Source organism: Rhinolophus hipposideros (genome assembly GCF_964194185.1).
Source record: "Rhinolophus hipposideros genome assembly, chromosome: 21".
NCBI classification, from domain to species: domain Eukaryota; kingdom Metazoa; phylum Chordata; class Mammalia; order Chiroptera; family Rhinolophidae; genus Rhinolophus; species Rhinolophus hipposideros.
Window position 1 is genome coordinate 8,960,490 of NC_138067.1, and position 71,479 is coordinate 9,031,968.

At 46.5% G+C, this 71,479-nt stretch overlaps 3 protein-coding genes across 5 annotated transcripts in view; 1 reads left to right on the forward strand and 2 right to left on the reverse strand.

Moving 5' to 3' along the window:
• Positions 1-10,962, reverse strand: part of CES1 (carboxylesterase 1) — a 27,991-nt gene extending 17,029 nt beyond the window's left edge. The window contains exons 1-5 of one of the 2 annotated variants that reach the window (XM_081032935.1): positions 10,798-10,893; positions 10,084-10,167; positions 7,295-7,499; positions 6,172-6,316; positions 1,521-1,654 (exon numbers count right to left, since the gene is read on the reverse strand). In XM_081032935.1, the coding sequence (XP_080889061.1) occupies positions 1,521-1,654; positions 6,172-6,316; positions 7,295-7,296 (281 nt within the window). In that variant the 5' untranslated portion in view covers positions 7,297-7,499; positions 10,084-10,167; positions 10,798-10,893. Of the gene's footprint in view, positions 1-1,520; positions 1,655-6,171; positions 6,317-7,294; positions 7,500-10,083; positions 10,168-10,797 lie in introns of both variants that reach the window. The other variant, XM_081032934.1, reaches the window with a different exon arrangement.
• LOC308490544 (death-associated protein 1) lies at positions 2,397-4,481 on the forward strand. The gene has a single exon (XM_081032936.1). It carries the CDS (start codon positions 2,440-2,442, stop codon positions 2,746-2,748), a length of 309 nt encoding a protein of 102 aa, XP_080889062.1. The 5' UTR covers positions 2,397-2,439; the 3' UTR covers positions 2,749-4,481.
• Positions 10,963-21,533: 10,571 nt separating the features above from the next.
• On the reverse strand, positions 21,534-47,628 carry CES5A (carboxylesterase 5A; the record flags this gene model as incomplete). Of its 2 annotated transcripts, none has more annotated exons than XM_081030804.1 (13): positions 21,534-21,879; positions 21,967-22,039; positions 24,218-24,367; positions 30,623-30,770; positions 33,441-33,509; positions 35,707-35,847; positions 37,172-37,276; positions 39,243-39,347; positions 40,803-40,956; positions 42,386-42,519; positions 43,984-44,122; positions 46,193-46,397; positions 47,526-47,628. In XM_081030804.1, the coding sequence occupies 13 exons, from the start codon at positions 47,626-47,628 to the stop codon at positions 21,630-21,632; spliced, it is 1,776 nt and encodes a 591-aa protein (XP_080886930.1). In that variant the 3' UTR covers positions 21,534-21,629. The 2 variants fall into 2 exon arrangements, with proteins under 2 accessions (XP_080886930.1, XP_080886929.1); XM_081030803.1 differs by having other exon boundaries at positions 47,508-47,628.
• Positions 47,629-71,479: the final 23,851 nt, after the last annotated feature.

A 71,479-nucleotide genomic window follows, 5' to 3' on the forward strand; every position in this document is an offset into this window, starting at 1 on the left:
CATGGTATAAAAGTGGCAAGGTTATTAAAGTACGTGGTTATTAAGATGATCCAGGCGAGAGACACAGAGAGCTTTGATTAGGGTGGGTGCAAGGGAGGAGGGGAGAAGTGGTTGGATTCAGAATATATTCTAAACGTGGAACCAAGAGGATTTGCCGGCCGACTGGAGGTGGGGTGTGAGAAAAACAAGAGTCCAGCCTTATCACAAGGCTTTTGTGCTGAGCAAGGGTGGAGGTGCCAGCAGCTGAGCAGCATGCACTGTGGGGAACGGAGTGCTTCTGGGGGCCGGGCAGTGGGGGTCAAGGGTGAAGTCTGCATGTGAAGTGTCAGGTGCCCTTTGACATCCAAGGCAGACAGCAGCTGGTCATTAACAAGTGCATCTGGGTTTCAAAGGAGAGGCTGGGGCTAAAAATAGGGAGCTGTGAAAGTGTGCTCGAGGTCGCTCAGGGAACCAGTGGAGATGGAGACTGAGAAGCAGTCTGGGCCTGAGGACAGGAGGAGGAGGGGCCGGGGAAGGGGCAGAGAAGGAGCTGCCCAGCGGTGGGGAGTGGCCAGGAGCCAAGAGGAGGAAGCATTTCAAAGTGGTATGAGTGACCTTGTGTGGATGCTGCCAAGGTTGGGCCCAGGTCACTGGTGAGCTTGACCAGAACAGCCCAGTGGTGTGTTTGGAGCAGAAACCTGACTAGTGTGGGGAGAGGAGAGACTGGGACGAGTGGAAGCTTGGAGAGTTAATGGAGCAGGTTTTCTGGCATGGAGAGCAGAGAAAGGGGTGCAAAAGATGAGGAGTCTCAGTGAAGGAGATCCATCCTGAGACATGGTAAACCCTCCTCCAGCCCTACATGTCTTTCCGTCCCCTCAGGCTGCCCATCAGCCATCTCAGAATCAGAGGTCCTGGGGCGGGTGCAGTCAGAAAATCTACCAGCAACTGTGTCCTAAGGAAACCTGGGTCCTGTCTCCATGGAGACTCGATGGAGAAGACTCTAGCTTTGACTTATCCATGTGCCAAATGTAGACATGGGGTGAGTGGACCCCACATTCCTCCTGTCCCCTGGGGTCAGATGCTCTGACCACCTCCCAACTGCAGCGCCCATGTCATCACCCATAAGCATTCACCGAGCTTTTGCCCTGAGTCTGCCCCTTCCTTACTTTCCCATGGGAGGTAAGATGTATAAACTGCTGCTCCAACTACTGTGCTGCTGTCATTTCAGAGGTGTGTAATGTGCTGTTGCAGCACAGGTAAAACGGAGGTGAGTATTTCGGAGCAGGTAACATTGAGTTAGGCCTTACAGGATGAATAGGAGTGTGTCAGGTAGAATAGACATTCCAGGAAAAGGGAAGAACACCTGCAAAAGCTGAGAAGCAAGTGGACCAGTGTGGCTGGGAAATAAGATGGTAGGTGGAGCCCAATGAGGAAGGGATTTGGATGCCTTCTTAGGGGACTGAGGGCGGCCATGACCAGAGAGGGATCCTCGCACCCTCGCTTAGGGGCCGATATGCAGTGAGGAGAGTCGAATGTCTTACCTGAAGAATCCCCAGATGCCCAGGCGGTACTGAATGGTCACCACCACCACGTTTTCATGGGCAGCGAGGACCTGCCCATCGTAGGTTGAGGCCGCACCCACGATCAGACCGCCTCCGTGGATCCACACCATCACCTGGACAGGGAAGAGGCCACCATACTGGTTACAGGAAGCAGAGCTGGGAAGCGTCTCAAGAGCTTGTCTAGTGGGGTCACCTACCTCTTGGCCATGACTCAAGGAGGCCATTCTGCGAAGTCCGTCAGTCTCCAGCAAAGTGGGAGCAGGCAGGCACTTTCCTCCCCAGTGCTCCCAGCTGGGGCCAGGCCACCCTGGCTTCCCCTGCCCCAGTGCAACCTGCTCCCAAAGCTCTTTATGCTGAGAACACCATCGTGGGAACAGCCGAGGCTAAGGGCGTCGCCTTCTCCCCAACACTCCCATCGCCTGGACCCCTCACCCAGCTCCGCACACTCTGCTTGTATTTGAATCCCTTCATTTCAGCTTCATCTTAGTTGCCTCTTGTGTGCTGAATTCAACGTCTCTCGTGCGTGTGTGATTACCTCAAGAAGCATGCATGCTGCCGGTGGTATCTCTTCCTTACATTCCTTCCCTCTCTCTCCTCGGTATCCCTAAATCTCACCCACCCTCCAAAGCCCAGCCTAAAAGTCACCTCCTCTAAGAAGTCCTCAGTCATCTAATTAACATGATCCTAGAACCTATAGGATTCTGTAAATAAGAATTGAGGATGAGTGTCGACATGACTCACAACGAATGGCTCTTGCATTTAAAGAGCTCACTTTGCAGGGAAGTGAGAGTGGCTAAAATAATATTGTAATTGTTTTGTTAATGAAAAAAATGAAAGAACTCTAACGAGCCGCGAGCCCGCCGCCGCCGTCCCGGTCGCTCGGAAACGCGGTCGCGCCATGTCGTCGCCTCCCGAGGGGAAGCTAGAGACGAAAGCCGGACACCCGCCCGCCGTGAAAGCCGGTGGAATGCGAATTGTGCAGAAACACCCACATTCTGGAGACACCAAAGAAGAGAAAGACAAGGACGACCAAGAATGGGAAAGTCCCAGTCCGCCTAAGCCGACCGTGTTCATCTCCGGCGTCATCGCCCGGGGTGACAAAGACTTCCCACCGGCGGCCGCCCAGGTGGCTCACCAGAAGCCCCACGCGTCCATGGACAAGCACTCTTCCCCGAGGACCCAGAATATCCAGCAGCCTCGCAAGTGACCGGCGAGGACCCAGCGCCCTCCCCAGCCATGCCTCGGTTCCCCAATATTTGGTATTTCCCCAGCAAAGACAGCTGCGTTTTCTTCAAAACGCTGCTCCATTGGGAAATCTAAGGCAAAGCAAGCGCCTCCTTTGCCTTACATTTCCGTGTCAGAAACTAGAAATAGACCCCAAGCCATGCTTCCAGGAGACCTGGTTGGTGTGTGAGGCCCCCTGCGCCACTGGGAGGACCTGCCAGCCCTGAATAAAATGAAGTTGTTCAGAGTTTAGCTGTAGTTTTGTCTCAGCAATTGCCTAACGTCCCTGCCTGTGGTCTTAAAACCAATAGGGCACAAATTTGGGGGGGTGGATTAGATTAAGATTAGGGGGACAGCTCGATAATTTCATAATTTTTAGTGCAAGGATAGTAAAGTCTTACCACCTGAGGGAGCATGAGGAATGAGGGTAGTAACTGCGGGGGAGTGTTCTAGAAGGCAGAGCAGGGAGAGCCAGACGACAGCAACACTGAGTGTCTCTCCCTGTGACGAGGGATCGCCATGCAGGGCGGCACCAGGCACTCCCCAGACAGTGGAAGAGAAGCTCGCATCTTTAAAATGGCTCTTTTACTCCAGGGGTCATCGTGCTACAAAGTTAGAATGTAGGCAGTTTGCCCAAAGGAGTACGTCTGGAATGAGAGCTCAGGGTGGGTCCCACGTCCGCGCTGCCGCCACATCCAGACGGGTCCCACCCAGGAGAGCCAGGCAAACCTGCCTTGTTCAGTGCTCAGCTCTAGAGCCGTTGGTGAGTTCTGGGAGTGCTCACCGACCAGGGAAAGGAGCAGGCACACAGCGAATTCTGGAATGCTACAGCAAGAGCGTTGGCTGCATAGATAGACCAGATGAAAACCTGCGTTTTGTGTTTCCAGGGAAACGTAGGAACACCACATTCCATTTGAGTTAAAACCTGTTTGTCAATCAGTCCAGCTGTCCAGAGCTCCTGCCCGCATGCACATTTGCCTGGGCAGGTGGGGTTACCCCACTTTCTGTACCCGTTTCCCGCCCAGACCCGGCCTGGACGCCTCTCTGGCTCACAGCTGTAGATGCCCAGCTTTCTGAAAAGCCAGGGGGCTCCTTTCCTCAGTAGTTAACGTCCTGCAGAGCAGATGCTTTGGAGAGGGCGCGGTGACTGCCCCATCACCAGCAGTGGTGTTTGCTGCAGGCTGGCAGTGGTGCTGTGACCGGTGCACCCCCCAGCCCCTCTGACGCCCTGATCAACTCCACAGCTGCTGACCAGTCACAGTGACACATACGTAGGCAGACCCCCCCCCCCTAAGGGAGAAGCCCTGCACTTCCCGTTCCGAGGACAGCGTTGGGTTTGCCACCCCATTTCACAAGCCGGGACCGAGCCCTCCAGGCCCTGCCTCGTCACATCAGGTGTGCGTCTTAATCGCTAGGATGTCGCTGTAAACTGAGGCTGGCCTTTGGAGCCTGCGTCTCAGAAGGGATCCCGAGAGCAGACAGTGCCAGGTCAGGCCTGCGAGCCACTGCACACGGGAAGTAAGACACATCAGCGATCCTTCTGGGCTTTGCAGCGACGGCCAGGCTGTTTCCCAAGGTGCATTTCTCAGGTACCTTTAGCAGCATCTGGCACGGACCTGTGGGCTCTAGGTCACTGAAAGCAAAATTTTTCCCTGAATGAGTTTATCAATTGTTAACTTCAAGGTTAACAGGGATTGTAATAAAGACCCTGCATTTCTTCTCAAAAAAAAAAAAAAAAAAAAAAAAAAAAAAAAAGAAAGAACTCTAACGAGAACTATGTGCCAAGTACTGTTCTAAGCCTTTTAAAATAAACCATCCATGAGGTAGGGACAACTATTGTCCCATTTAACAGACAGGAACACTGAGGCATCTAACCTGTCCTAGGTCATGAAGCTAATAAGCGGTGGAAGCAGGATTTGAAACCACGCAGTCTGGCTCCAGAGTTCGTATGTTGAGCTACCCAGCACTCTGCAGCCAAAGGCCATGGTGCAGGAGGTCAGCTGTTAGGTTAAGAGTAAGACCCTCCCTACAACTCAACTAACATGTCAGGGGTACTTGCCTTGTGTACTGCGCCAGGCACTGTGACATTCATCATTGAATACTCACATCATTATTCCCTTTTCAAGGAAACCGAGCCAGTCTCTCAGCCAGTAAAAGGCAGAACCAGGATTCAAACCCAGACCTTGTAGTGCCAGAGCCTGTGTCCATAAGCAAAGGTTCTCCTGCCAATCAGTTCTCAGAGTCCCTCTTCCTCCTCTACCTCTGATCCCGGCCCACCTCTGGGCAGAGAGACTGAGTTCCATCACCTGTGAGCTAAGGCTGAACTGAGGCTGGTCTCCAGGGATTTGCTGAAGAAGCTGGTCTGTCTGTGCAGCCCAGATGGTAAGATCCTCGAAGGCAGGGGCTGCGTGGTATTAGTTTTATGTTCCTCCTTTCTCCTAACCCCAAGTCTAGCTATGTATATGGGGGTCACTGAGTACATAAAAAAAGAATAAACGCATGAATGAACCTTTGTCCCCACTTCTTTGAGCCAAGTATGTGCAGTGCTGCTTCTAGTCACAAGTTCAGGGACACCCTCCCCCACCCCTGGGCATCATTCCAGGGGTGTTCCTGGGTGGTGGTTGGGTGCTCCCTCTCCACCAGACCCACCCCAACCCTCCAGCCTAAGCCTGGAAGCCTGCCCCACCTCGGTTTATTTCAGAAATGCTGACTCATTTCTGTCATCAACGGAGCCAAGGACAGGTGGGGAGGGAAAGTAGCTACAAGAAAATCCCTGAGAGTTGGCCAAAGACAAAGAAAGTGTTTCTTGAATTACCCCAGGCTCTGCTTCCACACCTCCGTCACGTTGGGACACTGAACGTTGTCAGAGCACCATCTTTGTGTGCTGAGAAAGACCACACACAATCTCCATGTCTCTGTCTGTGGTTTGAAGATCAGAAGACTTTGGCTCTGGTGCTGCCAACCCTACAGGGTGACCTCACCTTCTCCTCTCTGGGCCTCAGTTTCCCTATCTGTAAAGAAAGGGCTGGGTTGTTGGCTTCTCCCTAAGATTCCTTCCAGCTCTACCTTTATTCGCAATTAGGCCTCAGCTTCTCTGGGTACCAGATTCTTAATCTAGCAACTAAGAGTAATATTCTTATCCTTATGTTGGCATGAAAGAACTTGGAAAAATTGAGTGTGGGTTACAGATGTACAGCAAAGTCTCCCAGAGGCCCTACGGCCGTCACGAGGGGAAACTGAGGTATGGAAACTCGTGTGTCCTGTGGTCACATGGCCTGGCTGTGGTGGGTAAAGGAAGCCCTGGGCCCCTGAAACAGCCGTGGGTGTGCTACCCGCACCCCCAGCTGCCTTCCTCCTCTTCCGGTCTCCACCAGAAGATTCCACAGTGCTGGAACTCTCCGCTTACCGGCAGCCTGCTTTTCTTCGTCAGGTCAGCGGGTGTGTAAATATTTAGGTAAAGGCAGTCTTCAGAAATCTTGAGAGGAATGTTCTCCTTGGTGTTGGTTAAAAGCTCTGAGATCACCTGGCTGGCCACTGCGTCTTGAGAGCACCTGGGAGGGGTGGGTGGGAAGGGTGGGGAGAAAAGCGTCCTGAGATTCAACCAGAGGTAGGCACAGAGACACCTCCTGCAGCCAGGTGGGGCCGTGAACTGGGAGCTCTCGGCCTGTATCAGAGCTCTAGAGCCGAATGTACCAGCCTGAAGAGCCTGGAGTGGGGAGGATGTTATCTGGTTGAGGTGGGGGTTCCTGGGACTCCCTAAGTTCTCCCAGGACAGTGTATACTGAGAAGTACTGGCAGCTCCCCATCCTGGAGCCTTCTGAGGGACTGGGTCCGTGAGATGAGGCTGCCATTGGCCCACCCTGGAGATGATGCCACCTGGCTCTCTGGTGGGCTGCCACGGTGGGTGCAGGGGGTCACGTTCCTTCACCAGGAAAACCAGGTGGTCCATAGTCCATGGGAGACTTCTATAAACCATGAGAAGTCACTCAAATGGCAGACATTTGGGGCCTGCAACAAGTCAGGGTGAATATCTGTAGGGTAACATCAGGAACACTACCTCGGCCACTAATTGGCTGGGTGACCTTGGGTGAGTTCCTTCCCTGCTCTGGGCTCCCATCTGCCAAGTCTAAGTGAGGGGAGTGATTCTTATATGGGTTTTGTGGCCCTGCCATGCTAAAATTCGATCATCAACCCATCCATCCCAGGCAAGCACTGCTGGTTGACCTAATAACAGATCTTCAAGATCCGGCAGAGATTATAATTAGTAACATTTACTGAGCACCCCCAGCAGCCCAGCATGGTCTGAGGTACTGCTTGTGTACTAAGTCATTTAATCCCGACGTCAGCCCCATGACCCAGATTCTATTATCATCCCCATTTTAGAAATGAGAAAACAGAGGCACAGACGGGGTAGAGGACTTGCCCATTGTCACACAGTGTAAGCCACTCAGAGGCTTGCCTGCCTCCTTCCTGCTTCCCTCAGAGGCAGATATTCCCACTGAAAGGCACCAAACCACTGCCCGGCTTACATGGGAGGGTAAGAGGTGGTGTTCTTCACGAAGGGCCAAGGCTCTGCAGGCTGCGGAGGAGCAAACCTCAGGGATCCGAGAGGAGGCTTGGCAAAAGGGACTCCCAGGAAAACAGCCACAGGCTGTGCAAATCCTTTCAAGCTGACATACTTCCCCAGGACTTTGCCCTGCACGGTGTCCACAACAGGTGACGAGGGTGGGTGCCCTGTGGACGTGGAGGGGAAATGAGGACACATCAGCGGTGAAAGGTTTGAACTGGATTCCAGGTAGGTCTTGCCGCTTTGGGCAGGTGACCTTAAATGAGTCACCTCAACTCTCAGGCCTCAGTTTCTTCTTCATTAAAAGAGAGGTGAGGTGAACTCTCCTTCCTAACTCACAGGGCTCTCTGAAGGAGCAAATTGGACTTGGGGGCATAACAGCATAAGTGAAAACTAAATGCGAATAGGATAACTGCTGGGTGTGAACAAGACATTCGGGTTCCACTCTTAGAAACCTCTGGAAACAATTATCCATGAGGCTCCTGGTCCTCAGCTGCACACTGGATGAAAGGATGAACAAGAGCAAGCCCCTCTTCTCAGAAGCCTGAACCTTGGAGGAAGAATGAGTCCCATATATACTTGACCCTACTGCTGGGCTGACAGTGGTCAGTGTCCTGAGGGAGAGGTACCAGGAAGGCATGAGAGGAGTTAGAAGAGGGAGCAAGGCCTTCTGATTGGTGGCATCACAGAGGCGGTAACGTTGGTGCTGAGACTTTCCATAGGGGAGGACACACCGAGCAGAGAGACAACAGAGGGTATGAGGGATAAAGCAGATAAGAAAATGTGCCGAGACCAGGCTCTGAGATACCAGCAGGCACACCTGCCCGAGGCAGAGCGAATGCCCCATTCAGGCCATAGGGCTCTACGGGGAGTGGAAAATAGCCCTGGGATGAGAGAGGTTCACGTCTGAGAGGCCCTCGGATACCACACTAGGGGGTTGGGCTTTACTTAGTGGGTAAATGAGCAGCAGTGAACAGGTCTGGAGTACGGGAGTGTGACACGATCAGTTTGGAGAAATTCTTCTGGTGGCTCTATGTAGGGTCGTCGAGAGGGGAGCTGGACTGGGCTCAGTGTCCTATCTGTTCTATTCCCGTGGAGCAGGCAGTTCTTCCTCGCTGAGCTGAAACTCACCTCCTCGCAGCTTCCACAGCTGGCCTGCTTCCACCTTCTAGGGAGCACCCTGCACTTTCAACACTCGATCGTGCCCACCTGTCACAGCCCCTCTTGGCTTTCTCCAGTAGCCTCGGTTTTTAAAAGCGCTTCCCATCAGAAAGGCTTTCTAGCCTGGCATTCTCCCCGTTGTCCTCTCAACAACGGGGAGAATGCTCCCTCAGAGTGTGTGGCCACAACAAGAAAGAATCATCCAGACTTGGTCTTACAGAAGACCCTCCAATGACGCTGGAGACACTGTACACAAAGGCAGGTTACAAAACAGCATCCACGTCTCACATTATTAATAGCCAATCCCTCCGTGTGGCCATTTAGGTGGTTTTCCTTCGTTGTAGTTGCTAATTATTACCACTAACATGGAGATGGACTTCCTTGGAAGGATGTATATCCCGATGTCAATGGGTATTGCAAGTGACTTTTTTCTTTGTGCTTTCCAAGTTTTCTGCATTGAACGTAGATTCTTTTTCTATAATTAGAAGGACTGTTTTTAATGACTGAATACAATGACATCTATAATGAATTTTGAAGAAGGGTTTGGTCCCTGATCAGAGGTGGGGGACATGGGAGGGAAAGGAGAAGACAAAGAGCAGACTTGTGATTTTGCTCCATTTCAGACAGACACAGTGGAGATGCCAGTGAGGTATCTGGGTAAGAAGACGCCACAGGAAGTGGGACTAAGCCATCAGAGTGGTGGGAGGAGAGAACCATGTGGGGGAGGGAAGGGAGCATCAGGTGGGTCCTGGGAAAAAGCGTGTCAAGAGTGCTGAGTCCTTCAGAGAGGGGAAGATGATAAAGTCTGAGAAGAAACCAGGCTTCATAAAGGCCCGGCCTTTATAACTCAAGGATAATCTTCAACGGAGATGAAGAGACCAGCAGCCGAGCTGGCAAGAATGAAAAAGTGGGCATTTGAGTGAGTTGGCCTAAGCAATAATAGTAACAGCAGCAGTCACCACTTATGTTCCACGTAATGTTTATACACTGAATACTTCCTATGAACCAGATGTGCATTCCAGGTCATTTAATCTTCACAAAAGCCTTTCTAGGTAGACATTAATACATCCATTTTACAGATGAGAAAACGGAGGAAATAGAGGCAGCCAGAAGAGACTTTCTAAAGATGGAAACGGGATGGCCTTGCCAGGGGGTAACCAGCAGTTAGGGAATGTTCCACTCCTAATTTGGTTCCTTTCTTACTCTGCCCTTATACTCAGTTCTAGGCCTTACAGAGTGTATACCACCAGAAAGAAGATAAAATCCAGAGGGGTCCTGGGCTATTAGGACACTGATGGCCACAACATTGGGTGTGGATTCAGGAGCCAGAGAGAGATTCCAGAGCGATTTTCCAGTTGACCTTGGACAACTCCATTTCCCCCTCTGAGCCTCAGTTTCTCTGTCTATAAAATGGCACAGATGCATTCTGAGGTCCCTTGCTGCGCCCTCGTAGTAATCACGTCTTTATTTTCTTTATTCTGATGCACTGACATCTGGAATCTGGCTAATCCTGGAGGGACTGCCCCTCCCGGAATTAGCCAAGAGATAGCCAATCATCAACTTGCCCTTCCAGCATGCCAGAGCCCATACCTGCCACCACCTTCTTCCTCTGGCTCTCACACTCCGGGCCACCACCATCCTGCTGTAATTACTCCAGGACCAGACACCTGACACCTGCCATTGAAATTGGCTGGTTTGCATATCTTCAACGTGCTTACCTCTTCCTGACTGGCAGCCACCATAAAGGCTCTTGCCCACAGTAACCCCCCCCCACCATTCACCTGGTACTTCCCCACACTACACCATAGTGGGGTGCACCCTCCTTGTGGAAACTGGGAGTAACAAACTATTTTTTCAACGGTAGTTGGCTCCTGATCTGTTGGCCTTCCCAACGTCACATTTTCTATTAATACATAACACATGAAAACAATGCTTTTCTTTACAGAGCCTTCGGTTACACTTCCCCCATCCCAGGTACTGTGCTTTTTTGGGAAAAAAAACAACAACAACCCATTTCATTCTCTCATTCTCACAACAGTCCCATGAGGGAGGTATACTGTTGTCACCCCCATTTTAGACAGGGAAATCGAGGCACAGAAGGGTGAAGTACCTTGCCCAAATACACACAGCTAGTAAGTCTGAGCTGGGATTGACACACACGACCTCTGGCTCCAGAGTCAATTTTAATCTGCTAACCTTCCCCATGATTTGGCCATATCTGGATTGATAATCATGGAAAATAAACTGAGCTCTTCCAAGTCCTCATCTGCGAGCCCCTGCTACTTGTATTTCAGAAGGACTCACCCCAAACCGTGGAAGCAGCGAGGGAGACCAGGCCTAGAGCGAAAAGCCACATCGTGGAAGGACTGCCACCCCAGGGCTTGCAGGTCTCCTTACTGCGGGGAAGAGCTGACCTGATCCTGCCCTCTCAGCTCCCTCCAACCCCGCCCTCAGCTCGAGCCCTCCCCCTTCCAAAGAGTGCCCTGGGCATCATTGGGAGCTTTAGGCCACGCCCTCTTTCACCAAAACATCCCGACACACCTCTCCGGTTACAGAGTCACTGAACAACTTGTTCCAAAGCGTTTTTCCCTATCAGACTTGAACTTTGGTGCACGTGAGAGTCCCAAGGCAGGTAGGCACAAGCAGATGCCTTTAGGCCAAGGGGAGGCTTTCATCTGGGTCCTCAGAACAAGCTGGAAAAATTGAAGAGCAACTCCCAGGCCCACAGCTGCTCAACGAGGGAATTTAGGACAAATCTCCTACCTTGCCCCGAGTGGGGGAGTGGACTTTGTGAAAGCTTCAGAGTCAGTCCCCAGAGGTGATGGCTTCTACAAAGACTGACCTGGGCTGGGGTTCCTCCCTTACTTTCATTTAGAAAAGAAACACTGGTCACCCTAGTAAAGAACACCCGTTTCAATCCACCTGGAACAATTGGGCTGTCTTCTAAGCACTCAAAGAGGTTCATTTTAATTACTTAGCCAACACACACACACACACACACACACACACACACACACACACACACACACACACACACACTGGCCTTTGCAACCTGGGAACACAGCCAAGCCTATGAGCCTATGAAGATTGTAAGGTGCTGTAGTAGCAAAATATAAAACGTGGAGATGAATTATTCTCCCAATCTCACTGTTCAATCACATGCCCATTTGTGACAGCAACCAACTCCACAAACATGGATAGCCACCTCCAGAGCTTGCCTCGGCTGACTGCAACCGGAAAGCCCATTTCTGGCTCATGCTGACCCTACAAGTGATGAATGAGGCTGCAGTCTACTGAGCCTGAAGCCAGGCCTCAGTTTTTTCCTGAACGTGCATAATCCCTCTGTGTCATAGTAGCTGTAAGCAACAGCATTTCTTGTTTCAGTGGCAGCTGAATGGGAATATGGCTTTTCCCTTGGGGAATTCCCTAAGGTTTCCTATATGGAAATAGACAGTCTGGAGAGTAAAATCGTAGCAACTGGCCTTAACTCCTGCGTGGCTGGGCAGGTCTTAGAAGAGAAGATACTTCTGGGGACTCCAAATACCACCCCCCTTCCCGCTCCATCTCCATCAATTTACTCACTGGATATATGGAGAGCATGCCCTAGAGCAAGCACTGGACAAGTGTGAGCCCATGTCTTCCTGTGCCCTTCACTTGGCTTTGCCCATTATTCCTGTGAATAATCAGGTGTAGCCTTTGTGCTGGTGAACAATGCACTGGGAGACCAGAGGTTGGGAATCCCACTGGGTGACATTGGGGGTCCTTTCTGGAAAGGTGTTGGTGAGAGGCAGCAGTAGCTATGGGTGAGGTGATCTCTTATTCACTGTCCACCCTGGACCAAAACTCTGTGAGTCTAGGATTCTATAACACCTTCTCCTACAGCCTGGACATGCTCGTATGCAGTGTTTCTGGAATCTCAGTTATTCTCAGACTAATTTGCCATATCAGCATACCTTCTGTACTATTATCAGCAGTTTTTCTTAAATGGGTTAATTCTTTTCACTTTCAAGAATAAAAAGGAAGTTTTATATCATTTCCATAAATGGAAGACCTGTATAGTTTGCCATGAGTAGAGGTAAGCATGGGAAATGGGTCATTGTATTTTTAAAAATTAAAATGACAGTAAAAATAAAAAGTGAACACAGAAGTATAAGTAATAACACCTCTAACTGATTTACAAATGTGTATACTCAGAAATAAGTTACTCAATGGGAAAAGTGAGCTGTGGATGGTCACTTGGTAATATAAGGGCAGAGACAAACTTGTCCACCATCATGACCACCAGTTAGGTGACCAGGCATTGGCTTCGTCAATCGTCATCGTCATCGTAGCCATTTCCTTTGAGCTTTAGGGAACATTTTCCTTTTGACACTCAGATCATTGGGAAGAAATCACAATACTGTGTTTCCCTGAAAATAAGACCTAGATGGACAATCAGCTCTAATGTGTCTTTTGGAACAAAAATTAATATAAGACCTGGTATTATACATTATATTATATTATATTATATTATATTATATTATATTATAATTATATATTATATTATAATTATATATTATATTATATTATATTATAAAGACCCGGTCTTATATTATAGTAAAATAAGACCAGGTCTTATATTATTTTTTGCTCCAAAAGGCGCAGTAGAGCTGATTGTCTGGCTAGGTCTTATTTTCGGGGAAACACGGTATGTTCACCCTTCTCAAGGCCTTTCTCAGGTGGTTAGACTCCCTGCTGGGAACCATCCAGTCCTAGGACTGACTAGGGCAGAGCACCTATGTGAAATTTTGGCCTGTGGATCCCTGGTGGGGGAGAGCTGCACTCCCTATGGGCATAAGTGGTCATCCTGCATGACACAAACTACTGGTGTTCAGGCCGTCTCCATTTGTCACCTGGGACTGCCTAATTTAGCTCCTGTTGAGTAAGCACATATTGTGAAATTAGGGTAAACTACAGTAGCAATAGTCCCAGAATGTCAGAGGTTTACTTCTTGCTTATGCAAAGAAGTGGGGTGCTCGTTAGATCAACCCAGTGGCTGTTCTCCGTATGGTCACTCAGAGATCTACCAGGAAGTTGACAAAGTTTTGCTGTAAAGAGCCAGCTGGTAAATATTTTAGGATTTTCAGGTCATGGGGTCTCTGTGGCAGCTACTCACTTTCACTGTTGTAGCAAAAGCCTCATAGACAACACCTAGGCAAATGGGCACTGCTGTTTCAGTAAAACTTTATTTTAACAACAGGTGCTGGGCTAGATTTGGTACATGAGTCAGAATTTGCAGATCCCCGACCTATATGGTGGCAGCTCTGCCATCTTTACCTCCTGGTTTCTAATGTTGTCATGGGTATTGATTCCAGTCAGCTGGCATGGAAAGGAGCGTGGAGGACAGAGATTTGGGGCTGGCCTGGATGTGGCACGCCTCACTTCCACTCACAATCCCTGGAAAGAACTTAACCGCATGGCCAATCTAATTGCAAGGAAGGCTGGGAAATGTGGTCAGGCTGTGCACCAAAGATGACAGGATGGATTTCATGGACAGCTAGCGATTTGTGCCACAAATGATACCCATTCAATCATTAACTTGATATTAGGGATTCCCCCCCACCCTCCCGCTAACACATAGCAAAATAAATACATAACCATTATATAAATGCTTTCAAGTTTGTTTTCATACCTTCTAAAATGACCTTGCATAAATCCAGGAATAAGTGTATTACACTTTGGTAAACACTGACCTTTTGTATTTTTTTTTTATTTAAATTACAAGAACCTGATTGTAAATCTAGTTCCTGTTTGCTAGGGCTACTCTATAAAAGTTTCCTTCAAACTTTTAAGAATAAAAAAGGAAAATGCGTGGAAAACACATAAGAATTTAGGCCCAGGAAAGTTAAGATGAATTATAGTTTGCAAACGGTTCAGCAAACTCAAATTATTATTATAGATTTTATAGAGACATCTGCGTGAATACAGTGACGTCAGACTAAAGAAGCGTTTTGTGTATTTTCTTATCCCAAGAATTGTCAGTTTATTAGTACCCCAAACTGGTCCATGAGTTCTTCTGATTATCCTAGGTGAGCAGGATTTGGAGGAACAAAGAAGGAGAAGGAGAAGGAGGAGGAGGAGAAGAAGAAAGAACATTAGTAGGGGTGCAAGGTGGGTTTCTTGGGGAAGTCAGCAGGGGCTGCAAGGGTAAATAGAGATCAGAGGGCTTGCATGCCAAGCTAAGGAGAGCCAAGCCGGCTTTCACCCCCAGACAATAGGGAGCCTTGGAAGGCTTTAATCCTGAGAATGGCAAGATATCAAGGCATTTCCAAAAGTACAAATCTGGCAGAAGCAGGTAAGCCACTGGAGAGATCAAGAAGGTACCTCTGAAAAGGAACCTCCTAAACAGTCATTGGGAGGGTAAGTTCTCTGCATATGAAAGCTGGGCCTCTTGGGCTCCCACAGGCCTCAGCACGAATTATGACACAGCATCTCCAAAATGCGAGACTGTACAAAGGTTTGCAAATCCCAGGATAATTGATGCTGGTTCTCAGTGCTGACTGGAGTAGGTCACAGGAGTCACAGGGAAGTTGTAACCCTCTGAGATACCCTAAATCACTGTCTGTCCTGTGCCTCCTTCTCTTTGTATGGAAGCAGGCTTAGAACATATCAGGGGTGGGCAGGCACAAGTGTGTATGTGAGAAGGACGCATCAGTCCACAGTACCCCCCATTCCATCATATGCTGACAGCTGTCATTTCAGTGTACCAATAAGCATGAGCATCAAGACATGCAAAGTAAAACCAGATACTCAATTTGCCCCTAGAGAATTGGCATGGATTTTTACCCTTACAATTTTAGGGGCCATGCCAAGTATTGGCAAAGAGTGTGGAAAAACAGAAACTGCACCACTGATATGGGAAAAACACGAGTGCAGACTTTCTTAGGGGCCATTTGGCAAAATCTACCCAAACACTTAAAACGGGCATTTCCGTTGCCTTAGCTCGTCTCTCTCTAGGAATAATTCTGAATGAGCCCAAAGGTGTATGTATCCAATGGTTCTCCTCAGTGATATTGACAGTAATAAACACTATGAAATAACCTAGTGACCAAAAATAGTAAATGGTTAAATAATTTATTAAGCATTCCTACTATGGGATGATATGTGGCTATCAAAAACATAGAAACATATTTGTTTGTTAAAAAAGCAGTTCTCCACTTCTTATTAAAGAAGGAACAGACACTTGGATTTACTTTCACTCCCTCTCTAAGTTCTTCTAAAAGGATATAAAATAGCCTTTAAAAGCACAAGCCCATGTGTACAAACAGAATGGAAGAGGAGATGATGGCAACAGCATTTTAGAAGTTGGAAAATGAACAGAGCAATGACAACTGCTTTTTGAGTAGAGAAAGTGAGTCAGTGCATGGTTGGGGGGAGCCCAGACAAAGGGATTCAAAATGGGGACAGTAGAAAACTCTCTGGGTTTAGAGTTACTAGGTACTTGTGGGAAGGGGCGTGAAGAGATCCCCCCCACTGTGCACATGGGAATGCAGCTCCCCTCCAAGGCCCAGCCCCAGGCCAGAGTTCCCACATGGGCTCTGCCTCTGCCAGTCCTAGAACTGGACTCCATCCAGGGAATCCAACCACCTGATTACAACAGAGTTCAGAAGCCTTAGCAGCGTCAATGTAATACAATTTCTGTCCAGAAATCTGAGTGTCAAAAGGAGGATGTTCCCAGAAGCTCAAGAAATGGCTGTAGTAACATTGGCTCTGATGAAGCCAATGCCCGGTTACCTACCTCGGGGTCATGATGGTGGACAAAGTTGTTCCTGCCCTTATATTGCTAACTGACCATCAGTGGTCCACTGTTCCCACGGAGTCAACTTATTTTCAGGAATGCCATTTTGTAAATCAGTTGTTACGTCTAATAAAACTAAACAAAGAAATACACAGTAATTAATAAGAATAAAGTGTACCAGTTCTTTAGGAAACACCAAGGATTGACAACAACATGGAGCCGCTGGAAATCTGTCCGTCTGCTGGTAGGAGGGCAAATCTGTCCAACCACTTTGGAAGACTTTGGGAATGCCTGATAAAGTAGATGTATGTGACCCAGCAAAGCCACTGGTAGATAAAAATATCCAGAAGAAATGCATTGCAGTAGTCACTAAATGACATGTTCTAGAATATCCATAATATTCTGTGCATAAGAACCTGAAACTGGAAGCTATCCAAATGTCCCACAAGAGTAGAATGGATAATTTATGGCATAGTCACGCAAATAATAACTCCACAGCAATGATAAAGAACAAACTACAGCCAAATACTCTATGGAGAGTGTCATAAAAGTGACTTTGAGAGAAAGAAGCCAGAGGCAAGAGGACGTAATTCAGTGTCTATGAAGTACAACACCCAGAAAAATGACAACATGCTGCTCGAAACCAGGACAGTGGTTACCGTTGTGGACAGATGGGTGATGGGCAGGGCCTCGAACTGAGCTGAGATGGCTTCTGGGATGCGGTCTTCTGTGCCTTTATCTGGGTGCTGGTGACACAAGCAAGGTCAGTCAGTGAAAATTCATCAAGACACACTATATATTGCATATAAGTAATGTAATGTATGTTATAGTATATATTATTTTACTATATATATAAACACACACACCCCCACATATATGCAGAGGGTGCCAAAAAATGTATGCACATTTTATAAAAGGAAAAAACTATATTAAAATTGTAGTAATATATACCTATAACAAAAGATGGATCCAAGTCACATGTGACTTCTGTAGTTACAAGGGGTGCTCAAAGTGGTTCCCATCAGTGTCCACACCCTTCTGATTATGGTGAACTACTGCTTGAGCAATGCTGACCAAAGTGTCCACTTGTACATGTTTTTTTGGCACCCCCGGTATACACTTCCTTATATGTATATTATATACAATTAAAAACTTAAAAATTTGTACCAGGTCTTAAGAACTTACTATCTAATAGAGGAGACAAGATTGCTGTAGATAAAATTATCAAAGACTATAAATTACAGAAATAGAACAAAATGTAAATAGTCTAATGTGCAATTATTTCAATCAGGACTCTATCATGTGTACTAATAGAAATCTACTTAAATTTACCTATAGCATATATTGACTATATTGGCTTTTGTATATGAAAAATCCAGGAGGTAAATAGAGCTCCAAGTGTAATTATATAAAGGGGCCCAGATGATTGATAAATAGATATATGACAAATGGAAGGATAGTTAGATAAGTGAAGGATGGATGGATAGATGGATGGATGGATGGATGGATGGATGGATGGATGGATGGACCGTTTGATGGGTAGATAAATTCACCTTTTATCAATCATCCCTCTATACAGACAGAAATCTGTTTCCTGCTGGTCAAGGTTAAGAATTATTCCTCTAGGCCTCCGAGGTGAGCTCCAGCAACCTTGCCAATGGCAGCTATGCTCCTGCTTGGTTGGCCGCCTGGTACCACTGTGTATCTGTGGTCCAGCTTCCCCCAAACCTTTGCTGGCCCTATCCTCCTGTCCATCCTTTAAGATTCAACTTGAGCTCCGACCAATCCATGGAGGATAGCCATCTCTTTGCCAAGGAATTGCTTTGTATTTTGACACAATCAAGTAACAAGTTAGGTTTTCCTCCCCCTGCTTCTTCCTCCCTTCCCAGGGAATAAAATGAGGCACACTCTTAACACAAAATTTTAGCAAAACGCAGGGCTCTGACCTAATAGGTCTGTCTCAGCTATGTGAAGGGAAGTTCATCTTATATATGTGTTACCTGGGGCAGTACCCACATCCCACCCTCTCCCCACCTCTGCCCAGGGAAAAACTTTGACTTGCAACCAGGGCCAGAGCTGGGAGGAGAATTCGGCTTTGGGATCCAGCAGAAAAGTCCAGAGTCCAAAGCACCCTTGAGGGAAGAGGAAGGAACAGGGCCCACCAGGGAAGGGACTCTTTGTGCCTATCTGAGGCATCTGGGGACTTGATGGGAACGCACAAACATTAGGAAAGAAAAAACTGCTGGCCCCAACTTCTGCTCTGCCTGTGGGTTGAGTCATTTTAGTTAGACTTTTCAAGTAATGAATTGTACTTCCCCACTTTCCAAATGTTACAAGGAAAAGGGACAGGATACGTGGTATTGGTTTGTGATTTAACAGCTTTCACCAGTTTTCTTTTCCTACCAAGCTCTGCAGTATCCCATCACAAACACCTCAGGAGCCTCAGAGTGGAGAGAAGCATTTTTCCCTTTTTATGCTGCTGCCCTCTGCTGGACATTAGGAAATTCACAGGGGAAGACACTTCGTTTGTCTCTGGAGTTTTGTTAGTGTTTGATTTAGTGACTCAGGTCCAAGATAGTTTGGGGGAGAAAAATGATTTTCTGTAACAAATCAATAAATAAATGTTTAATTTGTAACAAGAAAGTTGTTAAATATTTTCTGTTTTTACAATGATGGAAAAGTAGAGATGATTATGAAATAAATACATGTATCGGTGTTGCCGATGAGTATGAAGTGACATGACACGTTAGGGAAGTGAATTTATAGAAAATAAGAAGAGTAATTTTAAAAGGGCATGGACTTTGGACCCTGTCCATCCTCTCCTGCAAATCCGGGTGCCAGAAATAATTAAAAAAACTAAAATACTCACTCCCAAAGTTGCTCTACAATTTATGTTCATAAATGTCCAGGAGCAGGCTGAAGAAATTGTGACGTCTCCACATCAGGCAGATATGCAAGCTGATTCTTTTAAGATCCTCTAGCAACTTGGAAAATACACATGCCACACTATTAACACTCAGTTCTTAGTCAGGGACGTGCACTGAACACTTAACAACTGAAAACATAGATTTCCAGGTTCCAGCCAAGAAGATTCTGCTTCAGATGGACTAGGGTGTGACGTGAGCATTGGGATTTTGGGAAAGCCCTCCAGGTGAGTCTCCTAATTATACCCCTGATAGAAATCCCTGAATGAAATGAAAAAAGCATGATGCCAAGTGGCATTTATATTTCAACTTTAACTCAGGAATACATCTGTTTGCATGTGGACAGGAATAAGGGGAGAGCAGAGCCCTGTAGCTGGATGACTTGGAAATACACTCTCTCTTGCAAGACATCTACCCAAATTAGAACCATATTTGAGGATGCTGACACTGTGTGAAGTATATAAATCTGTAATGTCATTTAATATGATAGTATTTTAAAAAATGAGCTGAGTGATGTTTTTGAGCTGTTAGTTTAGTCTAATATCAATGTAGAAATTAGTCCTCTGCAGCTGCAGAGGCAATTGAAGTTCCAGCTTGCTTGTATGTGGTTGGGTCCCTCTTCCTAGAGCCACAAAGTAGCCTGAGAAACACGATCCACCCCTTCCACAAACACCTAAACCAGAGACAATCCAACAGCCTAAGACCATCTCCTGAGGCCTGGCAGGAAGAGAGGAAGGGTCCTGCTCTGGAGAAACAGGAGACTAAAAGTCTGGTTTTGATTCACTACCCACTCACTGAGAGATCTTGGGGGAATCCCTTCACCTGTCCACAGATTACTATAAAATGAGAGGTCAGGGGTCCTAATTTAAATGACTTCAAGGGCTAGGCAACATCAGTGAGTGAAACAGGCCAGGCACAAGGCTAAGGGGAATAGTGAGGACTGTGGAAAGCTGGGAGCTCGTGCCTTTGTAAAGGGAGTAGCCACTACTCAGTTACTGCAGATTGCTCTATCAGGGTCACTGAGAACAGTTGTGTAGGTTGTGCACTGCACAAAGGCACTACTTCAGAGGTGGTGTCATTCACATCATAGATGTAGATATATATCAATGACAGTTTCCTGGAAGATATCTGTAGGGGATTTGAGGAAAGAACACATTCTGACATGCACAAAGGTGTTGTTTGGGCTGTCAGAAGCCCTGGTTACCATGTGCAGCTCCAATGTTGCCTATTGCCAGATCTCCTTCCTTTTCTTCTAGCATAGCTAGATACATGGCTTTTAATGTGAAATTCCTCTAATTTAAAATTAGTTGGAAACTAATTCCAAAACACTTTTTGACATTATGTCGGCAAAACAAATCACTTCTGGGGGCCAGATTCAGGCTATGAGTTGATCTCTGACCAGATGAACCCCAAGTTACAGACATCTCAGAAACTCTCCTCTGCACTTCATGTGTAATCTTGAAGCCATCACAAAGGAAAATGAATTACTGTGGTCAATTATATGAAGATATAATAGGGATTATGTGGATATAAAATGTAAAAGTGTACCCTTTGAATGAAGCTATGTACAATTTTCCCTGCCCATCATCCCATCATCTGGTTTACTTTAATTCATCCTTTTTTTTTTTTTTTTACTATAAATGTTATTTCTCCAGAGACAACCTCCTAAGACTTTAATTTAAATTAAGTTCCCCTGTTACACTTTCTTAAAGCACCTTATTTTCTCTGAGTGAACTTATCAAATTTACAAGACACTCAGTTGTGTGAATGTTTGCTTCCTGTCTGCCTGCTTATTGGATGATGGATTAGTCTGGACCCCATCAGGGAAACATGTTTTCTCCTTGGTGTCCCTGACCTGAACTTGCTACCTAGGGTTTGACTTCTGTGTTCCTGACCTTGGAGGACGTCTGGTTTCCATTGCTGAGAAGGAGGCTCTCTGGCATGTCTCCCTCCTTCATATATCTTTGAGTCAGAAAAGGAACCCAGTTCAACCTAGTGAGGTTCAGGACGTCCATGCTTGGCTTGTGGCTGAAACTCACCTGGATTGGGAATGGAGGACTCATATTTCCGATAACACACACTGACACCTTCTCTGGTAGACAGTCCACTTCAGCTTGGACGCTGGGGTGGGAGCTGGAGTTTTCAGCCCAGAATTAAATTCTGTTCCAGTATCCATTTTACATTTTGATTTTATTCCATAGGCATAACAAGGTCATTATCATACCAACTAATAGGCCAGCCCTCTTGCAGATTTCTTGAGGAAATCTGGCAGCCTTCAGGGCAAATTGCATTTTTTGATGTTGAAAACCATTCCCTAAGGATCATCCCCAAGTTGGCAAAACATGAGCTAAAGCACGTGATTCCATAAAGTAGCTAAAAACAGAATGAAGTCAAAGGTGGTGAGAGAAATTGTAGAAGGAGAGGGATAATCAGAATCATATAAAGATAACTTCGCCAGGAGCAAAAGAGAAAAAGAAAGGCAGGAGCAGAGAAAGGAAGATTGAGGAGGAAAGAGGAGAGTGGAGCACTCCGGAAGTGGACATTATCAGGGGGACAGTCTTCGTCCAAAACTCCACATCTTGCTCTTTCAGTCTCTGACCCACGCTGAGGTTCAAGTCCAGCTGCAGGTACCGCTCCATCTGATCATAGGCCGGCCACAGAGGCAGGCCTTCCCCATTGGGGTCCCTGGGAGTGAACAGAAACAGGGGTCAGGCTTCCCTCCCCTAACTCCTGACCCAGTTGGCTGCAGGGGAGGCCCGGAGGGTCACGTACCCGGTCCGAGCAAAGTTGGCCCAGTATCTCATCATCTTCCTGCTCAGCAATTTCTCCTCCTCTGTGGCTCCTTCTGAAGAAGATAATCACAAAATCTGGCTCTCAGTGATTTGCCAGACGCCCAAGGTGCCTCACATTTGATTAATGTCTTCCACATCTCTCCTCCAGTTGGATCCTCACCGACCTACCAAATCCCCGTTACTAATTTTGTATTTGCAGATACTGAGGCCCAGAGCCACTGTGCCTTGCCCAAGGAATCATGGCTTCCCGATGGCGGAGTCTGGACACATGCGAGTACCTTCCTTGTCCACCCATTGCTCTCCCAGCCACTCCCACGAGGCTGCAAGTTCCTCAGGGAACAGAGACCACCTCTCTCTCTCTCTCTCTCTCTCTCTCTCTCTCTCTCTCTCTCTCTCTCTCTCTCTTTCTCTCTCTCTCTGTCTCTCTAACAATGACTTAATTATTGTATTTATTTGAAACAATAATATTTGCTCACAAGGATAAAATCAAAAATGCAGAAAGAGTAGCTAATGAAAATAGTTTCTCTCTCTTTTCTCGCCACCATCACCAGCCTCAGAGGCACCATGGCTACCAGTTTCCTGAGCGCTCTGAAGACCAGCGAGTCATGGACAAGAGTTTAAGCGGACAGGTCTTTACACACACCGTAGAATAACGGACACACATTCTGTAGCTGTCTTTTTGCTAAAATTCTATGTAGGACATAGTTCCACGGGGCTGCCTATAGAGCTTCCATATATGTATATATATGTACACATACATACACACATACATATAATTGCATGTATATAATTGCATATACATATGCAATTATATATAAATATATAATTTGTGTACCCACTGCTCTATTAATGGATCTTTACATTATTTCCAGATTTTGCTGATAAAAACAATACTGTAGTGTGCATGTATATTTTTGCACATGTGGAAAGAATAATTGCACCAAAAATCCTAGAAGTTGAATTGCTAAGTTAAGGACCATATGCATTTCAAAGTTTCATAGTTTTCCATTACTTTATGAGGTTGTCTGTTCCCCGACACCTGCTTGAAGAATTATGCAAAATATATTGCTCTTCCCAACCCTGACCAATGAAAAATGATTCCTCAGTCAAGGGAAGTTTGCAGTCTTCTTGTTGTCAGTGAGGCTGAGTGGATTTTCATGTTTAAAAGTCATTCGTGTTTCCTTTGCTATACGCTGTCTATATCTGTTACCTGGTTTTTGACTGGGTTGTTCCTTTGCTCGTTGATTTTAGGAGCTCTTTAGATATCAAGGAATTTAACCCCTTGATGCATATGCCCTTGATTTTTTCCAGTTTGGAAAGTCAATGGGCTCATCAAATACTCCAAGCTCAGTAATGGCTGCTGAGTAATAATAATAGTAACATTTAGTAAGCACTTCTGTGCTTATGACAATTCTTCCATTTAATCTTTATGACAACCTAGGAGGTAGTTCTGTTATTATCTGTATTATAAGATGAGCATAAATAAATGAAACAATGACTAGACCACAGTGCACAAACACACACCATGTGACCAACTCTGTCCTTATCTTCAAGAGGCCAACATGAGCTTGTTAAAAACCTGTATGGTGCTATTTTTTAAACTAAATATTTTAGTGACATCTCCCATGTGTAGTTCCTATAGCTTTCTCTATTGATAACCTCATCTGATTGGCTTGTTCTTTCAGGCATTGGACAGGTCGTAAATTCAGGAATAAATGTGCTAATAACCTCACTAGTAACAGTTCATAAGCATATACATTAGGTCACCTGGATCCAGACACTTTGGGCCAGGATTATGAAAAATGAGATCCTTGCCCTTTACAGCCCCGGGTGCCAGCCCTGTGGGAGTTCTGAAAAGGGCAAGGAGGGTGAGATCAGCAGGCAGGGAGGTGGAAGAAAGTGATTCTAATATTCTTTAAAAATTGCATTCCACAAGTGCCCCCAAGCCCACCCCGTAGGCTTTAGTAAAAAGGGAAACACTCATCAAGCAAATGTTGGCAGCTCTTTTTCATCCTGGTTTCGAAAAACACGAGTTGGGTGCATTTTCCAGGGGAAGGTCTTGTTTTTAAACCATAGATAAAATAAATAAATTAAAAGTAGTCCTCCAAGCACTTGCACTGTGTTGGGGCCGGTGAGGGGTGTTGTGCTAACAGTGGGGAGTCGTGTTTCTCCCCGAGCTCGTCCCAAGCTTGTGTTCCTGCAAGAGCAGCCACCTGAGGCCAGTTCCTTACCGAACATGACAATGTCACCCTTGAGGAAGGCACCTCCGAAGACAAAGCGAATTTCATCAGAGTGGTCGGCTTTAACGAAAGCTGGCTTCGTGTCATGTAAACACTGGGGCCGGTGCTGAAACTCGTAGAAGTACACAGGTGCGCCAGCATCTGCAGAAACACAGGAAGGGGCCCATGGCAGGCAGGCATGCATGCTCGCTGGGGAAGCTGGGGCTGGTCCTGCTTCCCAGCCCATCTAGTCCTAGATGCACATACCCATGGGTGGGACAGCCTGGAGACAAAAGGTGACTTGTACCAAGCTAACTTTCTTCTTCCTTATTTGATTCCAGTGTTCCTGCTCCAGAGGCCCTGACACCTCTGGCGACAAAGAATTCACTACCCCTTAGAGCAGCCAGAGAAGGCAAGAGTTCTGCTCAGAAGAGCCCTTCATACTGATCCAAGATCCACCTCTTTGTGACTTCCTCTCACTGACCCCAGGTTCAACTGTCTGGAGACAAACCGAACAAACATATTCTCTGATCCCAAGATGCTCCGTGCAGCCTACATTCATCACCTCTCTTCTACTAAAGGTTTTGCTCTCTCATTTTCTCCCTCTTTCTCCGATCATCATTTTTTTCTCTACTGGATCATTGCAAACATTCTCTCCCAAACACACATTTGCATACATGCATACAGCACGCACATGGGCACACACAAACACATACTCTTGGTCTCCTCCTCCAGTGACTGGCTTATTTTTCTAAATGCCTTCTAGCAAGAACCCACAATCCAGTTGCCTTGTATTCATTACCTCTGCTTCCTCTCCTCTCATGCTATCTTTTAACTGCAGTACCATTTACGGACAATAAAAAGCACACATCGTAACTGTACAATTTGACGAGTTTTTACAATATACATGTTCATGTAACCACCACCCTCGTCAGGATACAGAGTATTTCCATCGCCCCAGAAAGTTCCCCTGTGTCTCCTAGTCACTCTACCAAGAGACAATGTTTTTATTTTGCCTCTGTTTGACCTCTGCATAAATGCAGTAACACAATGTTTACTCTTTTGTGTCTGGCTTTTTTTGCTCAGTACGATGTTTTTTTGAGAGTCATCCATGTTGTTGCATATACCAATAGTTGATTCCTCTTTATCATCAGGTAATATGCTATTGCATGAATATGGTTGAGTAATAGGTGTATGTTTAACTTTGTAAGAAACTACCGTTTCCCAGAATGGTTGCACCATTTGCCATTTTCACCAGGAGGATAAGATACTGAACCTTCCACATCCGTGGCAATACTTCTTGGTAGGGTTTGTGTTTTTACTCTTAGTCATTCCAGTAGGTGTAAATGGTTGCCTCATTTGGGGTTTGCTTTGCATTTCCGTGATGACTAAAAATGTTGAGCACTTTTTCATACACTTTTTGGTTTTTGCATACTTTCTTTTGTAAAGTGTCTTTTCAAGCCTTTTATTCATTTGGAACAGAATTGTTTGTCGTTGCATTACCAAACGGTAAGAGTACTTATTCTAGTCTGGATATGGATTTTTTTGTCAGATAATTAATTGTACTGTAAATATTTTCTTCCAGTCTGTGGCTTGCCTTTTCATTTTCTTAATAGCATTGGGTTATTGTAGTTTTTATTTTTATTTTTTGTAAAATACACATTTTAACCATTTTAAAGTGTGTAAACCAGCAGCTTGTACCTTCAGGATGTTGAGTAACTATCACCACTATCTAGGCCCAGAGCCCTTTTAGCACGCCAAACAGAAACAACAGACCAATTGAGCAGTCACCCCTCCCATTCGCACTTCTTATTCCCCCCATTCACCTCCCTGTAAACTTTGTAACTCTCTAGATTTGCCCATTCTGGACATTTCATATAAATGGAATCACACATGTGGCCTTTTGTGTCTGGCTTGTTTCACGTAGCGCAATGTTTTCAAGGTTCATCCATATTGCAGCACAGTGCCACATTTCTTATTATGACCAAATAATCCATGGTATGAAGGTACCACATTTTGATTACCCATTCATCAGTTGATAGACACTTGGGTTGTTACCACTTTTTGGCTAGTCTGAATAAGGCTGCTCTGAACATTCACATACAATTTTTGTTTTCAATCCTCTTGGGTATATTCCTAGGAGTGAAATTGCTGGGTTATATGGTAAATTCTATGTTTAACATTTTGAGGAGCAGCCAAACTGTTTTCCACAATGGGCATACCATTTTACATTTCTACCAGCAGAATATGAGGGTTCCAGTTTCCCCACATTCTCAATAGCATTGTTATTTTCTGTTTTTTGTTTTTGTTTTGTTTTGTTGTTTGTTCTTTTATTATAGCCACCCTAGTGGCTGTGAAATGGTATCTTATTGTGGTTATGTTTTGCATTTCCCTAATGACAAATAATGTTGAGCATTATTAGCCATATGTATATCTTCTCTGGAGAAATGTTCAATCCTTTGCTCATTTTTGAATTGAGTTGTTTGGTTTTTGTTGTTGAGTTGTAAGAGTTCTTTCTAAATTCTGAATAATAGACTCTTATCAGATATATGATTTGCAAAGATTTTCTCCCATTCTGAGTTATATCTTTACTTTCTGTTATCCTTTGATACACAATAGTTTTTAATTTTGATGAAGTCCAATTTACCTATTGCTTTCTCTTTTTTATTATGCTTTTGGTGTTATATTTAAGAATCCATTGCCAAATCTGATGTCATGGAAATTTGCCCCTCTGCTTTCTTCTAAGAGGTTTACAATTGTGGCTCTTACATTCAAGTTTTTGAACGATTTTGGATTAATTTTTGCATGTAGTGCAAGGGGAGGATCCAGCTTCATTCTTTTGCATATGTCATCCAGTTGCCTTAGCACCATTTGTTGAAAAGATGATTCTTCCCCCACTGAATGGTCTTGGCAGCCTTGTCAAAAACAACAGACCATATGTGTATAGGTTTATTTCTGGACTCTCAATTCTATTCCATTAATCTATATGTTCATCCTGTGTCAGCACTGCTGTGACTTGATTACTGTTGCTTTGTGGTGAGTGAGTTCTGAAATCAGGAAACGTGAGTCTTCCAACTTTGTTCTTCTTTTTCAAGATTATTTTGGCTATTCTGGGCCTCTTGCAATTCCATATGAATTTCAGGATCAGCTTGTCCACTTCTGCAAAAAAAGGAAGTTGGCCTTTTGATAGAGATTGCATTGAATGTAGGGATTATTGCCATCTTAACTATACTAAGTCTTCCAATCTATGAACACAGATGTCTTCTTATTTATTCTTCATTTCTTCCAAGAATGTTTTGTGGTTTTCAGCATACAAGTCTTATACCTCCTTGATTATATCTATTCCTAAATATTTTATTTTGTTTGATGCTGTTATAAGTGGAATTGTTTCCTTAACCATATTTTTGGATCATTCATTGCTAGTGTGTAGAAATACAATCAATTTTTGTATATTGATCTTATATCCTGAAACTTTGCTAAATAAGTTTATTAGCTCTTATGGGTTTGGGGGATTCTTCAGAATTTTCTATATATAATATCATTCCATCTGTGAACAGAGATAGTTTTGCTTCTTTCTTTCCGATTTGGATTCCTTTTAATTTCTTTGTCTTCTCCAATTGCCCTGGCTAGATATTCTAGTACAAGGTTAAATAGAAGTGGTGACAAGAGACGTTATAATCCTGGTCATAGGGGTAAAGTTTTCGGGTTTTGACCATTAAGTAAGATATCAGCTATGGGTTATTCATAGAAGCCCTTTATCAGGTTGAGCAAGTTCCCTCCATTCCTTGTTTGTTGAGTGTTTTCATCATGAAAGGGTGTGGGATTTCATCAAATGCTTTTTCTGTACCTATTAAGATACTTGTGTATTTTTTCCTTTATTCTATAAATATGGTATATTATATTGATTGATTTTCATATGATGAACCATCCTTATATTCCTGGGATAAATTCTAGTAGGTCATAGAGTATATATTCCTTTTACTACGTTGCTAGATTCAGTTTTCTAGTATTTTGTTGAGAATTTTTACATCAATACTCATAAGGGATACTGGTCTGTAATTTTCTTTTCTAGTGTTGTCTTTATCTGGCTTTAATATTAGGGTACTACTGGCTTCATAGAATGAGTTAAGAAGTGTTCCCTCCTTTTTCACTTTTTTGAAAAATTGGTTTTAGCTCTTCTTTAAATATTTGCTAGAATACACCAGTGAAACCAACTGGTCTTGGGATTTCCTTTATTGGTAGGTTTTTGTTTACTGATTCAGTACCTTTTTTTGTTATAGGTGTATTCATATTTTCTATTACTTCTTGAGTTGGTTTTGGTAGTTTGTGTGTTTCTAGGGATTTTCTAATTTTATCTAAGTGCTGTCATATGATTGTTCATTGTATTCTATGTTAATCCTTTTTATTTCTGTAATTTCTGTAGTAATGTCCCCATTTCAATTCCTAAATTTAGTCATTTGAGTGTTCATTCTTTCTTTGTTGATTAGTCTCACTAAAAGTTTGTCAATTTTGTTGCTTTGTACAAAGAACCAACTTTTGGATTCACACCCATTCTCTCTATTGATTTCCTAACCTCTATTTTGTCTATCTGTGTTCTAATCTTTATTATATTCTTCTTCTGTTTGCTTTGGGTTTTCTTTGCTCTTTTCTTTTTCTAATTCTTTGAAAGGTTAGGTTATTGATTTGGGATCTTCTTTTTAATGTGTGTATTTATGGCAATAAATTTCCCTCTAAGCACTGCTCTCACTGTACTCAATAAGTTTCAGTATGTTGTGTTTTTGCTTTTATTCATCACAAAGTATTTTCTAATTTCCCTTGTAATTTCTTCTTTGATCTTTTGATCATTTAAGGGTGTGTTGTTTGTTTAAGAACTTTTGTGTATCAAAGCACATTATCAAAACAGTAAAAAGGCAGGCCACAGAATGGGATAAAATATTTGCAAATCATATATCTGGTAAGGGATTAATATGTATAATATATAAAGAACCTCTAAAATGCAACAACAAAAGAAACAATTGAATTAAAAAATGGGCAAAGGACTGAAAAAGACATTTCTCTGAGAATACATACAAATGACCAAAAGGTGTATGAAAAGGTGTTCATCAATAGTACCAGCGTCACACATCATGAGGGAAATGCAAATTGTAACCTCAGTGATACCACTTCATACCCGTTTGGATGGCTATTGTAAGATAAAATTTAAAAATAGCAACAATAAAATAACAAGTGTTGGTGAGTACGTGGAGAAATTGAAAACTTATGCATTGTTGGTGGGAATGTAAAATACGACAGCCACTATAGAAAACAATATGACAGTTCCTCAAAAATATTAAACATACAATTACTGTATGATTCAGCAATTCCACTTCTGGACACACATCCAAAAGAATTGAAAGCAGAGACTTGAACAGATATGGATATACCAATGTTCACAGCACCATCGTTCACAATGACCAAAAGGTAGAAACAACCTAAATGTCTATTGATGTCTGACTGGATAAACAAAATGTGTTATATACATACAATGGAATATTCTTCAGCCTTAAAAAGGAAAGAAATTCTGATACATGGTGAAACATGAACGAATCTTGAAGGCATTATGCTAAGTGAATTAGGGCAGGTACAAAAGGCCAACTAATATATGATTTCGCTTATATGAAGCGCCTAGAATAGTCCAACTCATAGTGACAGAATGAGTGGGGAGTTATTGTTAACAGGGACAGAGTTTCAGTTTAGGATGATAAAGATTCTGGACATGGATCGTGGTAACAGTTGCACAACATTGTGAATAAACTTTAATTCCACTGAATTGTACATTTAGAAATAGTTAAAATGATAAATTTTTGTTATACACATTTTGCCACAAATTTTTTAAATGTAAAAAAAAAACCAATGTGTTGTTTAATTTCTAAATATTTGTTCATTTTCCAAATTTCCTTTTATTATTGATTTCTAATTTCATTTCATTGTGGTTAGAGAAGAAACTATGTATGAGAGGAGGGAGGGTGGGAGGGAGGAAGGAAAGTGAGTGGGCTTGTGTGCCCACAAATAATCTTCTTTTTCTGAATGCGACATCCTCCTTATAGTTAGGATGTTTGGAAAGACACTTCCAAACAGAAAGTCATCTGGGAGACTGGCCCCAGAAAATTACGGGGAGGTAAGAATTTTCTACAGGGGCCTGAAGAAGAAGGAACAGAAACAACAAAAACTGATGGGCATTCCTGAACTCTGAAAAGCAGGGGAATCACAAAGGTCAGCGTGCAGGGTTGTATCCCAGACAGCCTTGGGAGTCCCTCTCAGTGAGGGAACAGAAGGCAGGGCAGGCAGCCAGTCAGCAGGCAGCCAGGATCCCTGCAGCCAGAAGCCTCACCACGCTGTGGCCCTGCAGGGAGGGGGTGAGGAAGCTCAGAGACTCACCTCTGTGACAGCGAGCTGTGACCAGCCCAGGGACCACAAAGAACACATCTCCCAGCAAGTCCAGAAAACGATTTCGTATCTCAAACTGGGAGTGCTGGTTGTGGAAGTATTTATCAGCCAGAAGGTATAGATACTGGGTGGGGATGTGCTGTAAAAAATCGTGGTCACAGGAGATCCAGGTCAATGACAACAACAAGCACGTTGAGCACGTGCCTGTGCAGGCGTAACTCTGAGGCCTTTACACGCATCGTCGCATTGTATCCACACACCCACCCTGTGACATCAAAATGAGCTGTTTCACAGAGGAGGGAACTGAGGTGCAGAGTGGTCAAGTGCTTTGTCTGAACTAGTGGAACCACGATTCTTTCACAAGTGTATCTGTATCTAAATCCCACGCTCTTAATTATAGTACACATGCCTCTCTGACATGTTTCAGAAACAGCCACCGCTGGGCAAAACTGGCTAGATCCTTTGCAGGACCCAGTGAAAATGTGGGGCCTCTTGTTCAAAAATTACAAGAATTTCAAGATGACGACAACAGAACATTCAACCAAGTGTAGGACCCTTCTGAACATGAGGTCCTCTGTGACCGCACAAGTGGCACACCTGTGAGACCCACCTGCTCCTTGTACCAGCAATGCCTGCCGGCCTTTACTATTCCATTTAAGTTAGTTTGTCTCTTGGAGTTCTCGCATCTATTAGGTTGGTGCAAAAGTAATTGCGGTTTAAAAGGTTAAAAATGCAAAAATCGCAATTACTTTTACACCAGGTTGATATAAAAAGATGGGTTGTTCAGAGGGTTACGCGAGTGGCAGAGAGCAAAGCATGCTGCCTGGCATGGAGTAGGTCTTCAGTTCTGTCGGTTCCCCAAGACCCATTGCCATGTCCTTTAACAGGGCACCCATCCCATGCTTTGTTTGACCTGGCCCCAGGGTGTCATCAGTCTTCAATCCCTCAGCTCGCCCCAGAGGGGGAAAGGGAAACTGGTGAAGGTTCAGGGTCTGCCACACTGGTGATGCACTTGGGTCTTGTGCTCTAGGAAAAGCTGGGGCAAGTTGTTATCCCTCAAACCCCCAATCTAAGACAGAGGCACAACCCTTCAGGGTTTTCTTTGGGAGTGGGAGGCACCACATCCCACAGCAGCAAGTGCTGCTCGGACTGGTCTGTCGGGTCCTGCAAAGGCTGACTGCTTTTCATCAGGCCCAGAGCACGCGTGCCCCCACTTTTGCTGTATGACCAACAGACCCGTTGGTGTTCAGGGTACCCAAGGTGGGTACAGATGCTGTGTGGAGCCTCTGGAGAACCCCAGCAGGCAGTCACAGCTCTGGAGCTCTAGAGCAAGGCTATGCCATCTGAGTCAGAGAACAACTTAACATTCGAAAAGCACCACCTGCCTTGCTACTGGGCCCTGGGAGAGACTGTACACCCATCTGGTCCTCCTGCACCTTCCTGCACACCTTGCTTCCCATTCCTGGGACCTAGCTCAACACACCTCCTCTTGGAATGCCTTCCTGCTCCAACATTCCCCTTCCCTAAGGCCGAGATCAATGACTTCCTCCTCCATGAGGCCATCTCCCATCTAGCCTGAAAGATTCCACTGTCTGACATATTTTAAATATCTTTCAAATCTTAGTCCCAAATCTCATCACCAGACCGCCAAGACTCCGCCCACATCCCTTCTAGGCCTTAGGGCCCTAGAGACTGCCTACCTCCAGTCTGGCCCACTCTGCAGCCACAGGGCCCTTTCTCAAATGGATATGGAATCATGTCGCTCCTCCCTGCCGAGCCCCCAGGATGACTTTATATTCCTTCCATAGCAGCAAGCATCCGCCACTGCTGCAGCCACCCCTCCAGCTGAGTTCTTCACACTTCTCTGCTCCTAATTGGGCCTCTTGATTCCTCTGGCTCCCGTCACCCCTGCTTCTCCAGCAGCCAGACAAACCCAACTCTTCCTCCAAAACCCTGCCCCGAGGGACCACCTTCCTGCCTGTGGACACCACGGGGACTCGGACATCCCTCTGCCCTGGTCTTTGTAGCAATGCACTGAGGTGCCTGGTCACGTATATTCACAACAGTCTACAGGTTCCTCAAGTGTAGGTGGGGCGCCTGCTTGTCATTGCACCCCAAGGCCCAAAGGGATGTTGGGGCATGGGGATTCTCAATAAATGTTTGTTCAATGGAAAAAACGAATGAAACAAACATGGCACAGAGGACACACTGAATGAATATTTATGGAAAGAAGGAAGGAAGGAAGGAAAGGAATCCATCTTTATAGCCTCCAGTCTAAGATGTATTTGTGCAGAGAGCGAATGAATGGTTGAATAATGGTCGCTGGTGTTGTTAGAACATAGTATAATGCCTGGGTGGCATGCAGGTAGGTTTCAGAATTCAGAACTTTTCAGGTTGTAGATAGGTAATTCAGTACACATGCTACATATTATACAACATGCTGGGGAGAGGGGCAGCACTCCAGTCCCCCCATTAATATGTCCGCAGAGAAACATATGAATAGTGAGATAAATAAAGTGAATGAATGCGTGGGAACAATAAGATTGATGGATTGCATATCGGTCTAGGTCAAGTTTGGTTGCCATGTGGGTTACAAAGAGCCTTTGGGTTTTCAAAGCTCTTTGGATTTTGAGATTGTGGATAAACAACTGTGGAACTCTACTTAGTAAAGATCTGTTACATAAATGAGTGAATGAATGAATGAATGAATGAATGAGGACCATCTATACTCCCAGCCCCCACCAGAGTGTGATCCAGGGAGGCATGTTAAATGAATCTCGGAGAGTCACTGTTGCCCAAGCTCACTTACCAAGATGGTGTGTATCAAGTGCAGGGCGAGAGACTTGTTGGAGCCCTCAAGGATCTGAGGAATCTCCTTCTGTGGAGAAAAGCAGGTGAGCACATCAGATGATCAGAAGGGAATTGGCCTCCGTGAGGCCCAGCCACCCGCCTCTCAGAGGGGAGGCAGGGAAGAGTGGGAACCCTTTCAGTCCCCAGGGGGCCATGTGCAGGAGCAATACAATTTCTTCTTCTCACATTTGATCAAAGGCAGCCTTTCCCCGTTGTATCTGTAGTCTTAAGGGACCTGAGTGGCCGCTTTGTGGAAAGGCCATGCTACGGGCTGGAGTTGTGCTCCCCACCAATTCCTACCTGGAAGTTTTAACCCCAGGGCCTCAGAATGTGATTATGTGTGGAGATAGGGTTTTTAAAGAGGTGATTGAGTTAAAATGAGGATATTAGGTTAGGCCCTAATCCAATTGACTGATGGCCTTAGAAGAAGAGGAAGTTTGGACATTCAAAGAGACACCAGGAATGGATGTGCACAGAGAAAAGACCATGTGAGGACACAGAGAGAAGGTGGCCACCCGAAGCCAAGGAGAGGCCTCAGAAGAAACCAGACTGGCCAGCACCTTGATCTTGAACTCAGTGTCCAGAACTGTGAGAAAAAAAATTCCTGTTGTTTAAGCTACCTAGTCTGTGGTCCTTTGTGATAGCAGCCCTAGCAAACTAATACAGGCCACAAATTGGCTTTGACGCCAAGTTCTAAGAGAGATCAGAAAATCTCAAAACCAGTGGTTTGCTTTTTAAAGACCTTCGTAATCAGGGATTATGAGAAGCCAGCAGTTGGCAGGCAGCCAAGAACACAGGCTCTGCTTGGTACATAATAAGAGCTATGAGTGATTATTTGTTAAATGGCCCTTCCCTGACCAATATTACAATTTACAATGAAGAGGGTAGAAATACTATTCTCTTGTCAAATGAATTTCCCTGGTACATTTTCTCCTGAAAATCTCGGAGGTAAAGAATCCCGAGGGTGGATATTTAAACCTGTCTGTCTCCTGGAATCTGAGGGAAGCCCCAGCACCGTTCAAGGTATCCACAAATATATTTTAACTACTAAGAACCCTCTCCGTATGTTCCAGAGCTGGGTTTGTGGCCATCAACTAGCCTTGTCACTTGACGAACCCCTGTATTCCATAACCTCACTTCCCCTAGCTTGAAGGGAGGAGGTTGGTCTATGTAAATGAGCTCTGATGGGACTGTAACCTTGAGGACAGAGGAAAAATTTATTTTGAATATAGAGGGTCCTCTCACACCACAAGGTCAAGAAATCATGGCTCCTTCTCAGCATTCTGGCCTCAGCTCAGATGCTCCTTCCTCGGAGAAGCCTTTGCTGACCCTCCCTCTTCCCTTAAGAAGCCTTCTCTGCCCACTTTATGTCCTTCACAGCACTTATCACTCATGAAACCATCCTTCCAACATTGCATTTCATCTGTCTCTGCCCTCGAGAATGGAAGCATGCAGAAATACAGAATCACACTTGTTCACTGCTCAATGCTCGGCTTTTCTAAGAGTTTAGAGCGTCTACCGTGCTTCCCTGAAAATAAGACCTAGCCGGACAATCAGCTCTAATGTATCTTTTGGGGCAAAAATTAATATAAGACCTGATCTTATTTTACTATAAGACCGGGTATAATATAATATAATATAATATAATATAATATAATGTAATATAATGTAATATAATATAATACCAGGTCTTATATTAATTTTTGCTCCCAAAGACGCATTAGAGCTGATGGTCCGGCCAGGTCTTTTCTGGGAAACGTGGTAGTAAATGCTCAGTTCATTCTTGTTGAGTGCGTGACATGATTCGATGACTGTGTAATTTGCAGCAGCCTAGAGAGCATTCTTGGAAGTCCAAATACCAGAATGGAAGCTGGACACGAAAGTGAAGGCCTGAAGTGTTTCAAACCTACATGAATTTCAGCTTGGAAGTCGTAACTGTGCTTATTTGAAACACTAATTTGTAATGTTTTGAACAAAGCTCAAATGGATCCCATCCTCTCTTGGTGTTTCATACAGATGTTTCTGTTGCTTAAACCTACACAAGCTCTGGCTGACCCCAGTCCTCAGTCACCCTCCTTCAGGGAGAGGAAAGATGACCACTATACTTGGCTGATGGGCTCCAGCCCTCAGAACGCTTGGCGTCATCTATGGGAATGCCCCACTGTGGAAGCGAACAGCTGCCTCGCTGCTGAGGGCGCTAGAGGAGGCACAGCTGGAATTCTTACCATGGGCAGCAGGTAGCCACCCTCGTGGTTATTGACGCCGATGATAGAAGGAATTGGATTGAATGCTTTCTGAGTCAACAGTGTCACAGGTTCGTCAGGAAGGAAAAAACCATTGACCACTTGAGTGAAAGACTTGGTTTTCTGAAAGGAAAAGAGAAAAATTGGAAGCTGTCTCTGTTCACAAAATCTGCTGTCCCCAAACCTTAGCCAACCTGAGCCAATCCACCCTAGTAAGATGTGGGAACAAAGGAAAAACAAGCCACTCCTGGCCCCATGTCAAAGGGGGCTCAACTTCTCTGTGCCTCAGTTTCCTCCTCTGTTAATCGGGGACAATCATAGCATTTACCTAAGGAAAACAGCAGCCCAGCACAATGGTTCTCAGAGTATGGCCCCTGGACGGCAGCACGAGCACCCCCGGGAACTTGTTAGAAATGCACATTCTCAGGCCCCACCCCACGCCTCCTGAACAAAAAACTCTGGGGGTACAGTCCAGCCAGTTTTTAAAGATAAACCCTCCAGGTGATTCTGCTGTATGTTCAAGTGTGAGAGCCACTGGCCAAACGCAATGGGCAGCGATGGCCTGGTGAGTGGGCCTGGCACCTCTGCCTGAGAGGCCTTCTTTGGCTCTGCCTTGGATCTGGCTGGGTATTTCCTGGGTCTCAGGAAGCAACACCTGGCTCCATTCGTGGCTTTTGTTGTCGTGTTGTTTTGTGGTTTGGGGGTGGTTTTTTTTTTAGGTCTCTGTTAGGGAGTGGTGGTAGAAGGGAGCACAGAAAAGAGCTTTCACCCCACATCCGGTCAAGGACTTGTTCCCTGCTTCCTGGACTCCAGTAGAGCTCACACACAGCACGTCCTCAGTTCAGGACCAATAACTACGTAGTAACTTGCAATCTGACAGACCTTGCTCTTCCAAGGCCTATCAGAGGATTGGAAGGGACAGAAAAGATCATCCAGGACAATGACTCGTCCAGTGATTGACATTTGTCAGCGGCCATCTGGACCCATTTGCACAGCTGCAGAGGTGGGTATCACCGCTTTCTAGAGGAGCGGATCCTTTTTCAGACAACTGAGTTGTTAGAAAGCTCTTGGTCACACCGAGCCACAGTGGCTTCCTAACAATACTTCCAGCTCTTGACCTTGACTTTAGCTTCTGGGGGCGTATGAAACAAGTGTGGTCCCTTTTCCCAGTGAGATGCCTTCAGTGACTTAGGTAAAACTTTTGTGATTTGCATTTCGCTGGATCTTCTCCAGGCGAAGCAGGTACCCCTGGCCCAGCAAATCCCTTACATTACCTTACATTACCCCTATAGAAGGGGTCTATAGTCCACATTTTTACAGCCATTACTGCAAATCCCTACCCACATCTTTCCAAGTCCCAAGTCAAAATAAACAAGAGAGTGATAGGATTCGTCTCCCACGCCATTCAAAGGGCAGCCCTGCCCCCACACGCTCTCCTCCACTTCACCTGGTTGATGCGCAGCAGTTCCTGGGAAGGCTTTGCCCTCAGGCACTGCAGCAGGGCCTCCGAGTCGGCTGTACTGCAACCACAGATGTTCGCAACCACCTGCAACTATTTCCAGAGAAGGACCACGTAAGAACACGGTCCCGAAAGCCTCCAGGAAAATGAAAATTGGAAAGAGTCCTGGATCCAGGCTCCTGCCTCTCCACAGCCCCATGCGACTACAGTGCAATGGACGCAGCGGGTCAGGCTGGCACTGCGTCATCCTTACTCTCTTGCCCAACCCTCTTTGTCATCGTTATCAATCACCAGAGCTGGGCGTGGGGATTTGTCAGTCTGTGTCAAGATTCCTGGTCACAGAGACACATGCGATGTTGGCTCCATTGTGATGTCACAGTCCTGTCATGTCGGCTCTAAGCCTCACAGAGCCTAGAAGCCCACGTCTGGGGTGCCAAATAGAGCCAGGAGCCCCCAAGACAGAGGAGCAGCTTTGCAAGCTCCTTAGTTGTCTGTTGAGGCATGATTCCGGCTCAGAGTCTCGGCTTCTCAGCTCTGCTCAAGCCTCAGCCCCACCTCCAGGCGGGAATGCCTGATGTCTTTATCTGTCTCCACACCAATTTCACTCCTTCTTTAAGGGCCAAGTCCCACATTCTCCAGGATGTCTTTTTAGACTATTGCAGCCCCTATGAATCTCTTCCTTCTCTGATCTCCCGTCCCCCCAAGGATCCCCACCTTCTCAACCTAGCCCTTTGCTAGACACCTTCTTGCCCTGTCACCGAACTTGTGTAGAACTTGTCCCTGGAAAGTGGTGGCCCTTAATCTTCTGAGGTTCCTGGATGCTCTGAGAAGCCAATGAAAGCTCCAGACCCTCTCCTTGGGAAACTGCACAAACATATAGAGTCTGCATGCAATTGTAGGAGTTCGAGGACCACCTCCCAAACATATCCATGGTTTCCAGGTTTAAAATCCTTCTCACAAAAACATAGTCTTCTCAAGTTAGTATAATGCCTTCTCCACTTATAAACCCACAGGCTCTAACATACAGCTGGGAAAACAAGGGGCATTCAATATGTGTGTGGTGAATGAATAAACATATGCACACACTGAACGTAGCTTGTATCGTGTTATTTTCTATAAGGTGTTTAAGAAAATGCACCATTCACAGGGATAATACCCAGGAGATGGCTGCACAGCCCCGTGTTTAATAAATATTTATTGAATCAGTCAGCTCGTTTGTGAACTTATTCATTCAGGAAACATATATAGTTGTTTAATATACACCAGACATTATTCTGGGACATGAAAGATAGAGAGACCAGGTCTCACTATCTGGTAGGGCACAAAGACAAGATGACAGATGACAAATATCTGGGACATATGTGTCATCTCTGCCTCAAAATCTCAGACAATATTAATAACTCACAGTGTTATTTCCCACTGAGCTGGAAACAGCCTCAGAAATTTCCTTATCATGATACTCTAGATAAAATAGAGTTGGTACAGGAGATGAGCTGTATATACTACAGGGGACTGAGTTACATATAATAAGCAAAGAATAAAGAACAAGATGTAAGAACTGTCACACATACACACACACTCGTGTGCACCAGCAATATTGCATGGTGTAGCTGGACCCATTTCCTGTTGAACCAGGCATTCCACGGAGCAACAACTGTGTTTCCCCGAAAACAAGACCCAGCCGGACCATCAGCTCCAATGCGTCTTTTGGAGCAAAAATTAATGAAAGACCGGTATTATGTTATATTATATTATATTATATTATATTATATTATATTATATTATATTATATTATATTATATTATATTATTATACCTCGTTTTATGTTATATTAAAATAAGACCAGACCTTATATTAGTTTTCGCTCCCAATGATGCATTAGAGCTAATGGTCCACCTAGGTTTTCTTTTCGGGGAAGCACGGCAGACTCCCCTTGGGGCACACCAGGCTCTTTGGCCATGGCGGGTGAGGACAGCCAAGCACATGGTCTATTGACACCTGACCACATTCTCTCCTGACCAAGGAGAGGAAGCTGGAGAGGTGCTAACAATATACTTACATCCTCATTTCTCTCTTCATCACGGGCCTTCATGAAAGGGATGATGGCCACCCCACTCTCCATGATGGCTTTGTGGAATAAGCCATTGGCCATGGGGGACAGAACCTGGTGAGAGAACACAGGAGACCCAGCAAAAGTTATTTGGGGGCTCCCCACCCATCACACATACCATCCATCCCTTCTTTAAAGAAACCTTCCTAGGAAGCTTCCTGAAGAGTTCTAACCTTAGAGGTAAAAAAAGTCCTGCTGTAGGGGGTTCATTGACAGCCTGTGAAAGTTCGGGCAAATTATTTCTCCTCTCTGAGCCCCAGGTTCTTCATGAACGGTGAAGTTAAACATTCTGGCGTGTGAGTGCTGCCAGCTCCCTTACTTCCTAGCTGAGTAACCCCAGTCACTTTGCTCAATATTTCTAAGCATCAGCTTACTCTCCTATAAAATTGGAGTAAACCGTGAGCCCATGCCACAGAATGGGTTTGGGGAGTACAAGAAGTAATGAATGTAGAAGGCTTTTGCCCAGTGCTTGGTGAAATAATAAACACTCATGAAATGGGGGCTGTCATCATACATGTAAAGTTGAGTTATAAGGTTGTTTTGAAGATTGAAAATAAATACCTTGTATATCGTCAAGTGTTATACAGCAGCTCTCTTAACCCACCTCCAAGGAACTGATTTCTGTAACTAACAGGTTCACTGATGCCCAGGAAATGCTGAGCACTCAGGGCCAGTGGGCCCCTTTCTATCACCTCTGCTCCTTTCTATTCCCATCAATTTCTTGTCAAGTGCCAGGTGTGTTTGTTTCCAAAACTTTTTCATCACTTATAGTTGCTATTGTAATTACATAATCAATGAACTATCCTGGGAACCAATGAAGTATGTGTGCAAACAGAAAACAAAATTATGTGTGTGGGGGGAAATCCCTGATAAAGGCAGGTAGCTAAAAAATATTGCTGTCGAACTAGGGGATGAACAAGATAAATCATGTGGGGGGAGGAGTAGAAAACTCTATAAGTGTGCTGCATTCACAGACTGGTTTGCACGTACAAGCTCACTGTAAAGAAACTGAAACCACAATCTGAGGGCAAGGAATTCTGTGGGGGGTTCCTGCAAGAGAGTCATGCTGGACCTCCAGTCAGCAGAGCGACTCTGAAAAGAGAAGACGGTGTATCAAACCACGGTGAAGGAAAGAAAGTACATGTTACGTTGTAAGTGAAAATAAAATATTCACATGCATCCTTTGTTATTTTATGCTTTAACCGAGTTTTTCTATTAAACAAGTAATTACCGATCCTGATAATATGATAGCAGTGCTGTGACTCTACAAATTTAAATGATTTTTCCTCAAGCTATCACTCTGTGATCTTGGGGGATTCATTTAAACTCTCCGATGACAGCCTTCATTCTTCAGATGAGACTGAGCCCCTAACTCACGGTGTGAGGCTCAAGGCAGATGATCCATATAAAAGTGTTGGTTTGACATGAAGCACCAGCAGGTGGCCCATCGTCCTCCTTTTTGTAATCTCCCTCACCGAGGTTCATTCGAGTCCCAAGAGGAGAACTCACAAGGTTGGACACACTTATGGCTCCCGCTGACTCGCCGAAGATGGTCACAGAGCGTGGGTCCCCACCAAAGGACTCGATGTTCTCTTGGACCCAGGTTAGGGCGGCCAGCTGGTCCATGAAGGCCCAGTTCCCAGGAGCGTGCTGGTCCCCTGTGCTGGGGGCAAGGAGTGGGGTCAGAATGCCGAGTAGGCCACTGTGTGTTTTCCGCAGCCCAGGGAATTGGTGGCAGAGGCTGGGGGCAGATGTCAGGGCATCACTACTCCTGCTGGGGAAGGGCTGAGAGTCAGCGACCTGGGGTAGCAGTGAAATCCAGGCTTGGTTCTCTCCCTCTGCGGGGATTTGGGTGTGAGAATTTGAGGAAAGCTATAGACCCCAGAAAAATGCACAGATAACTTTGTAGGTGCAATGTCAGGGTGTCCATAGGCACCTGTGAATCCACGGACTCTAGAAGAGTCTGCAGCAGGGAGTGAGAGCTCTCTTAGCACAGAAGTGCCAGGAAATGACTAAAGGAATAATAATGACAATAACTGCAGCGGCAGCTCCGTGCATGACACGATCCTATAATCCTCTCAACCTGTGAGGTAGGTGATGATGGTTTTTCTCCCTTTGCCCCTCTGGGTTTTATCTCCACCATCTCCACCCTTCTCCCAAAACTCTGACCTCTATGAGCTGCAGCACCCAGGCTTCTCACTGTGTGCGATCCGTGGGAGGCACCAGCTAAGGACTTGGGGGTGGGATATCCAGAGACTGGGACGTTTATCCTACCACCTCATACCCGTCTCTGCTGGGAAGAGGTTTGGGCAGTGGCTGCATTTCTCCAAGGTCAGGGCTCACGCCACTTCCCTTCAATGAAATCTGCAAGCAAGTGCTAAGGATACCACTGGATACATCAGCTCCTTCTCACAGACTGGAAATCGGGACACAGAAAGGGCAAATCCTTTGTCCAAGACCTGAAAAATCGCCGATTCGGGATTCAAACCCAATGAGTCTGGCCCCAGAGTCCATGCTCCTGGCTGTGGCCCCAAGATGTGGCCTGTTTCCCAGGATGGGCAGACAATTGATGGGGAGGGAAGCCAATGCAATGGAACATTTGAGAAGCCTAGAGGCAGGGCCCTTTGGCAGAGACGCCTAAGTGCTCATACGTCCTGTGTCCTCATCTTCCAGGGCACAAAGCTGAGCTACATTTCCCCATCTCCCTCGTGTTGGGTAGGTCCATAGAAGTGACGAGCACCACCTCCAAACTGACCTGGAAAGACCTTCCTCCCGTGATCTTTCAATCCCTTTCTCCACCTGTGGCCAAATGGAGAGGGTGCCTGATGGATTGTGTGGAAGGATGTCTGTCAGCGAGGAACACTCAACTGGACTTTACTTGAGTGAGAACGAGATTTTCATTGTTCTAAGCCACTAAGACTTGGGAGTGCTATCTCTTATAGTCGCCAAAATCACATAAGTAATCTGGGTCACATTTGTTCAATGTCACTGAAGGCTCATTGCTCCTTGAGATGCTGAGCACTGAATCCCCTATGGCTGCTGCACAACTGCCCCTTGGGGCTCAGGGGTGTCAATCACTTGGGGACACTTACTTGAAGAAGCCAAACATTCCCAGCCGGTACTGGGTCGTCACAACCAGCACGTTCTCATAGGCAGCCAGGGCAGACCCATCGAAGGTGGAGGCTGAGCCAGTCTGGAAGGCGCCCCCGGGGATCCACAGCATGACCTAAGGAGGGGAGAGGAACCTTCCAGTCAGCCCACCAAGCCCACATATCCCCTCCCTATGCATGTTGGAACCTTCTTTCTTTATGGAAATAGAAATGTCTCACTTTCCTTTCTAAATAGCATCAGAGATTTTTTCTTTTGAAGTAGACCCAGGGTTAAGCCTGTGGGCTCTAGTATATGAGTGCCTAGGTCAGATTCTGAGCTCTGCCACTGACTAGCTGTGTGACCTTGGGCAGATTACTTAACCTCTCTGAGCCTCATTTTTCTCATCTGTAAGATATGAAGAATGACAGTATTTCACTTAAGAGGTTATCATGAGGTTTAAACAAGATTCTGCCTCTAAGGTTCATAGAACAACGTTGGTACATTTCAAGTCTCAAAAAGTATTAACTAAATATCATTGAACTTGTGACCCACAGGAAGATGGAAATCATCATAAGCCATATACGAGAGCAAAAGCAGCGTAAGCTGTTTTAATGTAAGGCTTTTTCCTACCTACAAAGAGAAGAGAAGAGAGGAGAGAGAAAGAGGGAAGACAAGTGTGGAAACTTTATTGATTAGAAAAATTGGGACCGGGGAACATATAACATTATTTCAATGGTCCTATCACTACTTATATACTAAATAATAAATCCTTTCCATTCTCTTTTTTAAGGTCAGGTTAGGGACTAAAACACTTGGGGCAGGAAAAGACAAGAAAGCCACCAAGGAAAAAGGAGAAGTGGACAAAGCATTGGCTTTGGCACCAACCCTGACGCTTCCTGTATGTAGAGCATGGAGCAAATCACTCACACCCTTCCTGCGCCCCATCTTCCTCATCTGGAGAATGGGTCCAATACTCATCACCCACTGAGTTATTGTGGGATTAGATGAGATAATGCACGGTGCCTGGCACATAGTTAGCACGCCATGAATGTTGCTTATGATACAAGGGCGCAAGTTTCCCGTGGCAGCGGCACGGGGGACAGAGGATGACGGAGGGAGTGGTGAAAAACTGGATGGTAGACTGTACATTTTCCACTCACTTATACAGAGATATTTTCCATTCTTAACTGAAATACTTCACATTATTACCTGACTGTCTTCATTGCAAATAGAAAAGCTAGAGAATGCAACTATCCTGTTTAAAACAGGATTTCCTAAACAACAACAACAACAAATCAGTCCTTTTAAGTGGTGTCTTTTCTAAATGTTTACAGACCATTCAATACTCAATGGAGGGGAAAAATAAAACAAAATAAAGTCAACGTTTAAGTCACTGCCAATAAAGAAGCAATCAGAAAACAAGATGAAGGAAATCTGTCATTAGAAGGATTTTGTAAGAAACTTACTAACATGTCAAGTGACTACATTTCCCTTTTACCCAACACTGGGCTGGGTCTGAGTCCAGACACCCAGCCCCTCTGCCTGCGTCCCAGCCCAGGGAGCTGCTAGCTGGAGCTCCCAGCATGGCAGGTGGCCTTACGGGGAGCTTGGAGCCAGTGTCTGCGTGGGCCGGCGCATAGATGTTAAGGTACAGGCAGTCTTCCGACACTTCCAATTGGGGGTACCGCACCTTGAGAATGTGTTGATTTGAGAGCAGCCAGTCTGTGTCCTGGAGGCACCTTGGAAAAGGGGAGGAGAAACCCCCAGAGTTTCTGTCGGCCAACTTGCCTAGGAGGGGACAGTTCTTGTGACAGCAAGGAAGCCTGGCAGTCTCCTGCGTCTAAGCAAAAGGCTCCTAGGGGAGCTCTGGGTACAAATTTAATCATGCAATCCCCACCCCTGTCCCCGCACAGTGGCATAAACAAGCTGTGATTCTCTTTGATCTGCTGCCCCGGTAGGAAAGCACACTGTGCATGGTAATTGTACCACGAACCCCGAGGCTCCCCGGTGCCTACACTCATCACCATAATCCGACACACACAGAAAGGCTCAGACTGGCTCAGCAATTCCCCAAACTGTAGAGGACAGGACACTGGGTTGCACGTGAAGGGCTTTGCTCTGGCAGCTCTCTCTCGTGCCCCAGAGGAACAAAAGGACGTTTCCAGGCTTCTCCAGGAAACAAAGGAGGTAGGTGTGCAGGGAGACTCCTGCATCTAGGCCTTTGCTCAAGCTGGACCCTCTGCCTAGACTGCTCTCCTCCTACGTCTGCTTGCTCATCTTCCCTTTCTTTCAGACTTGGTTCCAAGGCTACCTCCTTCAGGAAACCTCAGATTTCTCCGGTTAGTCCATAGCTCTCTTTGGAAACACCTACATATTTTGTTTTCTTTCCTAGAACTTCTCCTAGACCTGCAGATGTGTACTTTCATGTCCCCATCTCAACTGAGCTGTCGGAAGCATAGGACTCTGTGTTAGTCACCCAAATCCCTCGTGGCCCCTAGCACCAAGCCTGACACGTGGGAGGATTACGTGAGATTGCATACGTGAATATTTCTACAAAGTGCTCAGTTAATGTTAGTTTTTTAAATAAATATGATTAATATTGTACAGATTTGCTGCAAATCTATCCCAACAAGTTTTTTTTTTGTTTAATGCCTTTTTGCCCCTTTGTATGTTGTTTAACAGAAACTGAGGCCCCATGCTTTAACAAAGCCGTCTCGGACGTCCCCTCAAAACTGGGCTAGGTGGTTCTCTGTGCTTCCTCAGCACTGTTCTCTGGTCCTTTACGGTGGCCCTTGTCACTATATTTTAATTGTCATTATTCTTTATGTCCCCCCCCACCACTACCAGTGTACAGGTTCCTGAGGGCAGCTGTGTCTAACCCACTGTGGTGTCCTCCAGGGCCATTGGGAGAGCTGGTTTTGGAGTTGGTTCTCAATAGATATGATCTGGATGAATGAATGAATGAGTGAATGAGTGAATGAACAGATGAGTTTCAGCTTAGTGTCCTCAGTCTCTGGGGTCTTCTTCTGTGGCTTAGGGAGATTCCTGGCACCAGGGTACTCCTTCTGTCTGGGACCCCAATGCCAGGAATATGACCAACCGGCGGGCCTCACAGAACCTGAGAGTCCGAAGACTCTTGGGGACTTCCAAGTCTCAGCTCCCACCTAGCACACACAGCCCCTCCACAATTCACTGGGGAACTGGTTACCTACCTAAGCGTGACAGTTTGCAGTGACTGGGAGCTCCTTACCTCCCCATCACCCTGTGTGACAGAGACACACTCGTGTCATCATTCCCCAGGTATGTATGGATTTCCCACTGTGGGCCAGGCTCTCTACTGAGCACAGTGTTGACAGCTAGACCTAACGTCCCTCTAGCGTGACTCTTCCCTCTATAGCCCTTATCCAGTCTGACGACGGAGACCATGCCTAGCTGAGAGGTCACACAGAAACACCAGACAGTACCCTCCAACCCAGAGTCAGTAAGCCCATCCCAGTTGTTCCCAAACCTGACTTGTCTCAGAATCCCTAGAGAGCTTTCAGAAACCCAGCTTCCCAGGCCCAGCTCTGGTGATTCCAACTCAGGAGGTCCCGAGGGAAGCCCAGGGGCTCTGCATGCTCTGAACGATACCTCCAACAACTTTGCCCATCAGCCAGTTGGAGAGTCATGCGGTCATTGAAGCCACTTCTATGCCCCCACCCCACCCCAAAGCCCTGCTTTCCCACTGGGCTATACGACCTTATGCCCCCTCAATGCTCTGCCCCCACTCCCAGGTCACAGGCTAACCATGGGACCGAGCCTGGTCTTACAATTTAGGGTAGGACGTGGCATCTCGGAAGTCATTCCAAGGCAACGCAGGCTCCGGGTTCGCAAATCGCAGGAGTCCTAGAGGAGGTGCAGCATAGGGGACCCCGAGGAACACATTCACAGGCATGGCGCTTCCCAGCACAGTGGCTTCCTTTCCCCGGACCCATCCCAGCCTGGTGTTCCTCACTGGTGCATCTGCAGCTGGCCCTGTGGGGACACGTGGGGAGCAATCAGTGGGCTGCCAAGAGGCCAACAATAAGCCGGACGCAGAACTCCCCCAGGTGGGAGTGCTCTTTCTCTGCCCAGAGGCTGTGCAACAGGAAGTATCTGGATTCCTTCTCTGGGAAGCCATCAGCTTCCCTCAGACTGCCTGAGAAGTCACCTGCGTCAGAGCACCATCTTAGTGCCTCCTGGGAGCACAGCAGGAAGCCACAGCCTTCACCCGGTTACCGTGGGAACCCATCTCCCTTCTGGGCATAGAAGCTTTCCTTTCCTATGAAACTCACACACACGCACACACACACACACACACACACACACACACACACACACACACACACACACACGAGGCTCTGTAGGCCCCAGGACGGCACGGAATCATCTGGCCCAGAGCTTCCCAGACTTCAGTCTTTTCCATATTTACCAGCACACTTGTTTGTGCGTCATCTCTATGACTACTGACTGTTTATTTTGCTTAAAACTGCATTGAAATACACTTTTCAAATTTACCTAGAGGAATCTGAAGCAATAACACCTGAGGAAGTGTGGTTTTGATGAGTTAGGAAGACATTTTTGAATACACATGAAAATAAATATACAGCAAGGAAAATAAAAAATTTTCACACAGTTGCCACCTGAAATCAACTCATCCACCTCCGGGGTCTGAGGAATGACACTTCTGAGACTGAGAATGCAGGTTTCTCAGTTTCTACATGCAACGAGGAGCCTTGAGAAATGAACTGCCCAGCTATTTACTTGGCAGGACCCAGGTGTCTCAGCGCTTCCTCTGCTAATGTTATTTCAACAGGAAGAGTTCTACCTGGGCAGCCAGCACTGCAGAGACACGGGCTGCACCTCATGCTGCACCCCAGTGCCCAGGACACAGGGTGCGAGCAACCCAAGGGCAGGAGCGGGTCTTCTATGCTTTACCCATGTGCCCAAGAAGGCGATCTGGCCCTGAGGCTCTCGGCAGCCCCCGGACAGTGATCAGGTGACCCTCTGTCGACCCTCAGAGAACTCTGAGCACTAAGTTCACGTCCGCCAAGGAAAATCCTCCAATGTGGGGAAGTCCCCCCAACCCCTCTCCTGAGAGCCCACTCCCATTGGGTGTCTCACCCTCGGTGGCCACTGCGAGGATCCAAACAGCCCAGATTGGCATCTGGCCTGGGCGCCCCCACTCCCCACTCATCTGGCTGGCCTGCCTGAACTCCCCGGACATCCACGACCGCTGCTGGCCTCAGAGAGCTTCAGTCAGGGACAAAAAAGGACTTCCTGTTGGTAAACAAACGTTGGGCAGGCAGACACAGGACGCAGGGTTGGTGAAGAATATCATCAGACCAAGATTGGAGAGAGGACTTGGCCAAGCCAGTCTTTCCTGTTCTGATTTACATAAGACGCTGATGATTAACTGTGGAGCTGGGGAAAGACCATGTCTTAGGCATTGGGCCCATAAGGTGGTAGAGGAGAAAGGCCATTGGGATCAGGTCAGCCAGAGACCTCTACTCAGAGGCCTGCAGGGGCTGGGAAGGCAGCAAGCAAGCCGTGACAGACGGCTTCAGGAGAGACAATTGGGGCGGGGGGGGGGGGACTGTGGGAAACTGGGCAGCGCATGCTCTATCTAAAGGGGCAACGACTCCTCAACCCCAGGAAATATTTATTTGGTTTGTGACCATATAGGTCGGCCAAACCAGAAGTGTACAGTATCTCTCAAGTTTTAAGTGTGGCTTCAATTAAAAGTCACGATGTGTCCAATGCAGCATTTCTTCTGGTTTGAACTGTGTTGTGTGTAAAACTGGCAATTCTGATCTAGACCCAGGCCCTCCCATGTGACTATGTGGTGAAAAGCCCAGGGAGGTTCTGCTGGGGCCGGTCCTCAGCACTTTGGGTTAAATGCTTGGCAGCCATTACCTCATTTAATGCAATTATTCCCATTGACTAGATGAGTAAACTGAAGCTCTGCAAGGTAGGATGAATTGTCAGGTATCACAAAGCTGAGAAGCAGCACAGCTGGGACTTGAGCCCCAACTTCCCGCCTCCAAACTGCGGGTTTTGCCATGTAGGGAGGAAGGCAGTCAGCACCGCAGAAACAGGCCATGAGAATCACTTAATTTTCTAGGCAGCTGAGTAACCACTTGGCCTCACCCCCCAGGACCTTGATGTCTCCATCAGTAGCTTAGACTAGTTGCCTAGAGAGATACAGACCTTTGATGGGCTCTCTCTGTTCTCCCAGATGGCTCTGCTGAAACCCTGAGGGAGAAACTAGAATGACAGAGGACCTCACTCCAAGGCCTGGCGTAAGACTTACGCTGACCTACTGCTGCTGGAAGACAGTGGAGATCAAAGCCCACTTTCCGATTCTCATCAGGAGGTGGAGGCCAGCCTCCTGTGGACATTCCAGAAAACGTGGACATCGCTCTGAAGGGCCCACAGTTATTGGGAAGGGCCCAGCAGCACCTTGTGGAGGGACTTCAATCACATCAGTGTAGAACTCAGTCTCCTTGGAAAGAAAAAGAAGAGGCTCCAGGTTGACAAATGGTGGAGAAATGGAGAGGAACGGGCTCTTGCCCACACTCTCTGTGGTCATGCACAGAACACGGTCAAGGGTGTTACATTGGGCTCCCATTACAAGACGAGATCTGTGTGTGCTCACTTCCCCATCAATGTCGTTCTTCAGGAACATAGTTCTCTTGTTGAAACCCGAAATTTCTTGGGTGAAAAATACATCCACAGGGTTCAGATGAGGTCAGGTGTTGCTTGTTCAGTATCTCAAGCCGTTTAGAAAGATGAGTTCATTCTTGAAGGGGTCCACATTGAACTTGCATCAAATTCAGCTGCTTTGATTAAATAATCCACAGCCGTTAAAAACAAGGGCATCCGAAAATTTGTGGATGGTAGCTACGTGTCCGAAAAAGGAATAGTTCAGCAGACTGGTAAAAAAGATCTAAGTTGTCCAGCTACCGAAACACCAATGTGTCGGGTGATTCCTCATACTTGTTTGTGATATTTTAAAGATGGGGTAAAAGTCATGTATTGAGGGGAAAAAAAGGTAATTTTATCTCCTGGAATCGTAGTTAGACCATGCTGAAAATGAGACCCAGGATTTAACCAAAAGAGTGAGAGAGCTACAAAGAAGGTCAAATGTGCAGGCTTGGAATCTTTCCACTGTTAAAGTCAGAGCCCAGACAAGGAATGAGTAGGACCTGAGACCTGGGATGGAGACATTTGAGAACCATATACACCCAGATTCTCATAAACTCTCCTAACACAAGCAGCTCTCTCCTTCTTCCCAGAGGAGAGCAGACTTGACCTGTGACGTGTGTCTCACATTAAAATGCATTTCCTCACCAAGAGCACCCTACTCCACGCGTCGCCGCAAGGCAAGAACGAGGGCCACGTCTCAGCATAGCTGGAAAAAGGAAGTACGTCCCTCTGCTGGGAGCACATGGTTTCTCTGTGAATTAATTGCTTACGGTGACGAATATGTCCTGGTAGAAACTCAGATATCATGCGGGAGTAGATTGAAGGTGAAGGTGACCCCGAGGTGAGGTGCAGAAGATCAGACTGGGTAGGAGAGAATGGATAGATCCAAGGGCACATTCTCATGACTCAGGCAGGGTTTATTGTTCCGAGAAATGCCTTGGGCTGGTCTCATATGCTGCAGGGGTGACTCTATGAAGCTTGGACATGATGCAGCCCATAGTAAATGAGATGGAAATGCTAGAATTGCCATGGCAGAGTATTGATGAAGACATCAGAAGGTTCAGGGTCTGTTAGAAAAGATTTATTGTCTAGAATAAGGGAGCCCACCTCTGATGATGTTTACCAAGAGCACCCAGGAGCTCCCAGCCTATAGGAGAGTAGAGACTACACTAGGGTAGAGGGCGCCCGCACCTTTGAGAAGCCTCATGTGATGGTCCTTGTGAGATAATGGCTGACCGTAGCCAACACCACCACGAAAACAGGCTTCATTCAGGTTCAATGTGAATGAATGTGGAATAGCAGAGGCCAGGTAGTGCTACCTACCCTCAGAGATAAGGTAGAAGTAATTATCTTAATGGGCAGCAAAGACAAAATGGCAACCAGGATGCCTTGTCTCACAGAGATCTATGACAGTGACTAATGATATTCCTAGAAGGGAGATAGGCAGGCAGCCAACTTGAGCATTGTTTAACGTGTAAAACCAAAAAAAGTCAAAAGCTGATGAGCAGACGTTTTAGGTCAGCCATAGCAATGACAAAGTACAATCCCTTTCCGGAGCTGTCCAGATCTAAACCACTTCTCAAAACCATGGAGCCCATTCATTAAAGGATACTGGGTCCTCTTAAGGAGGAACTATGCAATGCCACTACACATATATAAAATAATCATTCCCCAACCCGTTATCTCTAAACGGATTTGTGGCCAGGACCCATCTCATAATGGGAAGTTCCACATGCACAGTCAGGTGGGGCCCCTAGTCTAGCATTTCTTCTTTACCAGGAGCCAGTGACACACCAGGAGATGCTTCTCAAAGGGCGTGTCACTCTCTGCAGCAGTTGGCATGGCTACATTCTGGAATGCCAGGGGCGGGTATCATGATTCTCCCGCTGGACCTTGCCATGAGCTCCACACTGCTTCTTTTCCTACCCCACCTCTAACATCATAGGACCTGGCAGATGCCATCACCCAAACAGCAGGGCTGGTTGCCCCCCCAGTGCCATTTCCTCTCCAGACCCTGCTCAAAACCACCCAGTACTGGGGCCAGAGCAATATACCCAGGTGTGGAATGTGGTACCCACAGAACCCAAGGACACCTTGCTTCCTTCTTTTTGACAAAAATTGCAAAGTTCATAAATTTACCTTTTCCTTTAGAAGGGTGATCCTGGTATGCCCCTACCCACTGGAATGCCCCTAAAACCTTCACGGAAATGTCCAGTCCTTGAATTTTCATGGGATTTATCTCTTGTTCTCCGACATGCCAGTCACCTCTTGCTGAGCATGAAGTTGTAAGTGTGACCGGTGAGTGTGAAGGGAGTGGGACGCCCAGCAGACTAGATGTCTTTGGACTATACTCTGCTGGACAGTGGGAGACTTAACCCTGTGCGTGTAAATTGTTTCAGAGCTTCTTTCCCAACTGGAATGGAAAAGACTGAGTTTGCCAAATCAGGGGCTGCATACCTTGTAACCGAGGAGTTATTAATCTGCTTGATCAAGGTTACCACACTTAGCAGAGCAGCTGCCATCAGGGTGAATGCCGGATTAAGTCTGGTAGTCCACAGTCATTCTCAGGATCCATTCCATGTCTGCCAGGGCTAGACTTGAATTAAATGGAGGTCTGAGAGACACCGTCATCCCTGCATCTTTTAGGCCCTTTATGGTGTACTAATACCGGCCATACTGCTCCCCCAGGTGACAATACTATTCATTTATTATCTTGGTCATGGGGTCGGAGCCTCCTGGATTCTGGCAGGTTCGGAGGTTTCCATTTGGCCTTCCCTGCTGCAATGGCCCTCACTCCATAGACCAGGAACCCAATATAGGGGATTACTTTAATTGCCAAGTATATCGATCACAAATTACAAACTTGGGCACTGGGAAAATGACTACTGGGTGGGGTCCAATGACCCAGTGGGCCCACTATGAGCTGGAATTTATCTCTAACTATTTATTTCCTGACTGCTGAAGGCCCCCAGGCCCCCTGGTTTATTTAAGTAAACCAGGCCCCCAGGCCCCCTGGTTTATTTAAGTAAACTAAATATATTTTTGGAATTTGCTGCGGGCCAATTAAAAATGAACTGCGGGCCGCAGTTGGCCCGCAGTTGGCCGCAGTTGGACACCTCTGTTCTAAGCAATCACACTAGTGGCCAAATCCCGTGCCCTAATGTCACCCACAAAGGACATGAATTTTCTGAGTCTGTAGGGCCACTGGATGATGGGTCCTACGTGGACCAGTGTTTAAGAAGTAGGAGGCCCTGCAAACCTTTGTCCCCAACTGATGCCTTGGCACCAAAGCCCAGGGATTCTGACCCAATCTTCAGAATTGGAGAGAGGTTTAGGGGACCCAGAACTAGTTCAGGCTAAACTTTCCCACCATTGGAGCAGAGTGAGGGCTCTGCATCCTAACTTCGCATTATAAGCAATAAAGAAATCATATTTTGGTACTGAGTTTGGGGTAGTTACATTACAACACATTCCTTTATGCTTTGTGATTGTCATGGGAGTCAAGATTTAAAAGCTCACCTCCTTGCAACCAGAGGACATTATTTAAACGATATGAGTAATCATATTAATCTTATACAATCATTATGTAATATTTACTGTTTTCTGTAGGGGTGAGATTCAGTAAATCAGCAGCACGGTTGCACTTGGCGCGCTTGCGGTTTGAGTCACTGCATAGCTTGCTGTCTAGCGATCTGTAATTAGACTTAATTTGTTTGCAGTTTGATCCATCCTAATATTCATCTATTTTCTCCCCTCACTGATTAACTGAAGAAGTCTGTTCCCTTTCTCAAGGCTACCCGCACCTTGTTAATTAACAATATCCTAACCTGGGAAAGAGCAATCTCTTAATCCTCAGGCTCCCGGGCACTGGAATCCAATTTACAACTTCCTGCAGTTTTTACTGGTGATGCATTTAAGTCCCAGGCCTCGATGGCTGAAGCCAAGCCTGGAGTCCGGAGATAAGATCGCCTTCAAACCCAGGAAGGATGTCAGCCCTCAAACCTGCCTGCCTGACTCCCCCTTTCCTATAGTAGTTAGTGCAGCTGTCCGCTCTCAGACTCTGGACTCTGCACTGGTGACCTCCCCCACCCCTACCGGTGTTTCTCGCCTTACAACCTGTAGCAACCATCATCTTTGGACACGGCCATGGGCATTTTCTCTCTGCCCTAACTTTCATAAAAAACTTCCTTTGTAGAGTCTGTGAATGCTTTCATGTTTTGTGCATAACCAGGGGTTAATTCCATGCCACGACATTTTCGTTATTATTATCATGGCTTCCGCTGTGCTAAATGCTTTACATGCATTACTTTATTTAATCTTCCTAGAACTGTATGAAATAGGTATTATTATTCCATTTTACAGATGAGAGCTTTAAGGCTTAGGGGAGGTAAGTACTTAGTTTCCTGACTTCTGAATCTGAGCTTTACCTCACTATACTATATTGCAAATTTGTCTTCAGAAGAAATAACTCTGGCTGCACTGATTCTAAGAGAATTATAATCAGGAAGGGTGTAGAGAAGACCAAAGCCAGACTCCTTATCACAGGGATGGGGAAACTGAGGATTAGAGGGGGAAGGGCTGAGACTGGAGCCCAGGTTCCTGACTCCTGACCGCTGTTCTCCGCACAGATAGTAGAGGATTCTCACTTCCCTACCCCAAGGTGCTGACCCTACAATGTGCCGGCAAGTACTGTGGACTAAAAGGGGGACATGCATTGTCTCATGCAATCCTCATGATACCCCCGTGAGAAAGGATTTAGCCTCATTCTGAATATGACAAAGCTGTGGTCTCTGATAGTTGTTGTCATGCCCAGGGTCCTGGCCGCTGAATGGTACGGTCAGCGTTGCAAGTGAGACTCTTTTAGGAAGCTTGTGCTTTTAGCTGCTATTCTGTCTGCCTGGGGAGAGCAGTGCTCATCCGGGGTCAATCCCCAGAGGTTGATTTTCCCTTAGTTGGGGCCTGCAGGAGCATTTCCACATCTTTAGACCAGCCCCTCCCTCTCCTGCTGCACCGGGGGCCTGGGTAAGGCCTGGCCTGCTCACTTGTGCGCAAAGAGCTCTCATTCTGCTCTTCTCCGGTTTGTGTCTCCAGGGGACTGCTAAGTGTTCTGCTGGCCCGAGGCTCGAGGCTCGTGCCAAGGGCATCTAATTGCCAGTGACAGCTCCCTGCCTCCCTCTGTGGGAAACAAAGCATTCTGCTTGGGGGCAGGGGAGGGGAGAACCAGCAGGAAGCCAGGGGCGTGGGGCGTGACCTGTTCATTAATCTGACAGAAAGGCCAGGACACCTCCAAGGCTAGGGGAGCTAGGGTTTTCAGGGAAGGGGAAGAAATGGTCCTCGGACCCTCTAAGCAACCCAGGGTCCAGGAGGGAGGCCAAGATGAAGGTTTGCTTTGCTTTGCTTAGGAGGTAGTGGGCCTTTTTTGTCAGTCAACACCTAACCCAAAGACTATGGAAGTTTTCCGTGTGGTTAATTTTAGGTGTCAACTTGACTGGGCCAATAGCTTGTAAGACATTATTTCTGAGCGTGTCTGTGAGGAAGTTTCTAGAAAAGATTAGCTTTTGAATTGGTCTACTGCTTAAAGAAGAAGCCCTCACCAACATGGGCGGACATCACCCAATCCGTTGAGGGCCTGAATAGAACAAAAAAGTGGAGGAGGAAAGGTGAATTTGCTTTTAGCTTGAGCTGAGACATCCATCTTCTCCTGCCCTCAGACATCAGTCTCCTGGCTTTTGGACTCAGACTGGAAGGCATACCATTGTCTCCCCTGGTTCTCAGGCCTTCAGACCCAGATTGAATTACACCACCGGCTTTCCTGGTTCTCTGGCTTGCACATGGCACACCTGGGACTTTCTTGCCTCCATAATAGTGCATACCAGTTCCTATAATATATCTCCTCTTATCTCTCTCTCTATATATATACTATTGGCTGTTTTTCTGGAGAACCCTGACTAACAGATCTGCCGTGGATAGGAACAATACCAGGCAGGCATGTGCCTGGAGTAGAGATGCACTTCCAGAACCCTCTTGTGTCCCTGATAGAAGGACCCAGAGAGAACAACTCTTCCCAGCCTCTCTCTCAATGCACAATGGGGAAACCCAGATCCAGCATGAAGCAGATATGCCTGCATCTCCTATTTGCTCAAAAGGCACTGTCAGGTGACAATGTGTCTTTACCATCAGGCTTTAGAAAGTTCATTTACCATGCATAGCAGCATTATTTCTAATAGTTACAAGCTAGAATCAACTCACAAGTCCAGCATCAGTAGAATAAATCAATGTCTTAGTAGGATAAGTAAATTGCGATATACAGGCATATCTCCTTTTGTTGTGCTTTATTGTGCTTCATAGATGTTACCTTTTTTACAAATTGAAGGTAAGACCTTCCACCAGCTAAAGCTTATGGCTCACTTTATTTTGATATTTACTTCATTGCCGTGGTTTGGAACTGAACACTCAATATCTCTGAGGTACGTCTGTATCCATACAACAGAATGCTATATAGCAATGAAAAAAGAATAAATTGCTACTATAGGCCATGAAATGAATGAATCTCCCAGGCAATGTCAAGCCCAAAAAGCCAGGACAAGATAGTATATATTGTGTAAGTCCTATAACGTAAAGTTCAAAATCAGTCTCGCTAACATATGGTGACTGCCGTCAGAACAGGGGCTGCCTTGCTGAGACAGGTAATGACTGCACAGCTTCTGGAGTGCTGGGAACGCACTGTAAGTTGATCTGTGTGGTGTGATTGCATGAGCAAAAATGTGTAAAGATTTGATTTGCACTCTAAGTATTTGTACTTTTCTATATGCATTCTATCCCTCAATAAAAAGGTAAAGGCACACGGTGAATGTCCCTCGAGTGTGTGTACGTAAAATCATGTGTAGGTACGTCCAGAAACTCTGAAAGGCGAGACAGATGATATTGCCAGCGGGTAGATCTTTGAGTCAGAAATTTGAGTGCCTTTTACTTTTGTTAAAAAGAAACCCACAGGCCCCCAATGGCATCACTTGTGCTAAAAGCCCACGATACCAAACCGAGATTTAATACCTAATTTCATTGTAGTTTCAGCCTCTCCCAGAAATATGATCTTAATCAACCAGTCTGGAATTTTCTGCTCAAGCACCAGGAAAGTAATCTGTCACCTGGGCCTTCTCATCCCTGACCTCCAAAGGAAGAAGGGGCAATCTGCATGATAAAACCTTGCCTTTCCTTTCCACCCACAAGAATGTGTCCTGGTCAAAAAATAATCCTTTCTTTTCCTCTGCTAATCACCCCTACCCCCACACCTCACCCTTCTACCTATAAAACCCTTCCATATTTGTCCATCCCTTGAGCACCCTTCCAGTTGCTAGATGGGAGGCTACCCAATTCATGCATCACTTAATAAAGCCAACGAGATCTTAAAATGTACTTGGTTGAATTTTGCTTTTTGAACACTGTTTTCCTACTTTTCTGTATTGGTTGAAACTTTGTTTATAATGAGCATGTAATATTTTTATAATCAGAAAAAAGGTTACTTTTATCTTGGGCAAGATATAATTGAAGCAATTATATCTTGTGGATTGAATGTATAACCCCATTGTTTCATTAGACCTGGAAGTGGAGATTCGGTGAGAAGTCCTTTGAAACTTCTTCTCTAACTATAGAAGAAAGGTTTTAACCTCATAAAGGGGTGTGTCCTTGGGAGGCACCTGGGGCTCAGGAGCCCTGCCCCAGTCTGGCCACGTCTTGGCCACGGTAGGAGAGGATGGGGCTTCTTGGGGAAGTTGTCTGAGCACGGAGACTGGGGTGTGGGGGTGCCAACACCAAAATCTTCACAGGCACGGTCACCCTCGTGACCACTTCCAGGAGACCACTGTGTGTCTGGCTCTGTGCAGGTATTTAAGTAGGTCGTCTACTCTTCAGTCCTACACAGGAAGTATTAATGGCTGCATTTAGTAGATGGGGAAACAAAGGTTGGCCCACGGTCCCACAGATGGTGTGGCAGAACCAGATGGAGGCTGAGAAAGAGGTTCTGGGGTAAGGGCTTTGGAGGTACTGCATATGACAGCATGAGTCCAAATACACCCAGATATGTTTCCTGCCAAGCCTGACGCCTGGACAAGCACAGCACGTGCCTGGCCTGCCTTTCTGGACATCCCCATGCTCGTGTACCAGCCCTAGGTCCCGACGCCAGCCTCACAAAAGGCCCGAGTGCCTGAGCCTGTAGAAGGGAGAAGGCAGCTGGACTTGGTGGAAAAGAATGGACAGGCCCTTCTCAGGATAGATTCGGGAGTCGAGACTATGTTCTCTCGTCGCCCTTATGATGGAAGACTTCCTGGAGAAGGTGTCCAAATGAGGATGCCTAGAAAAGGGACTGCTGCTACACATCCTTCGATCTGGGAGCTGGGAGCACTGAGGAAGCTGCTGACTAACCCTCCAGAGCCACCTCCTCTGCCTGTCCAGCTGAAGTCTGACTTAGAAAGACACCTCTGGATTCACATGGAAGCTTTGAACGGAGAAGCACGGGGGCTCTGAGTCTATCAGGTTTTAAACTTTGTCTCCTGAAACACGGGTATGTCAAGAGTCTCTGAGGCCACAGAGTGTGGATCTAGGTAACACTTCCTCCTACCTCCCTTCCAAGGAACGTCTTACTTCATTCTTTTCTAGATTAAACAGTGGGTCTCAACCAGGGACCATTTTGCCTCCCAGGGAACATTTGGAAACGTCTGAAGACATCTGTGGCTGCCAAGGCTTGGGGAGTGCGACTGGCATCCAATGAGTAGCGGCCAGGGGTGCTGCACCGCGTCCTGCAGGCCAGTCTCCCACAGTTACCCGCCCCCAAGGTCAGCCATGCTGAGGCTGAGAAATCCTGGGCTAAACCCTACGAGATAGCCCATATTCGACACTTTTGATTTACAAAAACAGTGATTTCATATGATTCCTATTGGGTTGTCACAGATTTCAGTTTGAGAGAGAGTTCCAAATTGTTCTTACACGTTGCAAACTATGCGTATTCATCAAATCCAAACCCCTCACTGCACAGATGGCAAGAATGTGGTCCAGAGAGGATAATGTGGTCCAGAGAGGTTCTTAGGGGGCCCTTGCTCCCCTAAGAACCCTTCCGGTCAGTATACACAGAAGCCTGACCCCCACCACAGGCTGCTTTCAGCCGCGGGAAATGGCTGCTTCCCCATTTGCTGCTCTAATGCCCGGCCCAGCAGTTGTTTCAGAGAAGGCTGCTTCCTACCAAAGACTTGGTCTGACATTCATCCAGAACGCAAAAGAAAATCTGTTTGCTTAAAAAGAAAGAAAAGAGGGAACAAAAGAACCTTATCCGCAAGCAGCCAGCTGGAGGAAATTCAGTGAGATTAATACCCGCTCACGTGGGTCAAGAGAGAAAAGGCCTGAGAAGCACATAGAGAATAACAAGGCTTTCCTCTCGAGGAATAAATAGCTTTGCGTCAGATGGACAAGGAGCTTTCACTCGGAAACAATGAGCCGGGTGCCATCCCATAATAAAACCTGGGCAGGGGCCCGCGGGAGTCCAGGGCCACTTGTCCTCCAGGAAAAATATAATTGTGAAGCCACAGCCACTTCAAGGGGCTGAGGACACACAGTTGACAGCAGAGTTCTGCTTGTCAGAGTGGGGAAGAAACTTGGAAGTCACCCAGGGGAAAAGACGCAAGCCGAGCGAGGCAGACTTGGGCTGAGAAACACGAGTCCAACTTGCCCACACTCTGCAGCCAGAAGCCGGGGCTCTGCGTGGCAGTTTACGTGCCACCTTGAACTTAACCTGCACACACGCATTTTAGTACTAGGACACGTACATTCCATCTACCCGGCGCTTCACCCAAGCTTTATTTAAATGCTTTTCTAAAAAGTGCATCTGGAAAGTGCTCATCTAGTCTCATGTCCTCATTGAATGGGGAAACTGAGGCATAAAGAGGGAGAAGGGTTTGCCTGAGTCAGGGGAACAGCTGCTCACCTCTCCCATTTCCCACACAGGGAAAGAAATAGAGGCAGCAAGCAAAGACTTTGGAAGCATCCTATTCAAAGTTTTGGAGTTTTGTTGTTTTAAAAGGTTTACTCTAAAGTTAAAATAAACACCGACAGCCACAAACACACAAAGCCACCGACCATTCGGTTTGGGAAGCAGGTGCCCCATCCTCATGGAGGAAGTCTTCCCCTTACAAAATACACCTCCGCTCTGGCCTCTCCAGATTTCCTATTTATTGAGGTCCCATATATTTCCCCTAGTGTCCTGAGCGCACGCCTGCAACCCTGGCAGCCTGGAATCATCTGCCGAGACCCGGATTCCCTCAGCTTTCCTCTTGGTTTCCATGGTGAACACTTGCACCTCCCATTTTACATGCAGGACGCAGGCCAACCCAAGGGTTCTTGAAAATGGGTGTCTGACCCCACTAGGGTTGACTCTCTTTTGCTCTTAGACATCGATGGATTTTATTTTAATTTCAAGGTTTACAATTACATTGCAGCTGCTCTAGGATTGTTTGTGTGTCAGCACGTGGCTTCAGCAGCCAGCCACAGCCCAAATTCCTCATCCTTGTTCCGTTCAACAGAGAACGACAGAAGCCTCGGTGAGCACTGTAATGAAGAGCAGGCGAGTTTACTCTCAAATGAAGCCCTTTCCCTTTGATCTCAGCCTTTCTGATTATGCCTTTGACCGTTGAGCGCTGCTTTGATCTTTCACCTGCCAGAAGCCACCAAAGATTTTCTCCATCTTCTGCTCTGCATAGAGTGAAATGGAAATTTCACCGCCTGGCAGGCGAGGGCAGCCAGTGGCAGGGAATGAGAAATGTGACCATCCACTCTCTAACGGTGACTGGGCACTTTAGGAGGCGGTGATCAATGGGGGATGGAATGGGCAGTAGAAATAGTCTTACATGCTGCCTTTTGTCCCGTTTGGGACAAAACTGGTGGGAAGCGATGGCACAGCTTCCCCCACTGAACACCAGCACTGACCTCCTAACGACCCACCCATAGAAAACGTGAAGGTAAATGAAAGAAGAGGTCACTCTGGTTTCTTCTCTCCGTCCTGACAAATGTTCTGTGAAATCATTGTTTATTTAAAGCTTCCCCAAAAGATATTCACAATGGAGTAGGGTTATTATCAGAAGCATCATTCACAGCTGTCTGAGTCCTGGGCCTGGTGAGGTTTGAAGGGGACTCAGAGGACACAGAAGTGTCCAGATACAAAACTTAAGTCCCTTGATTTACAGGGAAACATGGAGGGCATCATCGGAATTTCCATCTCCCCCTGCTGCCTAAAATGGCACCGTTGGTGATTTCTTCTTTACCACACAAATGCCTTAGAGGAGGGTGAAGGGTGGTGAAGCCCAAGGCCCTCAGGTGAGAGGGATGAGTTTTTCAGACCAAAAGAATCCAGGTCAATATGGAAGTACTGGGAAGAGAAGGGAATATGGGGAGAAGAAATTTAAAAACGATATAAGGAAGAAAAGGCAACAAAGACTAACTCTGCCCTTTTTTTCACAATTCTGACAAAAGGACAGCATGGGGGACAGTCATTTTATTCCTTTCTAATCTTCAATCTGAACTAAGACCCTTCAGACACAGCCCTAGACCAGGACCTGTTTTAAAGATATGCAGAAAAGTTGCAGACATACTGGACTCCCAGACCTAAAACAAGCAGCAAGTTCAACTCCTAAAGCCTTAGAGGGGAAATGAACTACTCATGCAAGGTTCCCAGACTGCCAGACCTGTATCCGGTCTAAGAAAAACTATTATTTCTGCCTGGGGCTGTGGCCCATCCCAAGTTGCCTGTCTGTGATGGGTCTGGACAGGTTTGGGAAACCCTAGCAAGCAGTACTTGTCCAAGTGATGTGTTCGCTCAGTCAGTTAGTTTGCAATATCCATATGAAATAAGACCCCCACACATCTTATCATGGGGGCTGGATCTGAACTGGGGGCCAAAGTTGCTGAATGGGAGCACCGCCACCACACATACACACATATACACACAATCAGAGAATGGCGAGCACAGAGAGAAAAACGAAACAAAAACTCTCACCAAAAAATGAGAACTCACAAACAATGTTATGGAAAAGTAGCCAACAAACTCAAGAAATCTGAAAAATTATACTAGCAGAGGAAGGAAAGAAGAAAGAACAAAGAAAACATTAACAAACATAAGGCAGTAAAAGAAAAAAGCATGTAAAGTAGGAAATACAAGATTGTAAAAATAAAACCAAACATAATGGTAATCACAATAGATGTAAATGGCTTAAACTCACTTATTAAAAGTTGGAGGTCATTAAAAGATGTAAATATATGTATTTATATGATGGAATGTTATTCAGCTATGAGAAAGGAAGATATCTTGCTATTTGCAACAACATAAATGGATCCTGAGTACGTCGTGCTAAGTGAAATAAGTCTGACAGAGAAAGATGAGTACTGTATGATATCACTTCTATGTGGAATCTGAAAAAGTCAAACTCAAAAAACAGAGTTTTTTGGTGGTTACCAGGGAATAGGGAGTGAGGGGGTAAGATTGATGTTCTTAGGGTACAAACTTGCAACGAGTAGTAAATAAGCCATAGAGATCTAATGTACAGTATAATGAATATATTAATAGACAACAATATTGTACTACCATCATCAGACTTGCTAAGAGACTAAAACTAAACCACTAAAAAAAAAAGGATAATTATGTAATGTGATAGAGGTGCTAAATATTACTACAACGACAATCGTATTATAAATGTGTCAAATTAACATATTGTACATCTTAAACTTACAAATGTTATATGTCAAATATATTCAATTAAAAGAAAGTTGGACATTGTCAGATTGGACTTAACTCTAGCTGTTTGTAGTTTACAAAAGATACACCTGAATCAAAATAAGAAACGGGTTGAAAATAAAAGAATAGAGAAAAATATTTCACAATACTGAAATCAGACAAAATGGAATATAAGTTGAAAAACAAGAATGGGGATAAGGATGGATAGTCTATGATGAAAAAAAATCTAAGAAGCTATTGCAATCATGTAAACAACAATAACATAGCTTCGAAATATATAAGCACAACCGGCCAGAAAAATAAGGGGGGAAATGACAGGTTAATTGACCAAAAATATGGGGAAATTGAAATGGTCTATATTTATAGTGTGTATATCCCATTATATAGACAAGGAAAGTGAGGCTCCGAAAAATTCAGTAACTTGCCTACGGTAACACGGCTAATAAGTGATGGAGTTGGGATTCAGCCCAGGTTTGTCTGATTGCTCTTAACCATTACGTGACACTTTCTTCACTGCTGAAATGAAAACACTCACCTGGCACAGCATACTAGCAACAGATCCCTCATTCTACAAGTCTCCCCCCTTCCCCCTAGGCAGAAGTCAGCATCCATGTTTCTAGTTCCTACCTTCCCTCCACCTCTCTAGAAGACAGGGAGCACAAGACTGGCAACTTGTCTTTTTCTGGATCCCCAACTCCTATCATTATGTCTGACCCAAAGAGAGTATTAGGATATTTTATTAAATTGAATTGAACAGACTGGCAAAAATAAGCCAAATTCTATCACACCTATACTCCACCCATGCAAATAGAGGCACCTGGCCACTTGAGTCTCAAGTTTTATAAATTTTCTTTCTAAACAGGCTTCTAAATGAGCCAGGTCTTCTTCCTACAGCAGCGAGGTCTGTCCTCGTCACCCATGGTGCTCCTGGGCCCAGCATTCAGGCCTTCATCACACAGGCGATTTCCTCTGCAGACAAATTATGGCTGGTTCCCAAGATGGAACCAGGGAGGGGAGTTCTGTGGTTGGGGTTTTTGAATTTCTAGTTTTCTTTTTCTCCAGAATACCCTAGCACCCCACAAAGGATCTATAAATCAGATGTTAAACGTGATTCTTCCTTCCATGATCAGGTCAAACCCCAAATTTGCCAAGAAAGCTCTCTACACAGGTTCCTCTGTGTTCTGCAAAAAGGCCTGGAATGTAGGTAGACTTGGGACTTCATATCTAGCTGCTGACACAAAGCCCTTGTGATTACAAAGCCATACCCTCCGGAGAGAATAAAGAATGCAATCGTTAATTAAGAAGCGGGAGGAAAGGGAAGTGTTTTGTATTAATCTCCTGTGAAATCCTTTGATGCTTTAAACAGGCTATCTCATTTAATCATTGCATGATTGACTCCACGCTACTTATGAGAACATTGAAACTCAGAGAAGTTAACCCCCTTCCTCTACGTAGGAGCCTGCAGTCTCAAACAACACAAACAGCACATTCGACAGACTCTGTTACCAATCGATGGTCAATGAGGGAGTCTCTTGTGTATCACACACTCTCTGGGCGCCAGAGAGACAGTTGGACTTAAACAAGACAGTATCTTACTGAGATTGTCCCTGTTTCCTGGAGAGAGCATTTGGGGAGAGGGACTTTGATTGATGTGGGTTGTAATAATACTTATTTGTCTGTAATTACTCCTTGAATTCCAGACACAATGAGCTTCCCTGAACTGCAGCTGTACAGAATGTCTGGATTGTCCCACACAGCAAAGAGTGGGGGCTTTGCTGAGAAAGGAGCTGAGTGGGGACAGACAGGTGTCTCCATTCAATAAATATGTATTGAATCCATGCTCCACACCAGACCGTGGCGGGGCAGCGAGAGGAAGGGCACAAAGTCGAACAAAAATGCAGTTTCTTTTTATGTCAACTACATGTTTGCTTAAGAAATGCCGCAATTTAAAAAAACAAGAGGGCTTTTTTGCTTTGAAGGGAATACCAGGCACCATGAGCGCAAACAGTGCCTCATAATCGAGGTGTGCTGGGGGAGCCAGCGAAGACTTTGCAGAAGAGGTGACAGTGCAGCTAGGTCTTGTAGGCTGGGTCTCGTGTGGCTGTCCATCAGGTGGACAAAGAGCCAAGAATGGGGGCTGGAGTCCAGGCAGGGGAGTCACCTGGGGGGAAGGCTGCGAGGTACGAGTGAGCGTGACATGCAGGGAGTTCACTGTCCTGCCACGTGCTGGCTGAGAGACCTGTTTATTTCTCTGTGCCTCAGTTGCCTCTTTTATGAAATAGAGAGAATAATCGTTCCTACCCATAAGGTTGTCGTAAAGACGAAATGCTTTCTGCACTGTTCTCCCAAACACCGGAGCTTCCTCGCCCTGCTTCTTTTCTCATCCTGCCCGAATCCTATAGGTCAACATCTGGATGGAGATTTCTTGCTCCATGGCACCCTCTCTACTGGAGTCCACACTGACCCTTCCCTTCTTGTATGTTCAGACTCCTGACCCCACAGTTTAGTACATCTTGGGTGTTGTATTGACCATAAGCACTGACCTGTACGTCTGATTCTCCATGTAGACAGGGGTCCCACAGAGGCCTCTCTACTTCCCCACCCACACTGGGCACAGACACTCAGCATTAGCCACAGAGGGTCTCCCCTTCTCCCTTGGGGGCTGAAGGCGACACCCCTTCCTCTCTGTCTCTTCATTCCACATACAAATTTCCCAAAGAGAACAAAGAAAAGCTGCTCTTCTTTTTCCAAAGAGAATTAAACATAAAGAGAATCTAGAACAGGGAAAAACAGTCCACATTTATAGGTATGAGGAGTGAAGAAAGGTGATGGGATTTGTAACAAGCCCACAAAAGATGGTTTTCATTTGCCTGGCTTTGGCTCAAGGCTATATAACCCATGGTCTCTGAGAGACACTGCCCTCCACCCCTCCCGCCAGAGTTTTGGGGATGACTATGCCCCAGGGAGCTTGGGTGGACTGCCTCATTCTTTTCTATGTGTCCTTAATCCGCAAAGGCCAGGGGCAGGGGGCTAGAATCTCCCCTCCACACCACTTCCCACGGGAACAGGAGAGAGAAGGAGGGCAAAGTAGATTTACTGATTTCAATACACCCCTCACAGTCATCAGCAAAACCAACCTGTATCTAGAGGTTAAAATATATCAAAAGTAAAGCAGGAATGACTGCAGTTAGACACCAGGCAGACAGCTGTGATGGAACACACAAAGGCGGCAGAGAGAAGCTATGGGTATGGAAGGGCAGGGAAAGGTAACCTCAGGCCAGCAGCGGTGGCTGAGGATATACATATGCCTGGAGAGAGAGGGGCCCATCTGATCATCTCTTGAGTTCTGTTCTAGTTCTGAGGTTCCATGAATAAGTAAGAGGGGCCTCCAGGTGGAGCAAATGACAGAGGTGGCTGGCAGCTGATACAAGGCCTGCACCCCACCCCGACCCCGACCCTGGGAAGTCAGGAAATCTGGATTCAGTTTCTTCTGCTGGCCTTGGAAGTTCATTCCTTCTCTGTGCTCAGTGCCACCACCCTGCAAATATGGGTGATCTTTAAGGGACCCCCAGTTCTGCCTTCCAAGACAGTCAGAGGGTTTACTGTGTGCTGAGACCATTGGACACATTGCCACAGGAGTGCCCGGCATGGGCTGGTCACCCCGTGCCAGCACATTAAGAGACACTCAGCGTTGCTCCCTCACTATGGGCGGGCCACAGTCTCAGGGAGCCCGACATGCCATGTGGACATCAGTGGCACCAGGTGTGTGATGAGGGAGACATCTGCTGGCAGTCTCCCCACCTCAGAACCCAGGGGGCAGCGGCGATGTCCCCCAGCTGGACCCCCTCCACAGGTCTCTCCCAGCTAAGAGGTATCCTGCAGCCCAGTCTTCTATAGAAATGCATAATGCAGCCGATTCTAGCAACTTCTGGTCTGAGACACTGCGGTGATACCAGCCAAGTACCTGCTTACCCCACACCTGCAGAGCAGCCATGACCCCGTGACTCAGTGAGGACGCCCTCTGTCTCCTCTCTCCAAGTCCTCTCCAGCACGTGAAGCTCAGCTTCAGTCTGCCTCCTCCGGGAAGCCTTCTCTGACTATGCTGGTCCACACTCATCTGCCCCTTCTCTGAGGACCTGTACCACTTACTGCCCAAGCCCCACAAATAGCATGGGACACACGCTCTGGTGAGAATCTTCTGCTCTTTAGCATTAACTTTGTTGCCCCAATCATGACATAACCTCCATGAATATCACATGGAGTCCAGGAGCTTGGAGAGATTACATAAAACCCAAACTTCCCACATGCATAGCATTTGGAAGTGAACTTAGTTAGGATAAAAGTTAAACTGCAAAGACTCCTCACTATCTAGTGGTTTGAAGAACGTAGAAGTTGATTTCTCTTCCTGAAGAACCACAGCCACTGCTGCTGCTGCTGGACTCACACCCCTCGGCTCCTCTTACCTCTCCATGCCCACCAGCCTGGCTCCTGACGGCCAGCATCTGTGTCTTCGGCAGAGAGCGGCCCTTGGGTTATTGGCATTCACTGGGCCCACAGCACAAAAAACCGGAAGTGCCTGGGAGCTGATGCAGCCCAGGGACTGATGGGATGACAATAACCATGGCCCAGTTCCCTCACCCTTGGCTGGGCCTGAAGGTTGTGTTTTACACTTTTCCCAGAGCTTCCCCATGGAATTAGGCCCTAGTCATCCACTGCGGTGGCTAGGCCTTACTGGCTGCCCTCTCTCCCCTTTGTCATCTCCCCACTCACCTGCCAGTGCCCTGTGCCTTCCCCAGCAAACCGCACGCACTCAATCCTCTTCTTAGTACATGGACCCAGGTTCCCTCCATCTTGTTGCTCTGCCACCCTCTGCCCTACCACCAGCATGTCTCCTTGCTCTGCAACATGGTGTTACAGTCGCTTCCATGCCCTGGCTTATAGAAAAGAGAAGAGGGAAGACCTCAGGGAAGCCTTTTCCTATAAGTGAGTGCGTAAAGGTTGTACCCATCCCTTCGTCACGTGTCCTTGGTGACAGCGTTACTGCAGGGAGGCTGGAAACAGGCCAAGCTTAAAGTCTATCAATCTGGATGAGGAGAAATGATCGTGGCGGAGGCTTTACAGTCTGCTACAGAAATGGAATAACACCTGCGCATTTGCTGGGCTCCAAAATGTGCCAAAATACAGGTACTCTGCCACGTGCTTTCATGTGCTGCCTTGTTGAACCCTCACAACGCAATGAGAGCGTTTCTTTTATTGATAGAGAAACTGAGGCCCTGAGAAGCTCAGTCTCTCTCCTGACGTTACCCATGAACACTGAGGGGAGAAGTCAGGATCAGAACCCAGGTCCGGCTAATGGATCACTTCACTCCATGTTTATTCTGCTTTTTCACTCTATAAATGCATTTTATCTGATTCAATATCCTTACTTGGAAGGTAGCAAAATTGGGGGCCAGAGAAGGGCAGGGACTCACCCCAGATCACCCAAGAGCAAAAAGCCAGACACCAGGGCTCCTGGCCACCCGCCAGCTACTTCATCCATGGAGCCTGCTCTGGGCCGACCGCCTCCCTCAGTGCTGCTCTGACTCAGACCAGGCGGAGCGATGTGCATCCATCCTGTGGACTCACGGAGTCCGGAGCCTGAAACCACAGCAGCATCTAAAGGTTCCAAATAGAAAATCTACCAGTCGAGGTGGCAGTGACGGCCCAGTGTCCCTTGTTACTGGACAGCATCCTCCGCGCTCAGCTCCCAGGCCTTAAAACGGCTCCCTGGCCTCTCCCGGGAGGAGGGGAGCATTTATTCCCTGGAGCCTGGCTGCAGACAGGCAGGAATTAGATGGGGGGGGGGGCGGGATCAGGCCACCAGGGTCCCCAGCTCCTTCATGAAGTCATTCCCCTTGCTGTCGTCAGTGTCAGTTGCCTAGCAACTGCCTTTGGCAGATGGTGGCACTGAGAGCATGCCAATCTCTCCCACAGCTAAAAATACATTCCGACGACAACGGGTCTATTTTAAAAGATACAATGCGCTCCCGACGTCTTTCCTTTTCTGCGAGGAACTGTGCTGTGCCAGGTCTCTCTGGGCATCTGATTTTGGCTGACAGGGTAGAAGGGAGCATTTGAGGAAAGGAACCCAAGGCCAGGCACCATGGCGGGGCTTAGAAAATTGTCATGGAGTGGGAGGAGGGAGAGAAAGAAGAGGAGGGAGAGGAAGAAGAGAAGAGAGAAGAAAAGCGAGCGGGGAAGTAAACATCTGGTAGTCGGCAGCAAGCTCTTTACTTTGGCCCGATTTTTTAACACTCAGGAAAGTGGGGTTAGGAAGAAACATCATGGAATCACAGAAGCCCAGAGCCAGGAGGGACCCAATCCCATTTTCCAGTTGGGAAAGCAGAGGCGTGAGGGGAGATGGGTTGGCTGTTTGCTCTTGCTCAGGGTGCATCGGACCTGAGGCCCTCAAACTCCGTCTGCATTTCTATTGTCTAGTTTTCACATACCACCTCACTGTGGGCTTAGCCTGTCCATGTAACTACCAGGTTTCTTCTGTATAAAGGGAGTAGTGAGTCCATTCGTGCCTGCATTTAGCCATTCATTTATCTAACAGATACTTATTGAACACCTACTGCCATATTGTGCCAAGCTCTGGAGATACAGTGGGGACAAATACACATGGTCCCCGCTACCTGGGGCTTGTGGCTAAGCAGGCATCGAGCCAGTAAACACAGGGTGTCCCCTGCTAGAGACATCAGAGCCAGATCCCGGTTGAAGCCTGCTTACCAGCTCTACAACCAAAGGACACTTAATTAGGGTTGCAAGATAAAACAGAGGAAGCCCGGTTAAATTTGAATTTCAGATGAACCCAATTTTTAAAGATGTGAGTATGTTCCCTGTACTGAATCATCTGATGATGCCCCCCCTACTGCATAAATAAAATTTAGCTGAGTCTCCTGTATTTTTATTTGCGAAATCTGGCAACCCTACACTTAATATCACTATCGATCAGTTTCCTCATCTCTAAAATGGGAAAAATAGGAGTTAAATGGTGGATTCAATGGGAAAATGTATATCTCTGTGACTGGCAGGTAAATGGTTTTCCTCTTCTCTCCAAGTGGGACTTCTCTGGGGTTTTGCCCTGGCCAGCAAGGTAGCCCAGCTCTCCTCACCCCCCCACCCCAGCCTCCGCCATAGGTGACAGGTGGGGGTAGCCCTGCTTTGTCCTAAGGCCAAGCCAGGGAACGAGGGAGATCTGCAAGGTGACAACCGACTTGCCAAAGGAACTAGGAAACAACCCCATTTTGCTTGGAGTGTGGGTCAGAAGAGCAATTCTCGGTTGCCTGGGGCGCTTGGTAAACATATAGAAGCCAGGGTTCTACACAAGACTTAATGAAGCAGAATGTCTCGGGAAGGATGTACCTTTTAAACAAAATCCCCGGTAATTCTCTGGATTCGGAGGTTTGAGAACCACTGGCCGAGGGTGCGGGGAAGGGTGGCTACCTCTGCAGAGGCCTGGCCTCAAAAGCCTGCTTCGCAATGTGTCATCCTGGACTGGATCCTGGCACGGACAAAGGACACTAGTGGGAAACCGAATGAAATCTGGAAAACATCAGTAGTTTAGTTAATGGTATTGTACCCGTGCTAATTTCTTAGTTTTGATCATTGTACCATGGTTATGTAAGACCCTAACTTTAGGGAAAGCTCAGTGGAGGGTATATGGGAACTCTCTGTACTATTGTCAGAGCTCTTGTGTCAAACTCAAATTATTCCCAAGTTGGAAAAAAAGAAAAGCCGCTTTGGCTCCAGGCCTGCCTTGGGCCTTTTCCCCAGCCCCATGATGCATCAGAAGGCCCAGCCTGCAGGCCTGCACTGGTTGAGCAAGTGCAGGCAGCCGAGAGGCCCCGCACACGCACATGAGGTCTGGGAGAGCACTGCTTCTCTTCCCTGCCATTCACACTGGGGCTTAAATGTCAACCTCAATGAATTACATTTTAATCTATGTTATCAACCTGGCCACAGCCCTAATTGGATGCCAGGCACACCCGCTGAAGGGGATGTATAATTCATCAGCTGGGAGGGAGGCCACAGAAGGCTTTTCATCACAGGCCAGGAGGAGGGAGAGAAGAAGGGAAAATGGGGTGAGGAATGGGGAGGAGTTGGCAAGGCGGGACAGCTGGCGGGGTTAGAGGGGAGGGGAGAGAAGGGACCTGGAATAATCTTCCCAACACCCACCGTGCTAGCCACTCAGTCTTTAGGCCTCTTGTCCAAGGCCACCTCCTCCAGGAAATCTTCATTCGTTGCCCCAGGCAAGCTCGGACCCTCCTTCCCTCACTTCCTCATAGCGCAGGACATACCTCTGTTATATTTCACTAATCTCAAGGTCCTATAATGTTTATTTAAATGTCTGCCTTCCACTAGACCTTGAATCCTCTCCCTACGGGATGATGTCTGACCTGATGACAGATCACCCCTGCCCCTACACATAGTTTGTTGAGCGACTGAAGGACAGATTTCCAGCTCAGGCCCTACAAAGAAACTATCTTAACTAATGAACCTTTACGTTTGAGCTCCCTGGCTCAGCCACCAAACTCTCTAGCTGTACCCTGTTCCCCAAAGCCATGCTCCATCCTGCCCACCCTCTCTCTGTCTTCTCTCGCCTGTCATCTCCCAAGGCCAAGACCCGCACAGGAAAGCAAACACAGTCACAATGGAACTGAAAGGGAAAGTCCATATTTCTCCTGTCTTATGCTACATAGTCAGGTGGACAAATCCCCTCCCTGGCCCACTTTCCTCAGTCTCCTCCAGGTGGGTTACCACTCTGCTCAGATTGCTCTTGTCCTGGCCAGCAAGAAACTCCAAATGTAAAAGCCTTTACCGTGTCTTTACCGTGACTGACCTTTCAGCAGCATCAAGCCCTCCTTTCTTCTTGACACGTGACCTTCTCTTAACTCCTGACACCCACCCTCTGCTTTGCCTCCTTCCACTTTAGCCACTTCATGTCCACTTGCTCTGCTGAATCTCTCTTCTTTGCCCAACTGTTGGATGTTGGGAAGCCCCAAGGCCCCAAGGCTTATTCCTCGGACATCTGCTTTCTTCTGGCTATTGTTTCTACTTCAATAATGTTATCCAGTTCCATGGCTTTAAATACCATCATATACGAATGATTCCTAAACATATGTGTCTGCCCTTGAGCTCTCCCTTCAGTTCCAAGCACAAATATCCACTTGAGAGTCTGTATTCATTATCTCTTGCTATGTCACAAACTATCCCAAATTTAGCTTCCTGGCTATTGGCAGGATTCAGTTCCCTGTAGGTCATTAGACTGAGAGTCCCAGTTTCTCACTGGCTGTTGGCCTGGGGTTTCCCTCAGTGCCTTGTCATGGGAGCCTTTCTACAGATTGCTCACAACATGGCAGCTGCCATGCTTCAGAGAAAGTGAGCCAGAGAACCAGAAAGAACACCCAGCACAGCAAGCCATGGTCTTTTTGTGTCCTCATCTCAGAAGTGACATTCCATCCCCTCTGCCACATTCTATTTGCTAGCAGTGAGTCTCTAAATCTAGCCCACACTTAAGGGTGAGGATTACAGGATGTGAACATCAGGACCCGGGTCACTG

Bases quoted from the DNA above. Each gene is read 5' to 3' on its own strand.
- LOC308490544 (XM_081032936.1), top strand. From the start codon at position 2,440: ATGTCGTCGCCTCCCGAGGGGAAGCTAGAGACGAAAGCCGGACACCCG.